This window comes from Pezoporus occidentalis, unplaced genomic scaffold, assembly GCF_034315485.1.
Source record: "Pezoporus occidentalis ecotype Australia unplaced genomic scaffold, CSIRO_AGI_Poc_V1 ctg13, whole genome shotgun sequence".
Classification (NCBI taxonomy): domain Eukaryota; kingdom Metazoa; phylum Chordata; class Aves; order Psittaciformes; family Psittacidae; genus Pezoporus; species Pezoporus occidentalis.
In genome coordinates, this window is record NW_026913103.1 from 9,707,314 (window position 1) to 9,779,402 (window position 72,089).

The 72,089-nt window shown below is 42.2% G+C and overlaps 2 protein-coding genes across 6 annotated transcripts in view; one reads left to right on the top strand and one right to left on the bottom strand.

Moving 5' to 3' along the window:
• The first annotated feature begins 25,591 nt into the window (after nt 1–25,591).
• SPACA1 (sperm acrosome associated 1) lies at nt 25,592–43,970 on the top strand. Of its 2 annotated transcripts, XM_062608364.1 has the most exons (7): nt 25,594–26,123; nt 29,684–29,740; nt 35,558–35,659; nt 36,038–36,144; nt 36,648–36,786; nt 43,265–43,406; nt 43,680–43,970. In XM_062608364.1, exons 1-7 carry the CDS (start codon nt 25,814–25,816, stop codon nt 43,768–43,770), a joined length of 948 nt encoding a protein of 315 aa, XP_062464348.1. In that variant the 5' UTR covers nt 25,594–25,813; the 3' UTR covers nt 43,771–43,970. The 2 variants fall into 2 exon arrangements, with proteins under 2 accessions (XP_062464350.1, XP_062464348.1); XM_062608366.1 differs by lacking the exon at nt 29,684–29,740 and having other exon boundaries at nt 25,592–26,123.
• A 23,609-nt stretch (nt 43,971–67,579) lies between these two features.
• Nucleotides 67,580–72,089, bottom strand: part of CNR1 (cannabinoid receptor 1) — an 18,481-nt gene continuing 13,971 nt past the window's right edge. For all 4 annotated transcript variants that reach the window (XM_062608370.1, XM_062608367.1, XM_062608369.1 and 1 more), the window contains one exon: nt 67,580–72,089. This exon is cut by the window's right edge and continues 1,007 nt beyond it. In XM_062608370.1, coding sequence (XP_062464354.1) covers nt 71,614–72,089 — 476 coding nt within the window. In that variant the 3' untranslated portion in view covers nt 67,580–71,613.

Consider the following 72,089-nt stretch of genomic DNA (forward strand, 5'->3'; position numbering starts at 1 on the left):
TAACTAAAAATGAGGTGTCACTGATGGAGGTTTCTCTGCCCAGAAAACAAGTCCAGAACCACAGTAAGTAGCACATTGCATCACCACAGCCCTGGGCATAAAAATCAACCCTCCCTCATACAGGTGGTGGTAGGGGGGAATCACAGAATCATCTCCAATGAAGAAGTCAACAGACTCACCCTGCCTCCACCACCTTGGTTGGAGTCCAGGATGCAGCAAGTCTAGAAGATGCCTCCTAACCCAGTGGGTCCAGAAACAGTCCCCAGCCTACCCAGTGCAGTCCCTTCTCTTTTCTCTCCCTGGCTTTCTCTCACCAACATTGGGAACAGCTTTACCCATCTTCTGCATGTCTTGGGAGGTAGGCAGGGGGGTGGGTTAGGTGCTCCTGCCCTAAATATGTCTTTCCTATGACAAATACACCAGGGTGTTACACCCTGAGGAATTAAAAATGACCAGCTGGCAAGGAATATAAAGCTAATAGCAGAAAAATTAATCAGGAACAACAGCCAGGGGATTCACTGCACAACTTAAAACCAGTAGGGTGTCCTGGTCACCGAGGCAAATCCTTTGCTATTGTAGGCACCATGTCCCATAATCATATTCACAAATGTATTCATGGCCTGCTTATACCCTTTTGTTCTTGTGCAAGTGCTGTCCTTCAGCATAACAGCTGTTTTCCTTCCCTGGTGTCTACCCCCAATATGTTTATAGGAAGCAATCAGACCCTTTGTTTTGCCAGCTTTAACAAGGCAAGCTCCTCCTCCTCCTCCTAAGTGAGGCTGCCTGCTCCCTGTAGCATGTCCCTGGTCTGTTCCAGCTGATTTTGTCTTTTATGGATGTGACATACCAGGATGGTGTGGACAGATAGAGGTCTTACTGGTGCCTTCTACACCAGAATGGATCTTTCCATTTTCTTGTGTGCAAAATACCTGGCCTCTGAATTGCTTTGACTGTTTTTTTTTTTTTTTTTTGCAATAGCACTAGCTGGTTACAATCATTGCTAAATCAGGTTTGACAGAAATCAGTTCATGCCATGCCGCCAGACACCTGCCATTGCAATCCCTGTCTAGGTCCTTCTAGAGGCTGTTTGTTTGAGCTACAGTGTTGCAAGGATGGGCATATACCCAAATTAAAAATGTTACCTTGTTTCTTTCTTCACCCTTAAGCAAATCCTAATTTAAAAATCCATTTGGGGTTCCAGTCTGGATTAGGATCCCATTTGCTGGTCTCAGTTGTTTCTGTCTAGTTGCAGTGACTATAATGCAGGATGTGCAGGAGCCTGCAGCCATCCTGGAAAGAGACATGGCAACTCCACAGTGGTGGGAATCCAGCAGGGATTTTCCAACTGGCATTGTTTTTTACTCTTATCACCTTAAACCAAAGTCATTCTTCATCCACGTCCTATTCTCACAGTCTTGCTAAGGTTCATGCGGCCCTGTTCCTCTGTCTGTCTCTGTGGAGAACTGCCTTTCCTGCGCAGGACAGCTGTATCCCATGTTTTCCTGCCTTGGCTGTGCAAACAGGGGAACCCCAGCAGCAGTTTCAGCTGGAAGCCTCCAGGCAGGGCTTCTGAGAAAATTGGTTTAACATGCCAGGATCTGAGACAGCCAAAGGGCCCTGAATAAATGAAGCTGAGGGAGGCTCATTCTCTACAGTCTCCATTGCTCCAAGACAGAGGTGCCAAACACCTGCCCTGTTGGATCAGTGCACCAGGACGGTTTATGTGCTTTTATAAATTGGCCTTATCTTCATCAAGGAAAAAGACTGTACTGTGTCAGCTGTGGCTGAGCCTACCAAGACAGTTTGTAGAATTAAAACAAGCCACTAGGACAAGATATAATTTTCTTCTTCCCCACTCTGTTAATTTTTTCATGTAAACAGGCATGAAAGCTACAGATTATCTTGGCTTCAGCAGTATTAGACACAGTGGCTGATGTAAGCAAACAACGCACCTTTCTCTCCCTTTCAAATCGTTTGCTTCTGTAGAATCTGAACTGCCATTAAAAAGAAAAAAGGAAAGAAAAAAAAAAAAGAAAAAAGAGCTTCCAGCCTTTTCGATTGCAAATTAACTCACAAATGTGAGCAAGGCGTAACTGATGCTGTGCAGGCTTCCTGCTGCTCTTGGCAGCCTGAAACAATGGCTCGGAGATGTGTGAAATCTGCTGCCCTTGTTAATGCACCAGCAGTGCTAATGTCAATACTCAGAGATAACCCCAAACCTGACAGCATCATAATTTCACATTATGGAGAGGGGTCTGAGTCTAAGAGGAACTGGAGGCCTATGGTGGAGTACTGTGGAGTACTCCCGGGGAAGAGAAGGCAAAGGGAAGAAAGACAGCAGGGGTGTCTGAGGGATCGGAATTGCCACTTCTTCTCTTGCCTGGTTCTCTTGGGGGCTGCCCATCTGGAGAGGCTTTCCTCTATGGTCATGCATAGTCACTGGGGAGACTTAGTGCTAATGATCAGTCACTAAGTAGTCGCCCTGTTACTCTGCCTGCTCCTGCTCCCCCATTCCTCTGACACCAGCAGGACATGGTTGCAACTCCAAGAGTAGGACAAAGATTGATATTTATGGAATACTCCTCAGACAAGGGTCCAAAGACTTTCTGAAATGCAGCTGGTTGCTTAGACTCAGGGTCTTCTCCATTCTTTGTAATCTAGGACCAATACACTGGGTATAGACTAAGAACTGGGCATAGTCAGAGTCCTTTTTAGAAACTCTGAGAGACAGAAAAAATACAGACAGAGTAGACAGGGAAACTCAGAGAAGGCTTCTACATTGCCATTTCTTTCATTTATTCATCTTTCACCTGTGGTAGGTAGCAAGGAAGGAGATGAAATGTGTGGGAAGATCTCACTGGTGACAGATGAAGTGTGTGTGGGAAATTCTTCCCTGTACCACATGCTGCCCCAAGAGAGGTACAAAGAAAGGAAATAAAAGGGGCAAGAGCACTTTGAAGAGTCTGTAAGAATTGGAAGAAAGTTGGAGAAAGGGATGTGATTACTGCTGTGTTTGGAAAAATTTTGTACTTGGACAATGGCAGGACGACTTCAACAGAGTGAGAGAAACCAGCAGAAAGGATAAGAGAGGGGCACAGATCAAGGTGAAAGTCTGGGTAATGCATTTTGTCAGAAGCATTTTGGATGGCAGGTAATATGGCAGAGGGGCTGGAGAATGGAAGAGATAGTGGTGTGTAGCCTGGGATAGCAAGTCTGAGATGCTATAGAGCCAGAGGTGGGTAGAGTTGTCTCTCAGCTGACTTTGGACAGGAAGATTCAAAATCTGACCGACTGCATAAATAAATATGGTGGATGTGTCCTAGGGGAGGAAAGAGTCAGATCTACCCACAGGGTAACAACTTGGTAGCAAATTAAATGGCTGGGAGACATTAACCAGGTTTAAAATAAATCATAGAATCATAGAATAGTTAGGGTTGGAAAGGACCTTAAGATCATCTAGTTCCAACCTCCCTGCCATAGGCAGGGACACCTCACACTAAACCATCTCACCCAAGGCTTCGTCCAACCTGGTCTTGAACACTGCCAGGGATGGAGCATTCACAACCTCCCTGGGCAACCCATTCCACTGCCTCACCACCCTAACAGGAAAGAATTTCCTTCTTATATCCAATCTAAACTTCCCCTGTTTAAGTTTTAACCCATTACCCCTTGTCCTATCACTACAGTCCCTAATGAAGAGTCCCTCCCCAGCATCCTTATAGGCCCCCTTCAGGTACTTGGAAGGCTGCTAGGAGGTCTCCACGCAGCCTTCTCTTCTCCAGCAGGCTGAACAGCCCCAACTTTCTCAGCCTGTCTTCGTACAGGAGGTGCTCCAGTCTCCTGATCATCCTCGTGGCCCTTCTCTGGACTTGTTCCAACAGTTCCATTTCCTTTTTATGTTGAGGACACCAGAACTGCACACAATACTCCAGGTGAGGTCTCACGAGAGCAGAGTAGAGGGGCAGGATCACCTCCTTCGACCTGCTGGTCACGCTCCTTTTGATGCAGCCCAGGATACGTTTGGTTTTCTGAGCTGCGAGCCGGCTCATGTTCATTTTCTCATCGACCAGTACCCTCAAGTCCTTCTCCGCAGGGCTGCTCTGAATCTTTTCGCTGCCCAACCTGTAGCTGTGCTTGGGATTGCTCCGACCCAGGTGTAGGACCTTGCACTTGTCATGGTTAAACTTCATGAGGTTGGCATCAGCCCACCTCACAACAGTGTCAAGGTCCCTCTGGATGGTATTCCTTCCCTCCAGTGTATTGACCGAACCACACAGCTTGGTGTCATCGGCAAACTAAATAATGTAAAGAGACTTCTGCAAATAAAAGTAACCTGGCACTTCTGCTCTCAGATGTAAGGATATATTTATGGTGATTACGGTGGATGAGCAGTGAATGTTCAGCTTTTATATTTTCTCTCCTGACGTTTATTCTGATTTGCAAATGATAGCCCAGCATTCTACTGATTACAGGATTATATGACTAACTTCCAGCAGAAAAAGAGAAATCTGTCTTTTTTTTTTCTGCTTGAGATGGAAGCAAAGTCATCAGAACCGAGGATCTGGCATCAGGGCTTTAGTTTATTTTCAGCTGAATACTGAGAATTCTGGGCAAACTCAGCACAGTCCATCACATTCAGATCTTTTCATGTTAGACATAGTAAGACTCACGGCACTAGCAGAATAGAGGAGAATGCTGAAATTATTAATGCCAGCAGCATTATGTAGTACTTGGTATGAACCTTCTGGGAATACTAGGAAACATTGCTGACAGGCAGTGCAGTTTTATTTATTTTTCACTACTCAATCTGTTTCCAAATTGCATGAATCCCACTTGCTAAGGCAGGATGATCTAGGGAGCGAGGGGGGAGGCATCTGTCTGCGTGCAGACATTCTGCGTAAGATGTGCCTCACTGTGATGTCCTGTGTGAGTCCTCATCCCAGGTGGGACTTGCATCTGCTGCTTCATTTGATCTGTCTGCATCCTGTCTCAGAAGGATATGCATCATTTGGAAATCCCCTAGAGATCCTGAGGACAGCTTTACCCCTGCCTCTGACCTTGCATGGCCATTACCCAGTCACCTAACTTTCCTTTTATTTTTCCATAAAATTACTCTTAATGACGTTTTGAGCAGCACAGCTGTGCTGTGGGGCTAAACTCCATGATATTGGGAATATAGGCTGTGATCATATGACAAACACAACTCCTGGGTGTGCCATGTGTCAGGGTACTGTGGTTAGGCTTGGACACAGGTCCACAGTGTTTGACTTTCAGCCAGAAAGTCCCTGCTCCTGGGTAACACATACAGTCCCAAGAGCACGGGGTAAAGGAACAAGGAACAAATGTGACTCCCTCCCCTTGTGGGAATGTAAGACAGGAGCTGGGGGGCAGAGCAGAAGGGGGAGCTGTCAGCCTTCCAGTCCGTCTGAGAAATCCGTGTGAATATTCAACTCCTTCATAAGCCCAGTGTGGTGATCAGGGTTTGTGCAGTTCCTGGAGAACGAAATGTTCCAGGTAAGTGCTATTATTAGGTGTCATGCAAGCAGAGGAGCAGAACAAGCAAGCAGTCAGCTTTGTAACCTGCAGACACTGTATTTGAAAAGCCAGGAAGGACAGAACTGAGAAGGACTGGGAAAAGAAGGTGCTTTTTCTGCAGACACACAAGCTGCCCTGACAAAGATGTGCATATGGACTGTGCAGAGACACAGGGTAACAGCAAAGGTTTGAGCTTCAGCTTAAGTGGTCTCATTTTTGGATTTGCACAGAGCAGCTTTGCAGAAAGAGAAATGCCTTGGGGCAGCAGAGCTGGCTCTTCTCCGTATGGGGAAAGAGTCACACCTATGAAATCAGAAAAGGTACAGTGAACAGGGGGTGCTTAGTCACTGTTTCTTGTAACACAGGGCTGGCATTTCCCCTGAAGCAAGCAGGCAATAGACCTAACACTCACACTCTGTGTGTTTTTTTTACTCAGCATATCACTAACTCACTGAATAATCTTTAATAGCCATCACATTTAACATGTGATGATCCAGGTACCATCTGCTGTGGAAACGGATGAAGCACAGCTTCCTGGAGCCTGGAAACCTTTGTCCACGGAACAAATCCTCTGTGTGTGCCCTGTTCTGTATTTGTAGCAGACCTTTGCAGGATGAACCCTGCCATTCACCCCAAGTTCATCAAAGTGAGAACAGGCAACGGATGGCGAGTGAGCAATTCAGCTGGACCTTTGGGGACTCCTGCTCCTGTGTGCTTCAAAGGGGTTCCTCTGATGTTTTACACTCACATCAGAGGTTGGCAGAGCTGGACTAACCCAGAGCCTGCTCCTCCCATGCTGCCCATCCATTCTCAGTCTGCATGTGTTACTGCTGAGAATATGGACTCCAGCAGGACAATTTAGGGTGAGACTGAGCAAAGTTACTTCCCTGTCTGGAAGAGAGCTTGGGAAAAATAAGATCAAATGAAAGTTCCGACATCCTCAGCCTAATGTCTGCTCTTCCCTGCAGCAGCAAGCTCAGTTCTAAGTTTGGTGCTGACTTTGGACTTAAGTTTGGTCTTGAGTGGTCCCTAGATATCCTCTAGACCCTCATCCTTGTCTCCTTTGCTGACTGGCTCAGCGTAAGCTGTGGATTAACCCAGAAACACATATGGCTCTGGAGGAGCACAGCCTGGCAGGTGTGCCGCCAATAGGGATAGACCAAAAGCATTTACAGAAATTAAAGAAATGATCCCCTGCCCCCAGTAAGCCTTACAGCTGCTGCTGCCTGCTCAGCTGCTGCCCAGACAGCAGGCAGCAATGCCTGTGGGAGATGGGGAGAGGGAGGAGAAGGTCTCCCTGTCGCTATGTCCAAGGATGGCTGGCATGGCCCATGTGAAAACAGGACAGAATTGCAAAGCTCCCTTGTGGCTTAGGAGCTTGCTTGCTGGCCTGAAAGCACTGCTGGCTGTCTGCCTAGTGTCAACGGCAAGGAACCTGGCCTTACCTCCTTCCCGGGCTCAGAGGTGTACCCCAAAGAGCTGCTGTAGGAGCACAGAACAAAGGAAAACAACATCTGTAACCCCAAAGTGCAGTGCCCCCTGGTTCCCAGGCTCAGGGATGTACACACAGAGAGCCAAACCAGAGTGCCTGCACCAGAGAGCAGAGATCCCCTATCTTCCTTCTCTCAAGAAGAGTCCCTGGAGACTAAGTCTAGTGGCAGAAAGCAATAATTGCTACCGCTTAATCAGGGCTGGTTTAGGATAAGTTCTGTTTAATGAGGATCCATATTACATGTAGCAGGTAATCAAAGAACACTTAAATAGGAAAAAGAGGTGTGAGATTCTGAACATGGCTTTTTGGAAGGACAGTGCAAAACAAAGACAAAGGCGTATATTTTGCTGAGTGTTTCCATCAGTACCTGGAAGGATGAAAATGAAATAAGTCCCTCCACAAACCCATGACACTGCACCCTCCCTGAGATGGAGATATCTGGATGTGTGTACACGTACGTACAAGTGTGCAGCCACATCAGAGTGCTACACCCGAGCTCTGCAGGAGACCTCACGCCTCACTTGGCACAGAGCAGTGAAAGGGAGCGCAGTGACCAGAAAAACCTGCAGCCCGCCATTTGCATACTCTAGGGATCACTGTGTGAATCAGAGAGGGATAAAATAACTGTGAATTGAGAGATTATCTCACTATACAGAACAAATGGAGGAAAAAAAGAGAAACCATTTCCACTTCCATTACCCTTAACATGCCATTCACTGTAGTGAATGTAGTGACTTCTTATGCCTCCCTGCCTTTTTTTTTTTTTGCATTTTCTCCTCAGTATAGGGTGTGCTAGTGGGCAAACAATGATCTAGCTTTGGGGGAGGAAGGCAAGCTGGCTTTGGGACAGGCCTCCAAGCCTTGTGTGTGCATCATGGCATCTCTGAAGAGAAGGTGCCCTTCCTTGCCAACACCAAGAGCGGTAGCTACTGACACAGGAAGAGAAAAACTTCAGGGAAGAAAGTGGCTTAAAGATGCATAAATGAAAAAGACACATTCAGACTTCAGTCACCCTTGAATCCCCCTCCTCCTCTCCTGGCACTGTCCTCTTGAACCTCCTGTATCTCTGGAGGCAGCATTTTAAAACCACAAAAATAGACATGTGGGAATGAGGAATGGCTTAAATAATTTCAATTCCTCTCAGCTCTCACTCCTCAGCAATCCCAGAGGCTTTCATCACCCAGCAGCAAATACCTCTGGAGGGCAGCTCATACCAGCTATCTTAAGCATTTGTGACTGAGGGAGGTGACCAAGATGACCAAGACCTCTGGAAATGACTGTTTCTCTCTTTCAATGCAATGAGTGAATGAGAATGACCAGTTTAGATTAGACATCCAGGGAAAGAGTCATCTTGCTGAACTTTAAAAGCCTGTATCATAATGATAACAGCCTGGACTCTCTTTGGAGTTGATGGAGAAAAAGCCACTCAGTTCTCCATGTGATTTGTTGGATCTCTTTTAGACACATTTTTTAGGATGAGATGTGCTTACGCATCACAAGTGCCTGTTTCTCTTCATTGCCTATAAAGGAGTCAGTATGACTAGCTCAGCTGTTGACGTGTGCACTGTAGGAATCTAAATTTGGGCAGATGAATCCCACTTCCAACTTTGAGAGTGCTGAAGTTAGGTAACATGAATTCTACTGTGGGCATATGCTAAATATTTGAATAGATGCTATTTTTTAATTCACCCTCTCCTTGCAAGACGACCCCATCAGTAGGGCTATCTGTGGGAAGAGGAAACTGTGTTGTGTCATTAAAACCAGAAGACATCCAAATTCTGTACTTTTTCCTGGCACAGATTACCATGTGAGCTACATCAGATTCCCTAATCCCTCTGCTTGTAATCTTTACCACTATTCGATTTTGAAATGTTAATTTACAGTTTAATTCCTGAACGTGCAGACAATACTTTTCAGCACTTCACTCTCTGTATTTTCCTCATAACACTTTTATGTGAACATATAATTTTGTGTCCAGATTCATTACATTTTGACTGGTTTGGCTTCCCCCCTCCTCTGGGAACTGCTATGCATTTCTTTCATAAATCTGAACTCTCAGTCCTGAAGAACAGCACTAATCTTTAATATAAGAGCAGCTAGTTGTGAGAAGAGTATTGCATATTTTCTCTCCCTTCTAATTTTCTTATTTTTCTTAAGTCTTCAGTTCTCTGCTGATGTGTAGGGCAGTATGTTCTGTTCCAAAAGAAGACTTGGGAACAAATGTCTGCCAGAAAAAAAAAAAAGCCTTTATAATCTAGTGCGCGTGTACCATTGTGCCACTGGGTAGTTTGACACCTATTTCTTCTTGGATCACATTTTCTTCTGGGAAAGATTCTGTCATTTTGGAGACTTGAGAGAGAGCCACGGAGGGCAACTATGGCTTTCCAAGATAAAAACACTCACTCGTTACCCCATATGACAAAGGTGTGATAAGGGATTTCTTGTTAGTGGTAAACATTGGTTAAAAAGATGAAAAGATGCTGTGTGGGGAGGCTTGTCACCATATTCAGATCATTTTGCCTAAGTCTTTAAATTTTAAATGGGGCAAACATCATTGGAATCATGAGCAGGATGCTCATCACCTCCAAACAAAGGAGCAGGGAAGCACTAATGGTTCCCCAAGGAGCTCATGACTCACAGAACAGCCTGAAGAGTGGCAGTGGCTGTTGCATGACCGCATGGAACAGGGAGGGAGAGCACTAGGGTGTCTTGCTGAGGTCATGGCTGAATGTCTGGAGAGCATCTGAAGAGCTCGCGGCAGCCTTTTAAATGAACAGGAGTATTTTTCTGAATAATGCACACGAAAGAGCCACAAACATGGAGAAAGTGTAGAACATGCACCCACAAAGACTAAATTTAAAAGATGTGCTTAGCAGGGAGCACATGCGTAGCATATGGATGCAGCTGACGGAAGAGCTGTTGGACTCCATTCAAGATACCACTCACATAGCAGATGAACCGTCATAAATTTAAGCTACACATGTCACATCCTTACTGCTAAGGTTCCCTTTAGTCATGTGTGAATGCAGCTTAGTTGTTGGATCCTGGCTCGCGAACTAACTTACTTAGTCGCTTTCTGAGCACAGAAACATCGTGGGCAGGACACATAACGTAGAGAGACCCTCAGCCGTTCATTACGTTTTGCAATTTATTAGTTCATGGGCTTTTTGCAGCCCCTACCTTGGCATTTGTTAGTCCCGGCACTCATTGCCTAATGGCTGTCTCATGCTGTCCTTCAGCTCTTCAGCTGCTGGCTGACTGACTGGCCAACTTCTTTAACATTTGCTTTGATACATTTTCTTGTTAAGCTCCTTGAGCTGATTAAAAGCCTTCCAAGATTATATCATTGCCAAGCCTTCTACACACATGCACACATGTGCAAAGAAAGACAATCATTCTGAAAAGGAAGACAATAATAAACTTAATCTGGATCTCTCCAATTAGGATGCTAATAGCTAAGTCTCTGTCCTCCAACCAATTTTCTGTATTACAGAGCATCCATGTCTCTGATGGATATATAAGAATGCCAGTTTATTATTCTTTGGCGATTACTCTCTACTATCAAAGTTTTTTTTAATCCAAAATACAATATACTGACAAACCTGGTAGAACAGGTAAACATTTATAGGACAAAAATCAGACCTTCTTCCACTTCCATGCATCACAAGAGCTGTAAAGAATTCCTCACAGCTGCTTACAAGGAATTAAAGTTTTAGATTTGCACTATCCTTTTAGAACCTCATTTTATAAGCAGCTGCTGACAGTCCATTAATTTGAATCCAAGATGCCCTCTGAGATATACTAAAGAAAGCTAAATATCTTTAGCTAGATAGTGCTGAAGAAAGCATTAGTTTCCATTCCAAAATGTGCTTTATCGCACATTCCTGCTGCCCCTTTTGCATATCTGTTTGACTCAAGGCTGTAGCAGCATGGTATTTAAGTGCCAATTACATTTTGGTAATCCTCACAAAATTTTAACAGGGAGATGAAGACCGAATGACCTCAAACCTTGTTAGGATAAGAAAAAAACCCCAGACTTGAACATTCACTAGAAGGATTTTTAGGGAAGCTTTGCATATTGCTTGGTAGTGAAGCTTTTTAACATTATGCCTAACACTCGGATTTTGTGGATGTACAAAACTGGAATTAAATTTTCTGGATTTTAGGGTTTCTTTTTCTCTAATGGGTCAAATGAAATTAAAATTCAATCACTTTTTTTTTTATTTTAATGTCAGGTTTAAGCAGAATACTGGTATTTGCCACTAATGAATCTATATTATGGTAGCAGCCGGTGATACCACGGTGTGATGGCAGTTTCTTTCAGGTTTGGGGCTCTATGGTAGAAACACAGATGCAGAGGCAGTCATACGATTTTGGGCTGTATGGTAGAAACACAGATGCAGAGGCATCTGTGACATGATTTAGAGGATAGCCTGCTGTTTGATGATGCTGTAGCAGGTGCATGATTTTGAGGTTTCTTTGGTGGCAGGTTTTGTTGCTGATAATACTGTTATTGATCTGTGGCAAAGAGGTAATGAAGAGAAATGGCATGAAGGACTTTTTACAGGGGAATGTAGTGACAAGACAAGGGGGAATGGCATAAAGCAACAGAGGTTTAGATCACTATGAGGGTGCTGAGGAGCTGGCACAGGTTGTCCAGAGGAAGCTGTGGCTGCCCCATCCCTGGCAGTGTTCAAGGCCAGGTTGGACGGGGCTTTGAGCAACATGGTCTAGTGGAAGGTGTCCCTGCCCATGGCAGGGGGGTTGGAACCAGACGTTCCTGCCCCTTCCAACCCAAACCATTCTATGATTTTATGATTCTGTGAATGTAAAAGTAAGCTGGAATAGAAAGCATAGGAAAGAAAAAGTATCACAGAGACAACTAAGAACAGCATTGTTTTGTTGAGGATTTTTTTAAGATACTATGAAAAGGTGACTATTAGTACCACTGTGAATTTCCCCCAAATCTAAAATGCATCATGGTAAGAAGATGCAACTTTTATATAGAAAGGTAGACTGATGGGCAGAATAGGCTGAAACCATTCGGCAGGAAATGGCATGGTCAGTATCATAATTTATTGATCTAAATAGAAGTGGTGAAACTAAGGAATGAAAGGATCTAAATGCAGAGGTGAGAAATGTTGACTAAACCATGGACTGCACTTGAAGAGCAATGGGTTGTGGCCAGAGATAAGTCTCAAAGATGACCTGAACAGTTAATATTTGAAATTAACTTCAGGGAGCTAAAATTGCTGAAATGAAAGGCAATGAGAAAGGAAGTCTTGAGGGCAAAAGAAATTGAGATTCTGGAAAAGTATTGTAAGGATGAAAAGGCCAAAATGTAGAGATGATGGAATTAGCAAAGAACTATGTCACAAACCTCTCAAAGTGAACAGAACATAAGAACAAAATGGCAGCAAAGTTTGAAAAGCAAGGGGGCAGAACATGTAGCAATATGCTGAGGCATTGTATTGGTCCACATAGCTATCAAAAAGATTGTTCTTGCATTATATATATATATAGAAACTCTGCTCCTAAATATCTTTTACTTTATTTTAAATTAAATTGACCATTGTGGGCCTATATAAGATTCATAATATTTCCATCTGTCTGGAACTTTAGACTTGCTAACCCCTAAAAAGAAGAAAACATCTTGTATTAAATTTTATAAGCAGCCAAAATGCTTTTCACTTTTTTCCTTGTAGTTTAAATTTAAATTTATGTTTCTAAATTTACATATTCAAAAACTTAATCTGAAACCTGTTTGGAATTTGGATGTCTCTTTTTATCACATTTTATTTAATGCAGTTACTTCTCAAATTGAGGCATCACCCCTGCAGCTAACTGGATGTCAAGGGACAGAAAAAAATAAATTACTTGAAAGAAAACTGAAGCCACATTTCTATTCTGCATTTGAGCTGCTGACATTTTCTAGATAATACCAAGAGATGTCAGAATACTGGCTGTTAAAGCAGTCTATGTTTGGAGCCTATTAAGTTGAATTCTGGGAGTGAAGGGAAATGTGAAGACTTCTAGAGGGACTGACATATACCATTACTTGCTCTATTTCAATTTCATAGGAAAAAGAAAGGAATTTTCTTCCTACTTTTTTTTTGCCCAAGAGTTCCTCTCAAATTATGGTAGGTTGCTGAGAGCCTGCAATTTAACTCTAATTTCTCTGTGTATTCTTAGGCTCTGCGATAGAGCTCCTGCCCTTCTGATGAGGAAGGGTTGAGAGTAACTCCCATCAGAGCTTCTTATTCTCTCATTACTGTTAGAGCCCACTGCTGACCTGTCTTCCTCTTTGGCACCAATAATTCTTCCTCTTTAATGATCCCACGCTACATTGCTCAAGGGATCTAGATTGCCTCTTCTTGTTGATAAACCTGTATCACACAGAACTTTGCCACACTTACACCAAGCTAAAGACATCTGGAAGGAGGAGGGGAGCTCGAAGTGTCTTGTTCAAGTTGCTTGTATGTAAAGCAACTAGAATGATCTTTGTCTTGCTTCCTAAGCACCTTCTTGTGTTCTCATGCAGTGATAAACTTTGGGATAAAATTGGTTTCTTGTCAGCTGAACTCTCCCTGGAGCACTTTGGCATGCACAGGCAATCTGGCAGGACATCCTTCCAGAGACCACATTCCCATCCCTCAGCCTCTTGCTCTAGCTCCTCTGTCCCATGCGCATAAAGAGATGTCTCAGCATAGACCTTCCCACATCCACTGCACAGGGCAATAAGCTTGAGACATGCTACGAAAAAGCATGAAGAAGTTAAGAGACCAAGAGCTATTGCTTCTAGAGCCAAGCTGCTTTTCTACAATGCTAGTACATCATGCTTTTCCACACTCACAACCTTGGAAAGGATGCATAGGGTTGGTTAGTGTGCATATGGTTGAGCAGGGTGCATATGGCTGGGTAGGGTGTACAGGGCTGGGCAGAGCTGAGTCTGGACTGACAGGCCCAGATGGACTGCTTCCAGACCTAGCTGGGATGTCTCTGCCAACCTGCTAATCTTCATCTTAGGTTAACAGACAGCTGCTAGCATTTAATCAAAGGCACCATTCATGTATACCCTCCATACCAATGAGTCTCTTGAACTGTGATGTGCTGGATAATGCAGGTCTATCAGTTGCTTCCTTCAGTTGCTCCAAGTGCCTTTTGTGTCTGCTGGTTTATAGATTATCCTAAATATTGTTTCTGACTTCAAAGATAAGTGGATGTGTTTAAAAGCATTTGAACATCCATCACATCTGAGCAAGAAATATTACAGAACAGCTTCTCCCCCTACATTGCAGTTGGCCAGAGGTTTTCTATTGAAACTCCTGCCTCAGCCTACACTACTCTTAATCATAGAATCATAGAATAGTTAGGGTTGGAAAGGACCCAATTTCCCTGCATCTGCCTGCACTCATGGCACAAGCCTTCTTCAAAAGTACTGCTGTTGCCTGCCTCAAAGGCAGTAAGGGTATGTGTCAGTCTGACTGGGGCTACTACAGGACCACATAGACTCCTTGCCAAGCTATTGGAAACTTAGAGGCAGCAATGTGAGCAAGTGTAACTGCATCAAGCCATGCACATCTTTTTCTGGAAGGCTGAACCCAAGCAGAAACAGCCCAAGAAGCTGAAATTCTTTGTATATGTCCATGTTACTACCATGCAAATCAATATGGAGCTAGTTTCACCCAATTTAGCTTTCCAGTGATGCTTTGCAGAAACTAATCCAACATTTCTTCAGTTTGGATCTTTATGACTTGTATGTTGTGAAGGGTACAAGTGGGTGGGAGCAGATAGCTGCTATCAGCACTTTACCTTAACTCAGCCCCTGGGAATATTCTAAATGGTGCATTCTAAATGATCCAAGCCTTACTGCAATACCTCTAGGACCCTAATTAGCTAGCCAATGTCAACTTCAAATGCAGTAAAACATGTGCTACTTCACAAGGAAAACACAAGAATGCTTTTCACCCTAAGCAGTAATGACTGCCTGTTCCCAAGAGCCAGTGATTATCAGCTTGTACTGGTGAGGTACTCAGGTTCATAACATACCTCATTCTCCTCTCAGACTGGAATCATACAGGAGATAGTCCACCAAACTCAATTCACCTAAGAGGTACAAATGTAATGCAAATGAAGAATGAAGCCCACACAATTTCAAGGTTTTAACTCTTCTCTTCGATGGTTTTAACTCTTCTCTTAGATGGAAAAGACTGACTTGAAAATATCAATAGATATTCCAGAGGAGATGAGAGAAAAACACGTAAATACCCCCAGTGCTGAAGGCCCTCCAGAAGGAAAAAGTACTGCTCAGAAAACTGAGATGATATTCCAAAGGCCAAAAGAATGAAATAAAACCATAGTTACCTTCATCCATGCATTCAGAGACATAACTGTTATTTTGCTCAGTTCATTCTTTCTTTTTATCAGATTAATAACTATATACACTAGGAAACATTACTATTTTGTATATATGGGAGCTGGTTTTATTTAGCATTTTGAAAATCCTCAAGCCTGCTGTTTATTTCGATTATTTATCACTTTGCTAAGAGAATGCAGGCACCCAGAGCTCAGAAAAAGATCAGAGAGTGCAGCTCTCCTCAAGGCTGTTTTTTCTCTTTAATCCTCAGGGACCTAATTGAATTTTTCTGTGTTTATTATTATTTTATAATTTCTTATCCACATTCTATTTAATTATTTTGATTTATAAATTATGCCATCATGCTATGGGAAACCGTCCTCTCTGAATCACTCTTTTTGTGTCTGTGACATCCGCGCAAACCTCACGGCTGTCTTCTGCGTTTCAGCCCTCAGTCCCAGACTACTTTAGGCCATTGCATTGTTTAATATTTTCCCCACTTGGCCAAGCAGCCTGAAACCAACTGCATATTATTCTGTTTGACATTAAGCCTCACATATTCTTTACAGTCTCCAAGTTCTCTGGGGCAATAGCTGTCTTTTTAAATTATGTATATAGTGAGGCCTGCATAACAGGGCCTCAAGCCTTGAGATGGTTCCCTCAGGCACTGCCACAACGTGCCACCACAATGCACCGTGTATTTCTAACAGCAGAGGAGGTGAACCGCCAGAAGTGTGGAATTCTCTGTCCCTCAGTAACTTTGCATCCCCGCTGGAACACACGCTACAACTAAACATAAGTTCAATGCAGGGGTAAGTGATGACATTTAAGGGCTCATGGAGGTCAAAAGAGATGATCCAGTGCTCCCTCCCAGCCTTCGATCCATGAATCTATGAATACCAATAACAGCAATTAAAAAGCAGCTCTGTGAAAAGGCCTCTACAATCAGTGCTGCAGGGACACTAAAAGAGTTTTGCTGGAAGACTTTTTCAGGAGTGAAGCCGTAGAGCAACTCTGCTTTCAACGAACAGGCACTATCTCAGGGGGAGAAAGCATCTGCCTGGGGCGGTGGAAAGAGAATAATGTCATCTTAACCTGGAATAATGTCATCTTAACTGAGCTGGAGGTACAGCACCTCTATTGCTGATTCCAGAGTAGTGCCACAAGTAAATGAATCAAATTCTTCACATGTAATTTTTCAGAGTGAGCAACCAGGAATGGTGAGCAGCATGGATGAATTTTGAGTCGCTCACTGATACTGGCTGCTGACTCTCGCTTAAAATTTCCACCAGTTTTGGAGCTGCTCATTTCTGCCAGCTCTGGGCTCACACTGCAACTGTAACCCAAAATAAACTGCAGCTAAAACAAAAGTAAAATCAGGACATTATTTGCAGGTGTGGTCCAGGCAAAACCAGGACTAGGAACCCCACACTGGACACCTATGCGAAGCTTGCTAAGCAAGGCAAGTGTAGGCGGTGTTCCTGACAGCAGGTCTTTGAGGCAGAGCTGAACCTCACCTTGTTTGAGCCCAGAAGGAGATTCCCTGTAGAGAAGAGGTGGGAGTCGGTACATGACTGTCTTAACTTTATGCCCTTGCTATACCTTCACAGACCACTGCCAAAAGACAGTAGATCTGCGTTTTTCAAACAGCCTACTTACTTAAGCAGCAGGCATCAGCAGTAATTGGCAATGAGAGCAACCTCATCCTCCCACCAAATCTCTTCCCAAACATGTATTGTTTTGCAAGCAGATAATATTTCTAGTTATGAAGCAACAAAGCAAATACAGTTCAGTGCTCTTTAAACATGAATGCACAGAGACCAATACACGAGCCTTGGAATTAAATTCTTTGAAAAAGCACTCCTTCAGATGCTTCCCAGTGATGGAGTACCTGTCAATGAGAAATCATGACTTTTCAGAAATTGCTTTATAATGCAAAAACACTGGAAATCATAGTTATGACTTTCTAACACAAATGGTGCTCAGGCTCTGCTTACGTCAAAGATGTAACAGGGAAAGCTAGAAATGCAGGACTGCTAGCTGGTGGGTTTTGGCTTTGACTCAGCTCCCAGAATGACCCAGAAACAATTCTTCTTCATTTACCATGTCTGCTTTATTTTGGTGCAGAATTATCACATGTTCTCTGGCATGATTTAATGAAAAATTGTTTGATCTATGCCTGCACAGTTCTGTGCACGATACCTTCCTGACTTCCTTCTGTCAGTGCTGGTTTTGCCATTGCTCTGAGAAGCAGATGAAAATGTAAGTCTGGGTAACCACATGCCGCCCTGGGCAACCATAAGCCCACAGGACTCTCATGATGCAAGTAAGTTCCACACATTTTGAAAGTGCTGTAAAGATTGAATTTTGCTGCAAAAGAGCAACAACAGAGCCAAGGGAGGGTCCTGGAGAGTCACGCTTTCTACCTCTGCTATGGCAGAGATGCCAGGGGAAGAAAGGGTGGTGCCAACAGTTGCAAGGAAGCCCTTAGGTCTTCAGTGCTGCCATCAAAAGCCATGACCCCATATGTCCTGATTCCTCCAGCAACAGCCACTAGGCTGGCTCTCCAGGACACTTACACTGACAAAGGCAGCTGCAGGAGCCTGAACTCACTCTGGTTTCACCAGCAGTTTGTTGCCATAGGCAACCGCCTATTTTGCCTATACCTAGAACTGGCCCTGAGCAATATACACAGCAGAATTGCTATGATGAGATTAGCACACTTTATTATACTATCCCTGCTCTTATCACCAGCCCCAGCTCTCACGAATTTAAGATAAGGAGATTTTCCTCATGATCTTGAACAGCATTTTAGACAGAACCAGTGAACACCACTGTATTCACATTTACATGGGAAAAATTAGGAAGTTGTTGCTGTTCTTGTTTTCAGGTCCTCTGAACTTTTCAAAGTTCCAGTTGTGATCTGGTTGCTTGTCAGTTATCTCAGCTTGAGTAGCTTGAGACTGTCCTCTCTGCACTAAGTTAATGTCAATATGGGAGCAAAGCATCAAAATCCTCTCAGTTGTGGCCCATAATCTTTTCCATTTGTTAAAAGTATCTTCCTCCTGATTCTTCTAAACCACACAGGAACAGCGGGTGTCTTAGGCCAGCTTTATCCTGCTCACCATTTCACTTTGGTAGCTGGGATAGAGAGCTACATCAGGTAAGAATACCTGTAACCTTATAGGAAGGTAAAACACCTCTAAAAAATGCTCTAAGTCTCACTGAAAGACAAAATCGGATATATTCTCTAGAGACCTAGGCTCACAACCAAATCACTTAACATGTTACAATCCATCAACTGAGCAGCAAAACTGCAGTCACAGCTGCACTGCACTACCCTACCCTGACTCAGGATCACCACAGGGAAATGGCATGGACTCTAAACTAGAAATGATGATCCTAAACCCTTTTCCATTTAGGTTCCTCACCCCTTATGAAAATACTTTGTTAAATCCTGGAAAATAACTCATTGAATGTAGCCCAGATTGTCAAAGAAACTGTTTTTAAAATCAGATTTGGGCATCTAATTCCTTCGAAAAGATTAGTTTTTAGATCCTTCAATATTTGCATATCTCTAAAAGTCTGAGCCTCAAATTGGGTTCTGCAGAAAGGTGTTTATGTAATGTGAAATCCTGTTGTATTACAATAATACAGGCCTAAGTTGGCCAGACAGTGACATTTTTAATAATAGAAAATCATCAAAATGTACAAAGCACAATGCAAATGCAGATGATTTTGTTACAGTAGGTTTGATAAAACAAAGCAGACAATCTAATTAACCAGTGATTAGATTAAGTAGAAGTCTCTGTACTGAGTGATGGATAATTAACTGGAATTGTATTTACTTATTTTTTATTGTACTGCAGAACAAGGCACATCTTTGCCTTTCTTTCCTTTCACTGCAGTCTCTTAATTAAACAACATTATTCTGAATGTTTTACATAGAATCCAGGCCTTTAAGTAAACACAGTAAGTTGGAAAAAGAAAGGCAGCCCTATACTGAGATTTAGTTGTCGATCAATACTGCTTGGATGAATCTCATTCAACATAACCGTTACAACCCTGGCTTTTCAGAGCTGTTTGGCATTTATAGCTCCAGCTGAGTGGCATGCGAGCTGCAGGTGCTCCGCCCTTTGGAGAGCCATGCCCTTATTGTTCAAACATAATTTATGCTTGAGAACAAACAAACATGTTCAAGACGACTCCTAATTTCTGCACCTGAGTCAATCAAGATTTATTTTCATCAAGGCAAATGCACATAAGGGAATGGTGCTCAGCTGAGCAACATCTAAGATATAGAAATGGATATCGTACCTTGAAATCCTTATCAGAAATGGTTGTGGTGACTTTTAAGTCTAGGCTATGCAAGAGACAGTCTTTTAAAATGATTTAATTCGCTCTTTTTAAGAACTATAATCTGGAAGATTGGTTTGGCTCCCCATCACAACTAGGAAAGTTCAGTACTACTGAAGAAGCCCTTTTAATAACACAGCTTGTCAAATATTAGATGTAATTTTAATTTTAAAATATTTTGTTAATTGTGTATTTGCCAGAGGCTCTGTGATATCCTATAAAAACTGTCAGAGCAGGCAATCACTAGGTTCACCATAAGCACAGGTTGCATATTCAGATATTTCTCTCTTCAGAATACGTAACAGTTAATTTGATGAAGTATTTGCTGGCAAAATTTCTCCCCTAGCTGTGGGACTACTATCTGTCTGTCTGTCTAGACACTCTTACTGCTCTCATTACCATGGTATCTCAGTGCATCCAGACCCATGGATATCTGAGGAGGAGTTAGTAAGCATTAGCTCTTGCTAGGTGTCTTCAGAGGATGTTACTGCCAAACTGCAGGGTACAGCAGATGAAACCAGCATGATTCCTGTATCTGATGAGATGCCTAATGAGGAAAGCTAGCAGGACAGTGTGGAAGCTCTGGCATCTACTTAGCTGTGCCTTGCAGTCTGCCTCTGGCCAGGTGGCAGGTCATTCGCATGTTGGCTTATCTGCAGGCATTTTTCTTACTTGTGTGCAGAGACAAGCAAAGCTAGAGTTACTGCAAGCTCTGTGCTAGAAAGTATGCCAAGGAACACCATGTGGAGGCGGGTGAATTCTGGATGAGAAAGTGGGTAAACAGAACGGCTGAAGTGCCAGGGGTAGCCTCGGGGGCATTCCCTTAGGGAACAAACAGCAACTGATCTGGAAAGTAAGGCCTCACTACAGCAATCAGCATCTTGAACTGATATAAGGTATAAGTTAGACTTTCAACAAAAAGACCTGGTTGACCAGGTGATGTGCACACCTGCTGTTGCTGTATTTTAGGCTACTTTTTTTGTGTGTGTGTGTGTCCTGAAATGCCAGCAAACGAATGTACCCGTTTACTCGTAAAACCTGGAATCTTTTATAACACAGACTTTATTTTCACCGGTGTTGAGTGCAAGCCAGAAACAGATAAAACTGCATCTTCTCAACACTGTTGGTGTTCAGGGCTTGAGTCTCGATCCCCATGACTTAATAAAGACAATTTCCATTGTCCTTCATGTCAGCAGGCTTTTAGCTAATTCAACTTGTATTCAGTCCCTATTTACATCTGAACAGCCACTCTCACCAGAAAGGGATGTAACAGTGGGAGCAAAATGTCACCTCTGGTTTGTGCTGTTTCAGCAGTGATTCTCTCAATTCTCAGTCTCTCTCCTCACACAGAGTTACTGTACCTTTAACCTTTCTCACTAAAGTCTGTTCAGAGTAACAGGAAAATGGACAGGACTATATCAGGAAGTCCAACAATATATCTGAGTTCTCTGATATTTCTGGCATAAAATGTTCAATGAGTATTGCTGTTGAAGAGGCTGGGTGTCAGGAAGGCATGTATAGCTCCTAAATAACATGGGCAAAATCCTATCATCACAGCATGCTGCTGAAAATGGACAGAAACCTCAGAATCTTAGCTGAATCTCCCTGTCTTTCTCTTCACAAGTCCACGAAGGCAAAGAATTAAATACAAGCTACAGGATTTGAGAGTGTTTTCCACTGTCCAGGAGCCTAGATTCATCCTGAGTCCATCTCATGACAAAACCCAAGCATGTATTTCTGCCTCCTTTCCTACTTCTTTCTCCTCGTCTTTCTTTCCGGAAGGCCAGATGCGTAGATGTAGGCAAGACAGCCTTGCTGCCAGCAGGAAGAGGGAATTGCAGAACATAAAGGAAAGTTCCTCCAGTTTTGGTGGAAGCAAGGAAGGGGAAGAATGAGTAGATATGAAATACCTACTTATCCTAGCATCTCCTAAGAAATGTCAGATAAGAGGAAGAAAAGATGAAGTAGTGCCCATTTTTTTTCTGCTCAGTGGTGATATATGCATGCAGACACCAGCCTAGGAATTGCAGAGGAACTCTAATGAATCTCTCCAAGTTGTGTCTATGGTGCTGATTATCACTGCTCCCACAGAAGCCACTTGTATTTCTGATTTGGAGATGTTTTCAGCAGTCAATGGAATATTAGCCGCTATTTAAAAAATGTACCATATAATTGCAGAAGACAACATGTTCCTGTTCCAATTAGAAGTGAATAACTAATACCTGAAGGAGCCTTCTGATGCGCCTGTAGGCAAGTACCAGTCTTTGTGGAATCTGTGCAGAGAAAAACGCGTAATAAACTTGTGAATAATAAGGTTTACATCTAAACTCCTGAAGTAAAAGAATCATTAGCCCATAGATAAGTCTAAGTAAAGTTTGAGATATTTTGCCTAAAAAGATGCAAATTATATTGCTAGCAATTCATGCTCTCCTTTATTGCTTGCATATCAATATGGCTAGCTGAAAATTTTCTGCTTCAGAAGAGTTTGTCCTCAGTTCTTCATGTTAAATTCACAAAAACATTTAGACATGGCAATGCCTCATCTTCAACTAAAGCCTGTCTTCATACATTAACCATGCTTGCAGCCCTTCTCCAGCACTGAGGTCAACTGTCATGAATGGATCATATTGACTCTTAAAACTCCTATACAGCAAGGCTGTTGCAAGCTGCTTTCTGGAAATGGGACTGTTCCCAGTAAACATCTAAATTAGCTCACTGCAAATCCTGAGATGTGCCCTAACTGTTACATTAGGTAGGGGAAATGTAGGGGACTCTACTCAACCCATACAGTCTTTTGACATGTGGAGAGCAGATGGGCAGATTCTTATGATCTACATGTTGAAGGTGGTTGCTGAAAGAGGCAGTGCAGTGACTAAATCCACACTTTTGTAGATTCAGCCCTTAACAATTTATGGAAAGCTTCCATTTCACTCCCACTTAGAATTAGTAGCATCTAATCATCTTGAACCTATGCTGTGACAATATGCCAGGTACCTACAGAGTGTTCATGAACCAGCAAATGGACTTTAAATCAACTCAGAAGTCTCACTGATTTGTAAATGGAACTACACCTGGACCCTCAATAAAAAAATGCAGACAGTCCACAGGTTCAGTTTGTTCCTGCATTTGGCAAGGTGTTGATAGGCCTACAAGGGAGAAGTTTTGGTTAAGCAAATGCAACTCTACTCTCTCGCCCATCAGAGGTCTGATTCTGACCTAAGATTTTTGCGCACCTTTTTATGTTGCTTTCTTCACATAATTGTACAGTCCTGAAAGATCTTTGAACTTATTTCTATGAAATAAGAAGGGAACAGAAATATATATGGGGTATGACTGCAGGCTTGCAAACAATACCTGAGAAACCCTCTGTTCTGCTATTGATCCAAACGAGTGCTGGAAACATTACTATGGCAACAATTCTTACCCAGTGGAAGAAGCATGCCATTATCTGTGCATAGGAACAAAACAGGAGGAGGCGTTTTTCAGAAGTGTTGCCCACCTCCCCTTGACCACTACAGATGTGCTGACCTTCTGGCATGAGCTCCTGCTGCTGGAGCTTTCAGCAAAATATGACTTAAAGAATTATTCATTGGCCCATGCACAGAGAAAAAGGAAATTCTATTGACTAACAGAGTCCTGTCACAGAAAACAGCACTTCATGGAACTCCTGTTTTCCAAGAATGTCAAACATCTTACCTTGTTAACAACCTGTGTTACTGGTGTGAACAAAGAGACAAGGCTGCTCTGGCTTACTCTGAGTGTCGTCTATGTCATTTGGCTGCACGCCACTTGAACCTTTCAGCAAGTACAGTTATTAACTAAGAAAACTACTGAGGATGAAATCTGTTGTTACTGAGAGTCAGTTCAGGCTAAAGTGCAAATCTGCTGGAAATGTGGTAACAGTGTTATGTGGCCTATTAATTAGCAACTGGACTAATAAAGTCAGCAAGAAACCATTTTGCATTATATGGCTAAATTGAAAGCAAGGTCCCATACAGCCTGAAGGCAGAATTGAGAGCTAATTGTATTCCAGGTGTTTGTTAACACTGAAGAAGCTCCTCCCAGCTGCATCTCTCATTCCCAGCTGCATCTCTCATCCCCAGCTTCACTTTTAAGGATACAATGACTCTTCCCACCATTCCTAACCCTGGGCAGGGGAGTGACACTGGCTCCAAGCTGAGGAAGACTGTTCTCCCTGTAAATGACTGAGGAAAACGACTGCGTGGGAGATGGTGCCAAGCAAGGAGAGAAAAGGAGCAGCCTGGAAGAGAGCTTCCAAATACACACTCCCACTGCAGAAACGCTTTATAGCTGTCCTGAGGCTGGGGAGAAGAACAAGCAGCTGCAAGCTTTTTCCAAGCTGTTTGTTTGCCAGTTTTCTCTCTGGGCAGCCTGTGGCACAGCCAGCTGTGAGAGCAACACAAGTAGGTGTAACAGTTCTGCCCACTTGCAAGCTCACTACTGTTCCACAGAGCCACTTAACAGCATGAGCCAAGTGGATATTGCCCATTGCCATTAGTATTGTTATCTCCTTTTTTTTTTTAATATAAAAACAGAAAGTAAGAAGGGTCGGAAAAAAATGAGAGAGATCCTGGGTAGAAGATAGACTGTAGAAAGAGAACAAGGCTAACGCCAGGCATGTGAAGTACAAGGAAGGAATGGGAAAGACATTGCTACTAACTAGTAATGTTGAGAAAATATACAAAATGCCATCCAGACATTTACTAGGTCCCAGCCTAAAAAGCAGAGTTCCTGCTTATTCTGTAGAAACAGTAAGGATTTATTTCCTCTAGTGATGTAGCCCTGCTGTTCCTGGAAATTATTAACCTTTCCTTCATAGTAACTGCATCCCATCACAAGCAGCCACAGAATATACGTCCATCTGTGTGTATATATAGGTGTATTTTACACATGCATATAGATAGATAGGAAAACATGTTGAAAATGCCTCAGTGAAGGAAAAACTAGAACGCACAGTTGGATGTAACGTATTTGTTCAATCTTCCTCCATTCCCTAGAGACATCCGGTTTTATTCAATATATATTTTTTCTTAGTTATAGATGACTTTGGGTCCTCAAGATGGGACCCAAAATGGGAGCTATTATTAAAGATATAATTATTGTTTTGACAGCATCATGAACTTTATCAAAGAGAGATGATGGTTCATTACCCATCAAATAGTACTTTAAATAGTACTTTCCCACTTCTCCAGCTTTCTCTGCCTTCAGCATCTGAGACCCTCGCAAGTATTTGATAAAAGTAATAATCTCTCTTTTAGCCTTTAGGGAAGTAGCTTGATCAGCTCCAGGAATTTTCTTCCTGTTGCACATGTGAGAGAAGGTGTCTGGGGAAGAAATTACTCTAGGAAAGGGTAAGTCAAATAGATAAGATAGGCAGGTAGTCTCAAAAGCAGGGAAAACTCTGTTCATTTTCAACTCCCATGAAAGCAAATTTCACAGAGCTCAGGTCCAGCTCTGCCCTCACAAAGCAATCCCCTGTTGGCTGTGCTTCTTTATTCTGGAGAAGTGCAACTGCTGATGGAAGTCACACTGACTGAGGAGAAAGTTCTCGCCCAGATAGCTTGGGACATCTGCAGACACCTTCTGACCATCAAAGCAAAGACGATGACGTGGATTCTCTGTAAAATGTGTGAGTATCACCTGCAAACACTGGTTTTGGGTAGTGGGGATGCTTATTGCAAACAGGCTCTTTTATTCTTAACCTGCTGGCCTGGCATCCCACTCACAACCAGAACCGCTGTCCAATGAACCCATCATACACGTGATTGGTAGTTTCCTGAATGTATGTGCATTTATTTGGCTTGCAGAGACCCCCTCTGCACAGGGCTTTGGCAAACTGGGGGTTGCAAGGTCCTGTGGAAAACCTAGGATAGTACTTTTAAGAAGGGGGAGCCACCTTTTTTGGACTTTGGAGAAGAACTAGATGCTTCAGTTGCAACCATAAACACTATTATTTAGCACTGTCTTTGAGAGGCAGTCTGATCCTTTGGGTACCTCAAAGTTTGCCATCCATTTTATTAGAAAGTCTTGCTGTCCCGCACGAGTGGCAGCAAATGAATGTCTGCAAAGTGCTCTCACTCCGCTTGCCAGCTTCCACCTACGACCTCGGGGCTCCCGGACCAGCCAGCCCAGGACGGGCACGGCAGCCCGGTGGCAGGCCCGGAGCTCGGCCCGCTGTGACGCGGCCGGGGCTGCCAGGCGGCGCGGCGGGCAGGGAGCGCGGCGGCATGGCGCTGCGGGCGGGCGGCGCGGCGGGGCTCCTGGCGTTGCTCGTGCTTCTGCTCCTGGCCTCGCTGGCGTCGGGCAGCGGGAACGGTACCAGCGCAAAGCCGACGGAGGCCCCGAGCGGGGACGCCAACTGGGGTGAGGCGGCCGCGGGCGCTGTGGGTGCCCTGGCGGGCCCAGGAACGACGCGGCCTCGATACCTCCGGTCCTGGCCGCGCTTTCCCGATAGGTGTCGGGACCCCATCTCCCGTCAGCCCGCCTGCCTCTAGGTCTTCTCCCGTAGATCTGGTGATTCCCACTCTCGCCGAGTGGAGTTTCCCCTTTCCCGCCCGGCTTCCCTCTCTGGAGGCAGTGGGTGCTGGCCGGGGTGCAGGGAGACCAGGTGTCATGTGGAAGAGCAGGTATTTGCGAGGCTGCCTGGAGTCGTGCTTACTGAGCAAGGCTGAATCACGGCCGTGATGTAATGCACTCTCCTCAGTGTCATCTGCAGGCAGTGGGAAGGTGTCGGAGTGTATTCAGTGCTTTATTAAGCCATGCAGCATCGCAGGGACCCTCTCAAAGCCGGGGAGACGGGGAAAGCTCCCGATCTGCTCGCAGCCAAAGTGTGGGCTACGGAGAGTTGGATACATGCAACCCCCTTTTGTGTGCTGTTGTCAAGCAGCGAACCAAACAGCTTCACAGCTGATGTGTTGTCAAGTGCAAAGCCATTTGCACATGGAAAGTTTCTGTCCTGGGAAAGCTGTGTCCCCTTAGCTGCCCCTTGCGGTGTCATGTAGGGGATGGAGCAGTGCTGCTCCTGCTCCCCAGTGCACTCTGACCTTCAGGATCCCTTAAATACTAAACCTGCACCACTTGTCAAGAATGAGATGCCCAATTTGGGCCTGAGTTCCCCGCGGGTTCACCGCCATCACTGAGTGCTCCCTGTTGACGCTTCTAGTAGAACTTGTCTGGGCTTTTTAAGTATTTATCAAAATATTCTGCATGTGAGCTATGATGTGGCTTGTAATTAAAATGGTGTATAATGGCAAAGATTTCTGTTCTACGTAGGCTTCCAAATGTAGAGAGGAATACAGGCTGCCTTTGCTGCACTGGTACTAATTGCAGCCCCCTGACAGGAATGTAAATGCAGTTCCTTAGCACATTCTTATCTCAGCATGTGTGGGATTTACATATATAACTCCTATTAATGTTAATGGAAGCTTAAATACATAATTCTTTTTACATAAGGCTGACATTGTATTTTTATCTGAACCTGATGCAACTGGAGCCAGCCATCTTATATAAGTAGAAAGACCTGTAGTTTCATACCAGAAGGTTTCTCAACATTTTGGTTCATTTGAAATGCATGGAGGAAATGCAAGTAAGGAAGAAATACAGAACTTTGTATTGTCGAGTTGGCATGGAAAGTTCATGTAGTTTTTATAGTGTTAAGTTAAGCAGGGGGTGATCGATGAATCTGATCTTGTTTCCCTTAAAGTTTCTTCTTGTTGCTTTGTTTAAAGTTAGTTTTAATTTCATTAAATCATAAGTCAGGACTGAGGATTCCTGATTAATGTGTTAATTTAGAACCAATCAGCTTTTAGTGTTTAGATGTGTTTAAAGGTTTATTTGGAGTAATACTACTCAGAAAATACACTATCTTTTTATTTAGAGCTGTAGTTGGTTCATCATTAGGAATCTCTGACAGAAAAGCCATGTTGTGCTTTGTGCTGCTGCTGAAGCCAGAAGCATCCTGACAGGGTATCATGGTTGATAATTTCACCTATAATTAGGAGAAGTTTGCTTTCACTGGTTAGCAAAGCCCCTCAACCTTCCATTAGTAACATCTGCAGTTCTGTGTCACTTCTTGTTTCTAAAGCTTTTTCTTCTTTCTTTTTTTTTTTTTTTTTTTTTTTAATTTATGTCTGGATGGGAAGTGGCAGCTTCTCCTTTCAGTTACGATGACACCCTGTGATGGCTACACTCAGCTTGTCATCTCAAAATTGCAGTAATACCTACTTTCAGGGTAGAGGTTTAGGCCTTCCTGTAAGCTGATATGAATTGTCAGGTGTCTACTGATTTGGGAATTTACATCACCCGAAGCTGTCCTAGCCATCCCTCCCATTAATTTGTGCACATTTAAGTTTTATTCTGTGCAGACAAGACTGTGAATGACTGACCCGTTAATTTAAAAGAAGCTAAAGAAAACATGACAGGATGTCCATGGTGGGGACCAGCCTCTAAAGAAGTCGGTGCTTGTTATGGCTCATTAGAGGCAGAGTTTGAGAATACACTAGCTGTTTTAAAGATTGTCTTTGTTTTCTTAGGATTTTAATCTTACCATTTTTTTTCCTTATGTTTTGGCTAAGGTTGGATTCCTTATCATTCAACTGGATAGTTACTGTTTAAAGATTGCTGTGCATATGCTAGAAGACTGTTCTGACGGGCACAGCTTATATGCTGAAGTAAATGTCAAAACCGTAGAGACAGTTAGAGATAATAGAAGAATGAGATTTTGATGGTTCATTTATAATGTTGGGAAAAAGAGTTCAGTATCGGTGTATCATTTTGGAGAATGCAGCATGCTGCTGTAGTGTAAATCCTTTGCAATAAAGGAATAAAGGTTTTATGTTTGTATATCACTGACTGCAAGAAAAATTAATCCATTTCTTTCAACCTGAGAAATTTAAAGTTTTGGATAGTGTGTGAAAAATGTTACTCAAGAGATTTAGTAGCAAGAAGTGATACATAAACTTGCATATAAACTTTCATTGCTGCACAGAAATAACATTTTGTAAACATAAATCTGGAACATAAAAAACTGAGAGACCGTGAAAGCAAACTTTACATTGGTAAGTACTTGTTATCAGGAAAAATTTATCTGAGTAGGCAGGATTGGCAGTGTAGACTCATAAAAACAGTCATAGTGACTTTGTATTTGGAAAAATTGAAAAGACCTCTTGCTTATTTAGTGGATAATTTCCAAAGGAGCTTCACTAAATTAGTTTCTCTATGGAACAGTTATTGTATCTCAGTATTCTTATAAACAAACATTCAACTTGTCTGCTATTAGGAATAAAACATATAATTCAGATTTGAATCCCAGATGGAGATGAGAACCTTTTGCTTTTGTACATTCTGTGAAACCCGTTCTGTAACCTCAAAGTACCATTAAAAATGGAAGGAACACAATCAGTGATTAAAACCCCAGTACTTCATTAAAATACTGTACCTGGTTGACTCATCTTGGTGCTGGCTGTCTAAACCTGACCTTGAAGTGTGATGGGGAGAAAATTATGTGGGAAGGCATACATTAGCCAGAAAGAACAAACAAGGAAATGAGTTAACTGAATATTGTTTAATGAAAATTTTACTTAACTCCTTTCAGGGAAGAACTATAATTTGCATAGAATCTAGACACTGCCCTTCCCAGAGCATTCAGTAGGCTAATTTAACATCATGGGCTGGTTTAGAAGAAAACTACACTTTCTAAAGAATTGTCTTAAGGTTTAAACATGAATGCTATTATTCACACTGGATTTTACGATTTTTCCCATAAAGGTCTTGTTTTTCTGGTCTAGTTAATGAAAGCAAAAATGTTGGCAGATTTGACATTTCAACTAAAAAGTAGTAAAGATATAAAGGAGCGAGGTTGCAGTTAGGTGGGTATTCCCACCCTGTCATTGTATTAAAGATATAACTTCAGACTTTGCGTTCAGGTCTGCATGACACCGAGTCCACGAAAATAGAATATGGAGAATGCACAGTTACGTGTGGTAAGTAGGAAAGCAGATGAATAAAACATATCGTCATTTTTTTTTTTGGGGGGGGAGGGGAAGTGATAACTGTAGCAATTTAGCAGTTGTAATTTGCTTGCCCTCATTCACCTCTCATTGATTTCAATTGCCAATAACTATAATTAACAAAAACAATCAGGCTGATTGTCATTAGGAGTTTAGGTCAGATCTGTTGTTTTATTAATTTCACAGCCTGCAAGCTCCTATTTTAAACCAGTTCTCAACGTTTATTGGCACATGAGCTGCCTTCCCCAAAGTAACAATTTTCGCTATTTGTGAACATCTGTGAGATGTTCAGAAGATGAAAGATCTTCTGATGCTTCTCACAGATGTCTTCCCACATACAATATTGCCAAAAAATTGCTTGCCTGCAGTAGCCTGTTCTGTATTCTGCATTTATACAATTTATAAATTGTGCAGTGGAGAGGAGAGGTGTCATTCTGGAGTAGGAAGGGAGAAAGGAAAAATGAGATGAGCCTTAAGAAGGCATCTCTCTGTTTGGGGCGATGATAGAAACTGCTGTGAGGTGGTAATTATATCACTTAGGAAGCAGTCTTGAATCAGAAATGCTATCATTATTTTTTTTTCATGAACAAATTCAGCTTCTCATAAGACCACAGAAAAAAGAAAGACGAGAGTAAAAACTTCTCCATCAATCTGATGTTTTCTAGACTATGCCTTTTTATTTTTTCAAGTCACTTTTTCATATTTCCAGTGATAGAACTTCCTTGATTCCCTCCTATTTTACATCTTAGGATGTTATGGGTTTATGAGATTTTTTTTTCTTCTTTGTGTTTTAATATTTCTCTTTCTTCAGTTCATAATTTCAAATCTGCTTGTATGTTCCATATACTGATGTTGTATATGTATACCAATACACTTAACCTCACTTGCTCTGATGCACACATTTTGGATACCAAGAAATTGTTCCTTATGGCCCATCCCTCTAGTAGATGTCTCAAATGTTGCGTATTTCCAGGGATTTTCACTAAATTTTGTCTCAGTTTTATCTTGAGTCCATCAGAATTAATATTGTGGTGGGTCAGCCTTGTCTGGATGCCACCAGCCATTTTATCAGTTCCCTCCTTAGTGGGACAGGGAAGATGAAAAAGCCATGTGTTGAGATAAAGGCAATTTAATAAAGAAAAGCAAAGGCTGTGCACAGAAGCAAAGGAAACAAAATTATTCTCTCTACTTTGCATCATTAGGTGATGTCCAGCCACTTTCTGGAAAGTGAAGTAGGGCCCCAGTATCTGTAACAGTTGCTTCAGAAGAAAAATGCCTTAACAAAAGCGCTCTCCCTCCCCGCCCCTCCCCCTCCCCCTCCCCCCCAACTCCCCAATAGGTTTGTTGCTGAGCAAGATGCAATATGGTACAAAATATCCCTTTGGTTAGTTTGGAGCAGCTGTCCCAGCTGTGTCTCCTTCCAGCCTCTAGCCCACTCACAGCCTACTGGTCTTTGGAGGGTGTGTATGAAGAAAGCTTTGATCCTTGATGCTGTGAGAGCACGGATTAGCAGTAGCCAAAACATCAGTGTGTTATCCACACTATTACAGATACAAATACAAAGCACAGTACTACGAGGGCTACAGGGAAAATTAGTTCTGTCCCAGCCAGACTCAACACAAAATGTTTAACTCCTATAGTCTTACTGAAGAATGAGAAAAGGGAGGCTTTAACAGAAAAGGCATCATCTCATATCTGGCATCATCTAGTATCTGAAGTTCAGATCACGTTTGTAGCATTCATTCCAGTCTGGGCTGTTCAATGCATGGCATGTTTACCCTGGAATTCAGGAAAACAGACTTTGTCCTTTTGAGGGATCTGCTGAGTAGAGTGCAATGGGATCAAGCTCTGGACAGAAGAGGGGTAAAAGAAAGCTGGTTAATATAATAAATATTACATTAAAAAAATAAAAATAAAAATGAAGGATTGCCTTCTCCAAGATCAGGAGTGATGCATCCTGACAAAGAGGACATCAGGCAAGGATGTCAGAAGGCCTGCATGGGTGAAAAAGGAACTGCTGGACAAACTTAGACACAAAAAGGAAGCCTATAGTCGGTGGAAGCAAGGACAGGTAGCCTGGGAGGAATACAGAGAAGTTGTCCGAGCATCTAGGGATAAGGTTAGGAAAACTAAAGCCCTGATATAATTAAATCTGGCCAGAGACATTGAAGGCAATGGGAAAAGCTTCTCTATGTACATCGATGATAAAAGGAAGACTAGGGAAAATGCGTGTCTTCTCTGGAAGGAAACAGGAGACCTCATTACCCAGGATATGGAGAACATTGAGATACGCAGTGACTTTTTTGCCTCATCTTCACCAATAGTTCCAGCCACACCACCCATGTCTCAGAAGGCAAAGGCAGGAACTGGAAGAAGAACTGCCCATTGTAGAAGATCAGGTTTGGGAACACCTAAGGAATATGAAGGTGCACAACTCCATGCGACCTGATGAGATGCATCTGTGGGTCCTGAGGAAACTGGCAGATGAAGTGGGCAAACCACTGTAAATAATATTTGAGAAGTCATGGCAGTCTTGGGAAATTCCTGCTGACTGGAAAAGGGGGAACATAATCCCCATGTTTAAAAAGGGAAAAAAGGAAGATAGGCCAGTCAGTATCACCTCTGTGATCAGCAAGATCGTGCATCAGATCCTTCTGGAAACTATGCCTGACAGATTTGATGGCCTTCTGAGATGGTGTTACAGTGCTGGTGGATAAGGGAAGAGTGACTAACATCATCTACCTGGACTTGTGCAAAGCATATGACACTGTCCCACACAGCATCCTTGTCTCTAAACTGGAGACACATGCATATGATGGAGGGAACACCCAGTAGATAAGGAATTGTCGGGATGGTCACACTCAGAGTTGTGTTCAACAACTTGGTGTCCAAGTGGATACCAGTGACAAGTGTCATTTCTCAGGGTTGGTATTGGTGCTGTTTAACATTGGCAATATGCATAGTGGGATTGAGTTCACCCCCTACAAGTTTGTTGATGACACTCAAGCTATGTGGTGCAGTTGACACACTGGAGGGAAGGGATGTCATCCAGAGGGATCTTTTCAGGCTTGAGAAGTGGGGCTTATGAGAACCTCACAAAGTTCAAAAAGGGCAAGTGCAAGGTGCAGCATATGGGTCAGGGCAGTTGCAAACAACAGTACAGGCTGGGTGGAAAATGGATTGAGAGCAGCCCTGAGGAGAAGGACTTGGGGGTGCTGGATGACAAGAAGCTCAACATGACCTGGCAATATGCACTTGCAGCCCAGAAACCAACCATACCCTGGCCTGCATCTAAAGGAACATGACCAGCAGGTCAAGGTAGGTAATCCTGCCCCTTTGCTCTCGTGAGACCCCACCTGGAGTAATGTGTTCAGCTCCCGGGCCCCCAACACAAGAGCGATGTGGATCTGCTTGAGTGTGTCTGGAAGAGGGACTTGAAGATGCTCAGAGGGCTGAAGCGCGTGTCCTATGAAGATGGGCTGAGAGAGTTGGGCTTCTTCAGCTTGGAGAAGATGCCAGTGAGGCCTTAGAGCAGCTTTCCAGTACCTAAAGGGGGCCTCCAAGAAATCGGGAGAGGGACTTTTTTACAAGGGCATATAGTGACAGGACAAGCAGCAGCGGCCCATGGCAAGGGAGTTGGACTAGTTGATCTTCCAACCCTAACCATTCTGTGATTCTGTGATTCTGTGTTTGTCTGGTGAAAGACTGAAAGGAAGCTTCTTGGTTCTTCCAGTAAAGCTATAAGCTTTTTGCCACCTTTGGTCCTTCTTATTCCTTAGATTCATCTATGTAGCCGTCTATATTTCTTGCTTTCTGAACTGACTCAATTTCATTAATTTTTTCCCAGTAATCCTGTGGCTCAGATCCATTGCTCCTCTAGTCATAGTCCAGGTTTATGGAGGCATTGAAACATCATTAAAGCATATGTTAATGATGTCTTGTCATACTTGCCTCAGTTTTGCCTTAGTCTCTGTAATCTAATTGTTTTGGCCACTCACCTCTTATTTTCCCTCATAACTGGTATTTTTGTATTGCTAAGTATTCAGTGCTTTGTGGGTCATCCCTCTTTGCCACCTCTTCCCCAGTCTATTAATTTAAATTTAGGTAATTTATTTAGCTGCATTGTGGCCAGTTTCCTGTTAGGTTAACTTGTATGACTTGTTGAAGTTAAGACTTCATTTGTTAGAGCATCTCAGTAGACTAATTTCATCAGTATTGGCAGCTACTAAAAAAGAGGTAGGGAAAGGAAACATGTGAATGAAAGAAAAAGCTGTACAAAAGGAAGAGGCAGAGGGGTACCGAGTGAACTTGCAGATCTAATTAAAAGCTTTTTTCATCAACCCTTTGAGTATAACTTATTTCCCACATTATAATGTTCTCATAGATAAAGCATGCTGAGATTTTTCCTGATGAATGATGTTAGCCCAGCAGCCAGATTTTATCAAGCCAGCCTTTTGGCTTTTCATAGGTTTCCTGTCTTTTTTGTTAGCTAAAAAAACTACATGGCACTGAAGAAAGAGGAATGCCTTTAATAAAAGTGTCAGTTCACTGCTATTTACACCTTCTGTCTCTGCATCCACGAGATGAGACATTCTCTGGAGAGGAGAACGATTCTGTGTCATGTTCAGTAAGTGGTGGTGTCTCCCTCTGTCACTTCACGTTCTCTTTCACGAATTACATGACATCTCTGAAACATTCTGAAATCCATTGGTTTATATTATACACATTTAAGGAAGGCAGAGGCATCAGAAATGCAATGTTCTAACCAATTTCCTATTTATTTTTCCACTGCGAAGAGTTTAACTCTCCTTTTTCCATGCCTATTAGTAAACAAATTGGTTCTGGAAAAATGGCAAAACCTTCAGTGTTTACTGGGCCTAAACATATTATTCCTGCCTCCTCCACAAGCTATGTCATTCCAATGAACTGTGTACACACTGTTTGGCAAAAACAATTATAGCACTTGTTTTGAATTTGTTGTAATTGTCAAAATGGGGATGTTCCCATTGAAATCCTGATAGGGATAATGAACATTTTTTTTTGCTTCCTTGAACATTGTGTAGGAATTCCCTTAACTTTACACGTTTGTGACAGGTTGCCTCCTGTTCTTTGTCTTCACTAGGACTCCCCACATTGCAGGTGGAGTCCTGGTGGTCAACACTTGATTTCAACCATTTCTCATGAGAAGCCCTATGTTACTGACCACCAGCTTCCCTGGGAGGCTTACTTTTGGAGGCTGTTGGTTGTATGTTCCTGTGTCACTCACTGGTGGTCACTGTTAGGTAACTTTCCCCAGTCTCACTGCCAGGAGGTTTTTTGTACCTTCAGTTTCTGTTGACCCTGATGGGAGCTGAAGATGTTCAGACAGTCACAAGACTGGAGACTGAGTTGGCAGTCTGTACAGTATTCTCTGTGCTATCTGATTTGAGCATTTAAAGGCCAGGGGCCTGAATGATATTTAAAGTGAATTAACTGTTTTGCAGAACATATATCAGTTTCTTTTCAAACTCCTTTCGTGTAGAAAAAAGTTCAGTTCTTGCTCTGACACATGATGATTCTAAGAATCTGTCTCAGCTCCCTAGGGTGCAGAGCCTGACAGAAGTAGATGTTGTCTTGAAATCTTAGATACCAATACAGGATAGCTTTAGCAGGCACTCTGAGATCTGTTTTGCCTGGTATCTGGTAGATACATCATATTACCATCCAGGATAAAGAAAGAGAAAGCAAAAACAGAGTATGAAGGAAATAAAGAAATGAGGGTGAAAGATTATTTTTTTTTTTCCCTCAAAGGAATTGGCATTCGAGAAGTTCTGTTAACCAGCGGATGCCCTGCAGCTGAAACAAAATGTATTATCGGTGTGGAGGAATGTGAGGGGCCAGTAGACTGTGGATGTAAGTGCAACGCTGTGATACAGTAATCTAGAGCAAATAAGTTGATTCAAAGGAAACATCCTTATTCTCTGTTAGTGCAGTGGAAGTGGAATGAAGTGATTGCATTCCACTCTCCAATTACCCTGTTAAGCAATCCACTAACATTTCAGATCTTGTTTCCATACTGATGTGCGCTTGATTTCAAGTCCCTTTAAAATACTGTTTGTCTGCTGTGATTTGTTCCAGACATTAGAAAAAGTAAAAAGTATTTTCAGTAATTTTAAGGGAAGGGATAATTTCCAAGTAATATTTTTTGGTTTGAAGAGTTACAGATTTTATGATCTATACTGAAGTGTTTTATAGAGTTGATGACATACCTATTAAAAATTCCTCCAACAGGGGGAATCCCAATTTCTAAGGACCCTGAATGCGTGAAGATGCCTTGTATTTATATACCTCCTGAAAATCGATTTAAATACATTTGGAAGAAGTTAATTCAAAACCAGGTGAGTAATTGAACCCTACTTTGTGCAGAAAAAATGCATACCACACGTACATACTACATGGTCCTTTTGAATTCTACAGACTTCTAGGCAGATTATTTCTTTCGCTGTCATAATGCAAAATAGCCCTGATTTCTCACTAGTGGGTTTGTAATACAAGGACTTGCATGGTTTTGCTCCTTTATGCAGCTTCAGTTTCCTGTTTATGTGAGGGAAACAATAATTTTAGAGAGTAATATTTACTGTTATTTCAGAAAGACGAGGCATAGTGGCTGGTGACTGCATACATGTCATCAAGTCACAACCATGTTACCCTTCCCAGTTGTTCAAGTAGGAGATGCTGCAGAAATGGCAGAAATTTTCCTACAGCCAAGAGGTCCTTACAGGTTGAAAGCCATTGGAGTAGAAGATGCACTTTTCTGTGCAATTCATCTTTGCAGATCTATATGAAAAAATACATACTTTTTTTTAATTTGTTTGTTTGTTTTTCTTTTATATATTGCCAGACAGCACACACTCTTCCCAATGATAGATCTACTATGGAAGTCTGCAGAGGTAACCAGTCGGTTACTTACCAATGTGAAACTCGAAGAAAAAAAGGAAGTGCCATTGCTTCTGTAAAATACACAGTCCACGCAAAAACTGGTAAGCTCATAGAGATGCTTACTGCCTTCTAGTGAGATGGCCTTGTGTTTTTCATGTAGTGCTCAATCTTTGTAAGGTTCCATGTCACCAGTAGTATATGGGCAGGAGCCTGTGTGCTGTGGTAATGACTGTCATGAAATGCAGGCCAATAAAAGGGACATATAAAAGGAAATGACAGAATGGTAATGAAGAGGTTCCTTGTGGTAAGACTATTTCCTTCATCCTTTCTAAAAATTCATGCTAAAATAAGGAGGGTTTCCTATTACCTGTTTATTTTTTACTGCACCCAGGTTGGTCAAGGTAGACTCGTTTTTTGCATCACTAAGCCACATAGCACCATCAGCACAGGTTCTGCAGTTAAGTCTCCTTTCCACTTCAATACTGAAGCAGGAAAACAACCTTTTGGGTTCATCTTTTAGTGACTGTCTGGATTTTGCTTATACACAATGGATTCAGCAAAGTTTAACATTAAAAAGAACACATCATAAGACAGTTCGCCAGTACTATCTTTCTCACGTCCTCTGCTAATGGTATTTTTGCTGACTTCATCAGGAAAGGTATCAGTGTGCTGATTTTCTCAAGTCATGAGAATAGTCACATGGAAACTCCATCTTACCTAATCAGAGAAAATGTGAAAGTGCTCTGCTCATCAAAAGTGCTGTTGGTTTGGTATTTTTTCCTGAAATAATGTAAATTCAGGTCTTATGCAAAATTATGGCAGACTAGCAAGAAAAAAATCCTTGGGGATACCCCTCCCTGTGTTTCTCCCCTTCATGTTGTTTATGAAGGTAAAACTGTCTGGCTGGGAATCCTGCTTTTTTTTTTTCCTCTCTCTTTAGTAAGATAAGCTAGTTCCTGTATCTCTGTTGAAGTAATTTCTGCCATTGTACAGTAATTGGAATTTGTTCATTCATTTTCCAAATCCATCTGCCAGTCACAAAACACCCAAGCTTTTTTTTTCTTTTTCCTTCTCCCACTAATCAGTCTGTACATTCCTTTTTTGCACAGAGAAAACTTCCTTTTTGAGACCTGAATTAGCAGAGCATATAGTCTGTTTTAGGTTTAAGCATGCAAATGGTCCCATTGATTTGAGCCCAGTGAGTCATCAATGGGAGGGCTCACACACTTGTGTTTAAGTTGTGACTGCATGGTCTTGGTGAAAAGTGGTCAGATGAAACCCGCCCAACAGACATAACCACTGAGAACTTCTTACAAGGGTTGAGATTTGTTGATTCAAAAAACATTTACAACTATACAGAAATCTGAGGAAAACAAGCTTTAAGGTTTTTTGAGTATGAAAGGAACCGTTCCTGCTGCTTTCTGCTAGATCAGTGTCCTATGGCTTTGTACAGAGGTGTCTGTAAATGCCCAAATGAGTTTCTGGGCTTTTCTTCCCCAGGTGTGACATTCTTTGGACTTCAGAAATTATTATCTCTTAATTAGGTACATAGAAGAGGTTATCAGTTGAAATTTTGGTTGAAAATGTGCGAGGACTTTCATCATACAGATCGAGTTTTGCTCGCTGTGGATGGTCAGAGCCTAGCCAGATCAGAAGACTTCATTTACTTTTCCATCAGGATCAGAAAGAAATAAGAAAGAACATTCTAACAGCTTGTGTTTGGGTGTGGACTTTCTTAGCTGGTGCCTGGTATTTTGCAGAGTTGCTCTGTTCTCTGCAAGCATGGCATGCTGTATTGTTCAGACCCTGAAAAGGGGTAATGTTTCTGCCCATGGTACAATGCTGCCTTTTCTAGTTCCTCATTAAAAGACTTTTTGAAATAGGGGTTGGGAAATTTGAGACAAGTTTATAAACCCTGTCAAGAAAAATGTTTTTTCGACCTACTCCAGAAAATCTAAGAATTTTTGTTGAGTGAACAACATCTGCCATCTATCTATCTGGTCTCCAAGCTGAAAGGTAAACAAGAGCAGAATCACAAAATCAGTATCAGACATAGGACTAAAATCTCCTTTTTTGGGTAATCTGCAAGACTGAACTGGGTTTTTTCCAACATCCAAAGCCAGGGATAGATTTCTAGTCAGCGCAGATAGGATGGGTGTGTGGTGGGCTCACCGATGGCTGGGTTGGAGCCAGCTGGAACCGTACATGTCTGGCACAGGGCAACCCAGCTGCTTTTCACAGTGGGCACTGGCACTTGGTACAACAGGTATAGGTTTTGGGAGGTGTATCTGAATCAGCTGAACGGACAAATCAGTTTTAGTCAGGAAAGAGCAAGTCCTCTCTGTTACCTCCTAAATTATTTTTTTGTTTGTTTGTTTTTAATACAGCTGAAGTGATTCTGTTCATCTCTTTGTCTCACTCAAGCTGATAAACTTAAGTTTGTATATTTTGTCTTTCTTACCATCTAAATCACTCCTTTCACTACTCCACAGTGATACATTTCTTCATGCCAGAGCTACAGGATGGGCCAGGGAAAGTGGACATGTTTGCTCTGTGGCTGGCCTTTTTTTCTTTGCACTTTCCTAGCAAGGAATCTTTGAAGTTGCCAGCAAAGCTAAAAATTATCAGTGCAGCTGATAAGGGGCAAATGGCATTTGCTTTTGTCTCATCCCTCCTCCTCTTTCCAGTGCTCTGATGTTTTGCCGGCGTGAACAGCAGTGGTCAGATTCAGCAGCAATATCTGCAAGCTGCAAAACCACCACTTGAAAATACATAGCATGACACTTTCCACTTCAGATTTTGAGGCGTGTGAGGTGGGAGGAAGGGAATGAATGTTGCAAAAGGGCAGCTAAAACCTCACAGGAATTTGTGTGTATTTGCCATGTGGCAAAATTTTGCATGAGTTAATTTTAAATTATGCATGGAGAACTTCATGCCTCCTTTACCGAGTGATAACTATGCTTCTTGGTGACCTTCTTGTAAACAGTCATAAATGACCTTTTGTGTAAGTGGTCTTTAGCAATTTGGGTCTTCCTTTTGTTTCAGAACTGTTCAGGCTTATGGGTTCTCTTTGTCTTTTATAGCAAGAGAAACATTGCAGGGGGGAAAAAAAGTATTTTATTTCCATCAAAAATTATTGGGATCCCTGCAAGGAAAATCCCAGCTTTTAATAACTGACATGTCTGTATGTCCTTCTTACTACCATGAAACACGGAGGGGTGTCGTTTCACACTCATGCCTGTTGTGGTTTTCAGTGTTTTGTGAAGACTCTGGAGCTGGAAGGCCATTTATTCATATTTACTAATAATAGTCCTGTGAGGAGGGAGGGCTCTGCAAGGGAGGAATGCAAGAGCAGAGAAGGATCCTCATTAAGATGCTATGTGAAGGGTGTGAACCTGTTGAGATCCCAGCTGTGCTCCAAGCTCCACACTTCTCATGAGTGAGACAGTTGGGGGTGTGTACTAGTGACGCTTCTGTGGAGAAGATGGAGGCAATAGCATTTCTGTGTCTCAGAGGCCGTTCTAGCCCCCATCTTTCTTCATTTCCTGCTGATGACTTCAGAACCAGATCTTCCTTTTGACAGAAAAGTCACATTTCTGTAACTGGTTACTGTACCAGCAGTACAGTAATCAGCATGGCCAGGTTGTCTGTGCATTTGCACAGAAATGAAATGGGGACTCCCAGTACTCAAGATAAAAAGCCTAGATTTCCTCTGTATGTATGCAGTTCTGCTCTCACATTAGCATATATCCATCCATTTTTATTACATAGAAAAAGTCTCATAGATAACCTAGAAGGAAACCAAAAAAGCTACTCATCACCATTATATTAAGAAAAAAAAAAACAAAAAAACAACAACAACCCAAAAACTAGAGTCTGCAGAGGCAAAATCTTACTCCTTTCTGCCAAACTGATACATACTTTCTGGATCTGAAAATGGGTGGAAAGAACTCCTGTTGGCTGCTGAGCTGTATAAAAAATTAGTTGAGAGTCTGCTTGTAGATGGACAGTCAAATGATATAGGAGGAAATCCAGCTCCATGAAAAACCCAGGGGAAGAGGAGGATGAAGAGGAACAGTGCTTCTGGCAGAAGTAGTGGGTTTCCCTTGGACAGAAATGGTGCTGAAAAAGTAGGTATTCCAGTTCTCTTGATGTACATAGACTCACAGAATCATAGAATGGTTTGTGTTGGAAGGGACCTGAAAATCATCTAGTTCCACCCCCCCTGCCATGGGCAGGGACACCTCCCCCTAGTTGCTCAAAGCCCCATCCAACCTGGCCTTGAACACTGCCAGGGAGTGCACACGTACTAGGGATTTTTTTACAATGTAATCATGGAATATATATATGATGGTGCTTTTTTTTCATCATTCTTTATAGTGAAGTAGTCCACAGACCCACAGTGGGCTGTAGGCTTCAAGCTGAAAGTCATTGAACTAAGCTTCCCATCTTTCAAAGAAGAATTGTTCTTCCTAATTTCATTAAGCTAAGTAGATTTTCAAGAAAAAAAAAAAAGTGGTGTAAAACATCTTTGTAACCTTAGCTGGAAGCTGAACATGTTTTTAAGGCACATTCTGGCTGTGGCAAAAGCCTCGCTGACTAATTGGAGCATTGCCTGGATTTTAGGAGTGCAGTTGGGGGCTTAAAAGCGCACCTGATGTGAATCAGCCTTTGCTCATTGTGAACCAGCGTATTGGGAAGCTGCTTGCATTTTAAACACATGTGTTTACTTGGAAGGCATCCCCTCTGTATTAGCAGGTTGTCTCTTAGGCAGCTTTGGTTCTTGCTATTGGAAGAATGACTAAAAAGAGAATTTGAGTAGATTAGCCGTGGATAACATAAAACTTGATTTTCTCTTCAGCAGGCTTCTGCTGCAGCCTGTGAACAGAGGTATTCTTAGAGTTCCAAATTCACATCTTGCCAAGGGGAAAATATATTACATTAATGAAATTGCAAAATCAAAGATAATTTGCATTAACCTTCATCCCTTGCAACTGCATGTAATTCTAAAAAGACACAGTCCAGTCAGTGAAGTGAGTTAGTCTGAAAGCAGGTATTTCTACACTATATGAAAACCCCTGTATTCAGACCTGCTATCTATGACATTCTCAGCCAGTTGACCATTCTTATCTCTCCTGTATCTTGCAAAAGATCAGCAGAATCCTGTAGATGAGCTGTGGATTAAGAATATCAGAATGAAAATTCAGTGATGCGGGAGAATGAAACTCAAATGATGCAATGGGAGAGTTGCTTAGATACTACAGTGATGACAGTGGCACAGGACTTTATATAGAAGTAGAAATGAAACAGAAATAGAAATGGTTTTCCTGCAGTCATTCTGCTACACAGAATTCCTACCAGTGTGAACATGAATTTTGCATACCAGTCAGCAATTAGATAGCACCTTATAGTTGTAGACGTTATATGAGGGAAAATGAAAGAAAAATTAATGTTGGCTTGTGTAAAATTGTCAAAGCTGGAGGGATCTGGGTAGGTGTCTGATTGTTCATTGATTTGATTGAATATGGCTGAACAAATAAGGTCAATTAAATTTCAGCACAAGGTGGTTGCACTTGATTTCCAGGTGTTTTTTACCCAGTTTAAAACAACAAACGAAGGAAGTTTGGTTGACCATCTTCATCAGTTTCCACTCTTGTTAGGTTGTTTAGAGTCGTCTCCTAAGTGGTATGTCTGGTCTTAGAGAAACTGCCTGAGTATTTTCAGGGCCCTCAGTTTCCTTAGGTACATGGTTGAACAGGCTGCAGTATTACAACATGCATTTTTACTAGATACCCTTGCTACATTTTTCTCAGCTTCATGCAGCTGCTCCTCACTGTGTGTTTCTGGGCCATGCAGAAAAGCCCTTTCCGTACTCAGTGGTTATTTGCTTTAAATAAAGGCTTTGCAGACCCAAGCAGGGACAGGGAAATGAAAAGCAGCACTTAAGTCCTTGAATCTGGTCTTTTGTTAGCATAGTCTCTTTTGGTTTCATTATTATCATTATTATTGCAGCAATTGCTATTGTCAGAATTCTTCTGTAGCACAGTGCTACCTTGGTGCCTGAGCCCTGCGTGGCCGAGCACCTGGTACCAGGCACAGAACAAAGAAGTCACCCTGCCTCGAATGGCAGACAGCTTGTGGTAATTCTTCTGTCTTTATCATTCAAGCATCTTTCGTGGGCATGTCTTGAAAGATTTAAAGTATTTCTCAAAGCAAAAATATTGTTATATTGTCATTTGTAACATGTACCAAATAAACACTTTTCCCACCATTTTTTACTTGTCTTTAGGTATTGCAGTTCTTTGTGTTTCACAGCTGTTAAGTGACAGGTATCACGCTCCACATGCCTTGATCTCCATTTCTTTGCATCTTTGTTGTTTAGATATGCCTTTACAAAGAAGGTATAAAATCTTACTCTTTCAAATTTTGCTGATACAGTAAAGGCACAAAGGTCATGAAAGATGTCAGTAAATAGTCAAGCCTCAAGACCTGCTGTTTTTCAGTCCCGTCCATCAGATAAAATGCCTGATTCATTTGAAAATTTGAACATAATAATGACCAGGTATTTTTCTTCTTCAGAAATACAAGCAGAAGAACCAAAGAGAATACAAACAGGGTACTCAAGGAAAAAGACAGATGCCATTCTGATCTTTTGCCTTGTAATTGGAATCATTGTGGCTGTTGGTGTCTTCTCTGCCATGATGCTTATGATTCTTCACTGGTAGGTGGACAGCATACAATGTGATTTATGCTTTATTTGGTCAAAATATGGTATTACTGCTGACAAGCATGACCTGGATGAACTGTTTTAAGTTTCTCGGTAGTTTAATATTTGTGTTGCCAGTAGAGAAAACAGGAGCAAGCTTCTGGAGACTAGAAAAAAGTACTTTGCAAAGCAGTTACAGCGACTGTGGTTGGGAAGGGAATGATTCAGAGCAATTTATGTAAGCCTGCTTAAAGGTATGGTTTTGTTTAATTCTTTTTTCCACTTCAGGGGTGTTGTAAAATCTCTTTGGAAATCAAAATCTGGGCAAAGCAACCAAGAGAAGCTGACCAACAAAAGATCACTGCATAACCTGGAATAAATATCCCCCTCCCTCAAGGTCCAGAGTTGCCTTTCAAGGAATCAGAGTCTCTGCAGCTACAGTGTTCTTACCATCTGCAAAAGCCGTAAGACAAAAAGTGGCAGAGCCACTTGCATAATGAACATTAGGAAAAAAAGTATTGATTACGTAGAAATATGATATAAAGATTAAAATATGTTTGAAATACTGGTTTTAAGAAATACCTTTTACAGTTCATTCACTGTCTTGAATTATTGGTCCATAAGTGGAATGGGTAAAAATATTTGTATTTTAAGGTGGATGACATTACCCAGGTAGTGTAATGGTACGAGCACTTCTGAACTAGAGAAACAAGGCCAGATTTTTGTGAAGATGTTGAAAATTATATATTTAACACGTCTTAATTTTGTGAAGATGTTAACCTAGACTAGGTGAAACTAGGCAGAGACCAGTTTTTGTAAAGTGCTCTTCAATGATCTTCAAGCACAGCACAGTGATCACTGTAATCCAGTTTCTTCTTGACATATGGAAGGATGTGTAATGGTAAGAAAGGTCATTGGAGGGGAAGATAATTGCTTCACGATTTTCATTAAAGTTTTACCTGCATATTTGCACACATAACATTTCTGCCATTAAGGGGACCAAAAAATGTGAACAGAAGAGTAGCCCAATAAGGTCAAACCAAGGATTCATCTACCTCTGTACCCAAAACAGGGTAAAAAAAAGTATGGGCAAAAAAAGGATGTCTAGGGCAGATAACAAAACCAAGAGAAGTCTTTAGGATGTTTTCCACACCTATTCCTAAAGATTCCAGACATTTTCAGGTTTTCTAAACCAGGTGCAGTTTCTAAGCAGTTAGCAATCTTGAATAGATTTCTTTCCCATGGCATTGTTCAGCATCCCCTTTTATCTGTGTAAGCTTTTGTCACATAAAACATCCTATAGCAGATCCACAGCGCAACCCCATCTTTTGTCCACCTTGAAGCCACTTCCTGCTAGCTTCATTTGTCACCTTACTTCTGGAAAAGGCAGTGAGCTGTCAATCCACACTGACCTCTACCTGAAAAGCATTGTCTTTTTAGACCTCTAACATATTCCCTGGTTATTTTCTTTCTGGACTGAAAAGGGCAAGATTACTTAGTTATTCTTCATCCTGATACTGTACAATATCTCTGACCATCCTTGCTGACCTTCTCTAACACTCCTCCGTTACGTGACTATCTTGTTTATAAAGGTGGTTTCTCTTTGTATAAGTAAACATTGTTTGATGCAAATAAAAAACGTAAGCTGATGACATATTGAAAAATGGACTGTGGACTGATTAAGATGTTTAATAGATTTTATTATCAAGATTTTCTCCTGAGTGTAGTAGAAGCTCTGAAAAGAGGCCAAATATTGAGCTCTTCAGAGTAGAGAATGATTCTCGGTGAAGAACATTGTAAAAGAATATAAAAAAAATAAAATAGGTTGGAGGTAGTAACTCATCCTTTCAAAGAGCTCTTCAGATCCCCCGTTCTGCAGATGTTCTAACTGCACCATCTGCACACCCTTAAAAAAGCATTATCATATTTTTCAGAGATAACATCATTTTGTTTGCTGTTTAGTGAAAAGATCATTTACGTTTTTGTAAATAAACCATCGTATTCAAAAATGACATGCACTTAATTCTATAAAAATATCTGTTTTAAAAAAGGATATTATATTTTTGGGAACAGTATCATTAGCTGTGTCATTTTATATCATTAGGTGGACAAACTTAAAAGTTTTGCAACATTGAGAAGAAAATGTATGGAGAAGGAAAAATCAGACAGTAAAAATTCTGCAGTTTGGAAAACCATCTTACGTGTTCAAGGGAAGTGTTTTACCCCATGCAATCGAAGACAGCGTATTGTGGCGAGTCTGGGATTAGACCTGGAATGCTGGTCTTAAAAACAGGCCAAATCCAGCTGTTATTATTCAGGAAAATGTTTCCACTAAAAATATGGTAAATATGAAGCCCTGCCATCAGCTCTGCAATTGAATTCTGAACTCTTGCTTTTGTGTTGTAATTAATGTGAAACATAACTGAAGGAGAGAAAGAGGAAACTAGAATATTCTTTTCCATAATGATGCAAAGATGTACTATTATGCAACCAGTTTGTATGTTAATAACATTTGCAAAGAGCATCTAGTCTTAACTTGGGTTGATATTTTGAGGGGTTTAAATTTCCCTAGGCTGCTGGCAACTCCAGAGAAAAGTAATAGATATATAAGCAGAGTGGTTCAGAAAATGAAATTCAGAAACAGCTGAACTAGTCCATAGTGGTGAGTGGAGGGGGGGTTTAGGGTAGATCAAGGAGGCTTTGTTCTTTATTCACTTGTATTTTGTAGAATAGGATTATCTTCTGTTTTTTTGTTTGGTTTTTGTTTTCTTGTAACCTCTTAAAGCTACCTACAAAATAGGAAAAACATTCACTAGAAAATTTTATGCAAAAACTGTAGCATAAAATACAGAAGAGTGCCTTGCTGCTCAACAGATATGATAAACAAGCTGTTCTGTTGTTGAAGTCTCAAGCAGAAACTCCAAGAAGTGAGGAAATTCCTGAAGTTAAGATTACTCTGTCCAAGCAGCCATCACACAACCACTCTATTATCACTCTCTCACCCTAAATATAAGCTTGAATGAATTGCTTTTTGTAGTAGATACAGTATAAACCACATAGGAATAGCAAAATTATTATCTTAGTACAACCCATGGCAACCTTGCCTGACTTTTGATCCCATAATCTGAATATACTTATTAGCTTGGTAACGGTGTGGACAGCCATGACAGACAAAGGACATCAAGAAGTAAATTTTTAACTAAGTATTTTTAAAGAGAGAAAGACCATACTATAAGCTGCTTGAACACTCCTGGCAAGAAGTATTCATCATCTAGGATATATAACTTTACTTGATGTAATTCCTTTTATCTGCAGTGCCTGAGAAATGTGAAGAGTGCTTTCATTGTTACTTTGTGGTAGTGAGTTAATGAAGAAACCCATCAAGATTTTCTCCTTTTTGACAGTTTTAAGTCTATATTTACTATTTCCTTCTGCTTGCTGACTGCAGTGAAAACATTATCTTTACTGATCACCCCAAGGTACAGAAGTATCCTTATTCGCAGACCTTAGGCATGTGCCCACCTCCTATTTAAGCCAGTGGTATTTAAGTGAGAATCTGATGCATTTCTGAGGGGAGAATCACAGAAGAACTAGAAGAAGGGACATAAAGATCACATTAAAATATCTTCTGATTTCAGGAGCCTGCAAGAGCTTTTGGCCAATGCAGATTAGGCAACCTTCCTAGTCTTCTTTATAAAGTGGGATCCATACAGAAATCCCAGTGACCTGAGAGCTCGTAGATTTACCCTCATTCAGATGACCTACACCACACCTTGGAGGGCCACCAAGCTTGATTCATCTGGCAGGAGACCTCTTCACCTGCCCTTGCTGTACAGAGGACTTTTAGTATCACCTCCCACAACTCCAGCTTCTGATTCCAGAATGCAGGGTCCAGAGTAAAGGTGAAAATCTCATCATGCTTAAATTTAAGCCTGTACTTAACATTCTTTCCTGAACTAACATGTGTTTAAGCAATTTCCTGAATCAAGCCCAAAATGACTGTGTCATCCCTTGCTTTCATTTGCTTTGCATTGTCTAATAATGCAGCATAATCTTGTGAGGTTTATTTTAGTTTAATAGTATATTAAACATTTCCTCACTATTCTTTCATTTTCCCTTTCTTATTCTTCTTAAAAGAAAAATCTTTTTGGAATGCATGTCTTGTCTATATATGATCCACCATCTGTCTCAGGAAATTTAGGATGCATTTATATAGTTATTTAAGTCTTGATGTATGCGCAGTTTCGTTTATGTATGGTCTAATAGTATGTACCATAGGAATGATTTTTTTTTGCTTTGACATCTTTACTAACTCTTTCTGGAAATGAAATTTTTATGGTGAGTTGCAGAGATTTTCATTATTTTTTTATAACTTCATTTAGTCAAACACTTAACAAATAATAAGTACTCATGGTTTTTATTTCTTTGCTGCTATGTATACAGGAGAGAGATTGCCATAGAAATGTGGGTCATTTTTTAACCTGAAGCTCTATGAAATAAAATAAAGAAATGCTAGTTGAAAAGCTATTCAGTGCTCCATGATTGGTGGCAAAATTTCACCATTGTGGAGCTATTAGAGGGAGAAAAAAAGCAAATAATTTGATTTATGGTTTTATGAATCAGAAAGCCATAGCTAAATGTTAAGTCAAATGTACAGCATTTTGTATGGGTTTAGGAAATAGAGCTCTGTGGTTTTCAGTTGTTTATCTATAAACTGTAGAGATTGATTTTTCAGGAGCTGAGCATTCAGCTTCTACTTCATTGTGAAATCTCATTATATTAGGCCAATATTGCTCACTTCTGATTTACTAATTTTTTTACTCAGCTGTGAGGAAAAACTTTTGACTTAGAACTGGGTCAGAGTGCTCTGGCTGGAAAATCCATTATGGTGAGTTTTCAGGATAATGCTACTTTAACAGGAAATTGTGTTTGTGGGCTGTGAAAAGATAACTGGAGAAAAAGCTTGCATGTCTGAAGCAATTAAACACCAAATCCAACATAGCTGCATATGGATAATTGGTTATTTAAAACCACTTAACCTGCATGTCTCTTGCACTCTATCCTCATGCTCCTATAATCAGAAAGTTACTGGGCAAAATGGGAAGACCTGAGCCAGTTATATCTTCATTTTGAACTGTTAAGCGCATTCCCAAAGAGATGGTTTTGTAGTGTATGTGCCTACAAAGTCTTATAACACTGTGTCCTGATCCTTACTGAGATATCACGTTATCACAACATAAGAATTAAATAATAGTATGAAGTTGTCATGCAGATGAAGCAGTTACTATTTCAGGATAACAAGATGTTGTATAACACCTAGAATAATGGCAAATTGTTGAGTTCCCTTGATATTTGCAATGATTCAATTTTCTGCCACTTATAACTGCCAAATTTTAGTCTTTAAGGCAGAAATTTTCCATGATGAATATGTGATCCTCAGGCTACGATCTTTCCAGATATGCAAAGTGCAGTCAGACGTTTCATTTTTTTCTGGGGACCCACTCAGTGGAAAAATAGGCTGCTAATCCCATCTGGACTGTTTCTCTTGCATTCCTAGTTTCTGCCACATCCCAGTTTTCCCATTCCCAGCCTACTTTCCCATCAGCACCTCTTCCTTAGTTTGGTAAGACTAAGACTGGACAGGAAAGAAATGACACTGTGACTTGGAGATGATGGAGGAGAAGTAGGAAAGAACAAGAAGATTAAGACAGGCTGGTTGAGTATTTTGAGAGGGGCTGATGAGAGCAGCCTGGGTGGAGGGAAAATAGGAAGGGAGCAAAGACTGGGAGTGCTAGAGAAGTGGTCATGGAAGGAAGGCTAAGAAGAAAAAAGAAACCAAGCAGTAGTCTGAGTAGAACAAAGAGGCAGTGCTTAGAAACCAGATGGGAGTGGGGAAAAGGAGCAGATACTGTGAAAAGAGAGATGCCTGTGAGCAGGATCTTCATTGAGGGGAAGAATGGGCTGGATAGGAAGCCAAAAAAGAATTGTCAGGGACATGGGGAAGGAGACTGGTATTGTGACACCATGAGATGCAAGAGAGGGAGAGATCAAGCAGGGAGCCAAGCATGCTGAACATAGAATCCTAGAATAGTTAGGGTCAGAAAGGACCTTAAGATCATCTAGTTCCAACCCCCCTACCATGGGCAGGGACACCTCACACTAAACCATCTCACCCAAGGCCTCATCTAACCTGGTCTTGAACACTGCCAGACATGGAGCATTCACAACCTCCCTGGGCAACCCATTCCAGTGCCTCACCACCCTAACAGGAAAGAATTTCCTCCTTATATCCAATCTAAACTTCCCCTGTTTAAGTTTTAACCCATTACCCCTTGTCCTGTCACTACAGTCTCTAATGAAGAGTCCCTCCCCAGCATCCTTATAGGCCCCCTTCAGATACGGGAAGGCTGCTATGAGGTCTCCACGCAGCCTTCTCTTCTCCAGGCTGAACAGCCCCAACTTTCTCAGCCTGTCTTCGTACGGGAGGTGCTCCAGTCCCCTGATCATCCTTGTGGCCCTTCTCTGGACTTGTTCCAACAGTTCCATGTTCTTTTTATGTTGAGGACACCAGAACTGCACACAGTACTCCAGGTGAGGTCTCACAAGAGCAGAGTAGAGGGGCAGGATCACCTCCTCGACCTGCTGGTCACGCTCCTTTTGATGCAGCCCAGGATACAGTTGGCTTTCTGGGCTGCAAGCGCACGCTGCCGGTCCATGTTCATTTTCTCATCAACCAACACCCCCAAGTCCTTCTCCGCAGGGCTGCTCTGAATCTTTTCGCTGCCCAACCTGTAGCTGTGCCTGGGATTGCTCCGACCCAGGTGTAGGACCTTGCCCTTGGCATTGTTAAACCTCATGAGGTTGGCATCAGCCCACCTCACAAGCGTGTCAAGGTCCCTCTGGATGGCATTCCTTCCTGCCAGTGTATCAACCGAACCACACAGCTTGGTGTCATTGGCAAACTTGCTGAGGGTGCACTCAATACCACTGTCCATGTCAGTGACGAAGATGTTAAACAAGACCGGTCCCAACACTGATCCCTGAGGGACGCCACTCGTTACTGGTCCCCAGCCGGACATCGAGCCATTTACCACAACTCTTTGTGTGCAGCCATCCAGCCAGTTCTTTATCCACCGAGTGGTCCATCCATCAAATTGATGTCTCTCCAATTTAGAGACAAGGATGTCGTGTGGGACAGTGTCGAGCGCTTTACACAAGTCCAGGTAGATGACATCAACTGCTCTACCCCTGTCCATCAGTTCTGTAGCCCCATCATAGAAGGCCACCAAGTTGGTCAGGCAGGATTTGGTGAATATGGAGAGAGGAAAGGCAGGATGAAGACACTGAAGCTGGAATCAACCTGGGTCTGAATGCCAGGATAGGAGGGCTAGGGGACTGGAGTGATGAATAACAAAGCTGCAGGGAAAGAGTAGGGCTGGATGGATAAGAAAGCAGAAACTGGACTGAGAAACCATAAGAGTGGAGACTGGAAGTCACTGCCAAGAAGAGACCGGAAGAAGATACTTTCCTGGGAGACATAGGTCTGCCTTTCTTTTCACTAAAGAAATGGATCTAGAATGGGGTCTTTAGTCACTGAAAAATTGAGCACAACAGGAGCTTAGTTTATAAAGAGGACAGTCCATTAAATTACACATTAAGTGCTTTTGGGTGCTTAGTCATTGCTTCTGTCTTTGCTGGAGACCTCTCTTACTCCTTTGCCTCCTGACTTATACAAAATCATACGATGTATGCATCTGGGGAAGCTCTCCTCTGCCTGGGGCTAGTGCTGGTCCAGACTGGGTAGATTCTTCATATTATATTCAATTCTAAAGAGTGTGAAACTTATGCTTCATCATTTTAATAATGAAAAATCCAACTCTACAAAGTTGGAACTCTGTTGCTTTATCTTTCTCCCTTCAGGACAAATAAAATGAATAATGGTCCATTACTGTGGTCCCTCCAGTCTTTCTTTGTTTTTCCTTCTCTTTCTGTTCAGACATTTTTAAGTGGAGAGTGTACAGAGTGGCAAAAGAAAGCCCAGAGACCTCAAAAAATTTCAAAAGTTAAAATGTAAAAAGAGAAAATTTAGTCTCATTTTCATAGTTTTCTTGCACATGGTTTTCATAAAGCATATCATAGCAGGGCTGTATTCAGGCATCACTTACTGCAGCTCCAGGCCACCAGCTTTGGTGGGCTTTATTCGTAACTTTTAACCCTCATGATAAAACTTCCTTGAAAATCCTGGAAAGGACTTACATAATCCTTCAGTTATGTCTTAAAGCTTCAACATGTGTTTGGTAAGATCGGTTCATCAGGAAGTGGCACATCAGACCTTAGCTGAGAAATAACTATCTATCTGTCTCTGGCAGACTGATTCACAGTGTTGTTTGAGATGTGAACAGTATTGCTAGACTTTTCCAGTGTGAATGAAAACACATTAAATAGGAAGAAAATGGAATGATCAGAGCATAGTGTAAAATTCCTTTCTTCTCTCCTTTCCTCCTTCCATCTTGTTCTTTTTTCCCTTCCTTTTATGTCTCCCTCCCTCCCTCCCTTCCCCCCCCTTCCCTTTTCCCATCCTCCTTCCTTTTACTTTCTTTCCCCCTTCCTCCTTTCCTCCCTTCCTGCACTTCTCTGTCACTCCCTCCCTCCCTTGTTCCTTTCAAAAAGCATTGACTCTGGGTAAAAGGAGGCAGCTTTTAAAATCAAAATTGGCATAAGGAAAAGTACAATATCCTGCCACCTCTCAGCCTCAGTTCTGAGGATACTAGGATTGTCAATGGATATTTTTGAAAGCACCAAGTTAGCTCAGAAGTTTGGGTCAGCTCTCATAGGTATCAGTGAAAAGTCAGGTCATGATGACTAAAACTGCTCTGTGACAATAACCTCAAAGTAATAATCAAAGTGTGCCTCTTTGCTTTGAAAACTGTGGCTGAGCTCCTGGGCTCAGGTCCCCTCTTTTGGGACCTGTGTGCTGCTGGATGCTGGCAGAGCACAGATGTTGGTGGAAGGCACAGGGCACAGCTAGTGGGAGACAGGCAGCATCTGCTACTCTGTGGGGTCTGCAACACTTCCTGGCTGCTGTTTGTTCTTGGGCCAGTGATGGACCTTGCTGGAAAACCAAAAGAAAGGGCTTGTATCTGAGTCAGCATTAATACAGGTGGAAGCACTTGCAGCCACTGAGCTCCCAGAGTTCATTGGGGCACAACCTTGCTATTAATAAGGTTTGAGTCCAAACTATTTCCTGATAATAAGGAAGCTACTGGAAGGCTGTGCTGAGCCTCGGTAGCTGGGAGGACCCCAGCTGCAGAGGGAGGAGTGTGGTAAGACTGGCACCAGCCTGCAGCTGGACACTGGTGCCTGTGCCAAGCCCATGCAACTAGGACCTGGCCATCCAGGGGGGCTGTAATCCATGCAGGTGGCTTTTAAATCTCCTTTGTCTGGGGAATAAGCTTCATTGCCACTAACTTACACCCTGTTGTCCCACACGTGCTGCTCTTAGGGCTGAGATTTATAGGCCACAGCTGCAGACCAGGCATCCTCCCTCCCTGGGCACTTTACCCCAAGCTGATGATGACCCTGGGGAAGGAATGGGTTTCCTTGTACCACTTTTTGGAGTTACGAGTGTTACCTCCTCACCCCAGGAGTTCCTGCTGCAGTCCAGGAACATCACTGGCAGCATCTATGCTAATGAAACAGCACCTTTCTTGGGATTGAAGTGAGATACCATATGTGCACACCTTGCTAGTAAGGGCTCAGGACAGCTATCACCTATGTGTGATGAGCGCAGTTTTCAGTGCTTGTGCTAGGTATGCCTTCTGCTTTGGCTTTCTATTTCTGATAGGTAGGTGTGCTCCTAGGGCTTTGGACATGGGCAACCACAGGGGACTAATGCCTAAGTCCCTTGGCTGGAGGGAGCTGGCCAGGCCTCATTTCACCACCCCACTGCCTCAGTGGGAGTGCTTCCCTAGATGAACACTCTGCACAGGAACTGCCCACAGGGCTAGAAACATCCTATTGCCCAAATCATCACCTTGTCCCTCAGATGCCATGTAGCAGGGCATGCCAAGAGCTTCAGGTAGCCAGCAGTCCTGGTGACCTGATGGGTGCAGAGGACTGCAGGGTGCATTCATGAAGTTTTCCTCCTGCCTGTCAGCTCACAGGAATTAACGCACTCTAGAAGATGGCAGCTGTGTCAGAGCAGCACCAAAGAGCTACATGATTTAAATTCTGGTAGGATAAACACTTGTCAGATAGCTCACACTAATCAATACGTGTCATCTAATAATGACAGAACCTGCCATGAGACATGAACTCCAATCCGTGAGACATTCACCTTGGATTTACAAAAAACCCCATGGCACCAGCAGTTGGGCTTGTTGCATTTCTTGTGAACTACAGCTCTGATATTCTTTGCTTACCTCTCTCTGCATGTCAAGGCAGTTAATGTATTTCTTTTTAATTTCAGAGTGGATCAGTTCACTTATACATAGCAACAAAAACGATGCCAACAGAGTCACATGGCAGGAAATAGAATGTTAAATTGATCCTGGCTGTGCTTTTTATGCTTAACAAGAGAAAATCAGGAAATATGGAGAGTGTTGGATTAAATTTGGAATTTCCTGCCCCCTTACTGTTTGTTGTCTTGAAGATAACACCATCTAAACATACAGGGTCTTAAAAATTTAATTTCCTTTTTCTATTTCCTAGCTCCTATTGCTCAGGCTTCCAGGCTTCTATTGTGACTCCTCTTGAAGTGGAGAACTCTTACAATTCTGAGTGTGCTGCATTTAGATTCCTCTTGTTCAATTCCACTTTTCTCCTGAGCAAAAGCTCTCTGTTCCTGCACATGGAGTCATCCTGTGATGCTAGAGGGAAGGCACAGAGGGGAGAATTTGTTGATACTGCCAAACCTTTTGTATTCTACTTTTCATTCTTCTTCCTGTGCCCCAACAAGGCATGTCAGTAAACCTTACATAAGGCATGTTTGATCTTTATGTCAGATATGCTCTGCAAGAGCAAGAAATCCTCTTTCTAGAGGCCAGAAATAAACCCCATCTTGTCATTGCACTGTGAGACCAATAGGCACAAGTACATACGCTTTCCTGTGACATGACTGAGCAAACTGGTGTCATTTTCAGATGCTGACAACTCGGCAGAGGAAGGATCTTTGTCTGTCAGGATTTCGGCCATGGTTGTGTCCTTGCTGCCCTTGCTGTCTGGGGGCTGGCAGTTGCCCACAGGCCAGGGAGTACACTTTTCCATCTCACAGTGGATTCTTCACAAAGAAAGACCAGCAAATTCAGAGGGATTCTGGCAGGGGACCTGCTTACTCCATCCAGGCCTCTATGGAAGGTCAGCATTTACCTCTGTTTGGTTAAAATACGATATCCGCAGACAGAAAAGTGTCCACTGTCCTTGCGCATTTGTCTTACAGTCTGTGCCTTTTTTTGTGCTGGCTCCTTCAGTGATTCAAACCTGCACTATGTTTCCAATCATTAGATTTTTTTATATGAGCCATTGTTTTTCTCAATGCTAAAAGGGCATCACCTACTCTTTCAGTGTGGCCTGGCACACTACTTGCCACTTAAAATCTAAAACAAATTAAAGTGAACAGCTTGGTACATGTGGAAATTATTTCCTTATAATAATGGGCATGTATTCTTGTTTATTATTTATGTGCATATAATTCCAGTAGAAATTAACATCTTAATGAAACCTTTATATAGAATATTTTTTTTAATGAAATCACAATTGTGAATATGATTTGCTGCTCCTAGCAAACCAAGCATAATTAGATCCAGTTTAATAATGTGCAAAATTATTAACATATGAAGAATGTCCTCTGAAAACATTCTTGTGATGACACAAGATCATCAGAAGAAGCTGAACTTACTTTTCCCAAGGTCCTGCAATACAGATCAGGCTGAGATGCTGTTGCAGTTACATCATGCTGATCCTATCGGTGAGATACTCAGGCATTTATTTGCAGAAAGCCTGTGCACTGTGAACCTTTATTTGCCTTTTCTTGCCAGAGGATTTTACCCCTTGAGCAAGGGATGAAACCTCTTTCAAGCTTAGATTTCAGGAAACTCAAAACTCAATGATAAATTAAGGTCTTGTTTGGTTTGGGGATTTTGCCATATTATATCCATTATGTCCAGCGGTGACAGCTGCTGATGGGGCTTTGTCATTCTTGTCCCCAAGTGCATACAGGCAGAGGTGCTATTTACACTGGTGGAGATTAGCCAGCCCCCAGACAGGAGTAAATTGCACAAATGCAAATCACAGCTTGCTGTGACTTGCTGACTTATGTCCTCGCCCATGGCAGGGGGGTTGGACTAGAGGATCTTCAAGGTCCTTTCCAATCCAAACCATTCTGTGAATTGCAGAAGAAGGTTTCACCAATGTCAGTATGATGGCTCTGCAAGTGGAGCATTTCTCCAGGACAGCTAAAGGCTACTGGCTAGCAGATATTTGGTTGCAACATACTACACCTAAAGCAGAGCTGTGGAGAGGGCAGGAAAGCCATGGAAAGTGCTTTGGAGTGGCTTGATGCCCAGGTGACTCACAGCCCACTACCTTGCCTCCTGGAGTACACAGAAGCCCGTGCAAAACTTCTGATAAGCCCATGCCCAAGATCTGAGCTTATAGCAAAGCTTTCATGACTTCTGCACAGGTTTTTGTTTAATTCTTTTTAAAATGAAATAATCATCCAGTTCTGCTCAAATTCACACCAGACAGACCAGAAAAGAATTGAAGTGGGAATCCTCTCTGGATGCCTTAAGAGCTTAGGGGCCATTAGAGGCACTTTAGCAGGCTTTGGCCAAGGTTAAATCCAGATGGCCTTTCTCTTGCTGAGATCCATTTTGCCATGGCTTCGCAACTATTTATACATCAGGACTCACATTTTCCAGTGTGGCTGTGTACAGCCTTTTCTACACACCTAATTAAGCCCAGAAACTCATGTTTAGTGTTCTAGCAATGACAGAGCCACCCCATAATCTTTAGCGTTTGTGTATACAGGAAATGGTGCATACAACATGAAAGCTGTGTACACACATTAAATAATTCATCCTTATGATAACTGCCGGAGGGAGAGAGGCATTAGGTAGGAAGCTCAGCCCCATTCTTGAAGCAAGTCACTGGCAGATCCAGGGCTAAGCAATGTGAGGTTTCAGTGCCAAGCTTTGTGCTTCATCTATAGCTAATTTCTCTATGGTGGATGCATGTAGCAGCTCATATGTTATTTGGAACATTTCCTACTCCAAGACATTCTTCTGTGGGAAGCAGCTCCGAGTCCACACGAACAAAATACTCAGTAAAAATAAACTAGTGTTCCCCATGTTGGTGTGGCTGGTGCTCTGGAGGAAAGCAACACGACACAGATCAGTGTTGCTGCTGGAGTTGCTCGTGACACTAACAACACCCACAGATGTGTTGTGACACAAGGAGTCCATGCATCCACATGTCCCAGCAGTGAGAAGGGGGCACATGAGTGCAGGAGCACTGGGGAGCATGGCAGCTGTGTCAGTGGCTTTCTGCTCTGCTGTGCTCACGACCAAAGAGTACTGCCCTGCCTTGGTCACCATCCCACGTGCTGTCGTGATCAAATTCAATCATCTTTCACCAAAAATAACATAAAAAGTGACCCCCGAATCCCTCTCAAAGCATGAGGGGTCTGAGATTAGTGGGGAGTCCCTTCCTCCTCTTTCAGCCTTCAGCCAAAGTGAGCAAACTGGAAAACTGAATTTCTCTGCAGACATCCTGTAGCTTTGTGACGAGTATGCATCCTCTTGCGTGATATTATTTGCACGGTTCAGTTCTGTGTCACATGCGTTGGCTTTTGTTTGTCTCTTCCCCTGAGCAGTGAGGTGTACGACACCTCTGAAAAAGCCCATCTGCAGAAGGCAGCTTTCCGAGGCTGGTAGAGACGGTATCCAATGCTCTGGGAAAGAGCCAGCTCAGATGTAATAATAATTCAATATTTCACTGGCTGAGGATGGTAACTCTTGCTGTTCTGCTGGCAATTTGCAGGGATATGGTTCTCCACATCGTGCGTTTCTGACAGACGCGGCTATTTTTCCAAGAAGCCTTTGGGCTTCAGACATCATAAATGTGTTGCTGGTTTATTTTAATCTAGGTTGCCATTTGGTGTAGTTATCTTTCTGCTCAATACAAGTTTACTTGTGAAGTTTATATTGCCCCTTTGGGATGTTAGCACTGAGTCCATATATTCTTTAAAAAAACACTTTATCATCAAAGAAAATACCCTAAAATTCCTGTACGTATTCCAGAGCTACACACAACGCATGAGAGGCTCTGGAGAGACCTAGATAACAGGACCATTTTCTATCTAGATATGTTTGGACACTCCTGTACAGAGCATGTGGAAATATATTCCATTTTCAAATAGATACACCCTCCTCCTGTAACATGAGTCAAGAGGAGAAAGCCCACACAATTGTTTTGGTTACTTAGGAACTTCCATGCCTGATTAATCAGTTTCTCTCCTCTGCTTTGAGGAACCTAATTGAACTTGTCATTTTATTCCTCTGAAATGTAATCACAGTTTAAAAAATTTCTGGCATTTCTGATATTTATTTTCCATACTGCAGTTGCCAAACATACCTCCCTTGGGGATAATATAGATCAGCTTCCATATTAGCTAAAATAATCCCATGTGTTTTCTGGTCCTTGCTATGAGGAATGGAGCATCTTCTGCTCTTTTGGTGCAGTTTGGCAGGAATTGAGCCCATTTCTCTACCATAGGGTCTTCTGCACCAGCAATGCACCTCCTTCTCTTGCTCCCACCATATCTTTTCCCTGCAGCATCTTCCAATTACAGTATTCCTTCCATTACCGTTAAATTTAATATAATCCATCAAGTAGTCCCAGAGGGGATATCTTTCACTTTGGATTTATCTGCTAATAGACACATGGTAGCAGATGATCTCTCTCTCCCTCTTTTCTTGGAGATTATTAATTACTAACGCAATTTTATCGCAGAAAACTGACAGTGTCCAAACATAGTCTTGTATCTTCCCATTTCATTGAATTTCTCCAGTGTAAATTACTGCTTCACAGTCCTGCTTTCTATAGGTGCTCATTGCATTCCAGCATAATTCATAATTCAATATAAAAAAAGAAGAAATAAATTATCATATGGGTGTGTTTCTTTGTCCTTAGCTCCCCATTCATCATTTGATTCTATTCTCTTTGTTGCATTCATACATTCATTTTTCACACGCTTTATAAATGTTGCAGTGGGGGCCCTGGATCAAATTCTCAGCTATAGGTGCAGGGCTCCCATCTAGATGAATAGCTTCTTAGGTTTAAGGCCAGAAAGAAACATTAGATCATCTGTTCTTCCTGTATATCACAGGCCATTACATTTCACACAATTATCCATGTATTGAACCTAATAGGTTCTTTGGCTAAAGTACATCTTCTAGAAAGGCATCCAGCCATGATTTGAAATTCTCCAGAGATAAGAATCCACAGCTTCCCTTGAGGATTTGTTCCAGTGGTTAATTACCCCCACTCTTAAAAATATATGCCTTATTTCCCATTTTAATTTGTCTGGCTTTAGCTTCCAGCCACTGGCTCTTGTTATGCATTTTTCTGCTGGTTAAAGAGGCTTTTAGTAGCTGGTATTTCCTCCCATGGAAATAGTTCACATGCTACAAGAGAGTCATCTTTCAGCCTTCTCTGATAAAAACTCAAATGTTACGAGCTAGGGCTCTTGCAGAAAAATAGATTTTCAAGCCATTAAATCATTTCTATGGCTTTTTTGGCACCTTTTCTAATTTTCCCTTACAAGAAATGACATTCATGTGTCTGGTTATGGTCTGCAGGAGGAAGCCCTGGGCAGATCCATTTAGTATATAGTCCAGGTGCCATGGAGACATAGTCATACATAAACACAATGCTTAGGTGCAGTCCTGGAAGGTGATAAGGTCTCTCAATCTGTTCAGCACAGCTTGAAAACTAAGTCTTGTCCTTCCCAGGACAGGGAGCCTCAGGTTTAAGACAGTCTTTATCCGGATGTGTATCCTGCTACCTGTCCTTCCAGTTCATCATGAGATTGGCAAGAAGGGCAATGCTGCATTGTGCTCCCTTGGGCAAACTGGCTGAAAACCTGTTGTACACTGCAGTGTGTATCTCCAGGAGCCAGGTACTCATTAGGGCACTCTCCTGGCTTCTGCTGCTTCTGAAATAAACCTACAGTAATGGGGTACAAACTGTGGGGTGGTGGATGAACAACCGCACTGTGATGTGGTATATGGAGTTTCTGGGCATGGTTCACCAAGGATCCACCATGGAGAACCTAATTTTGATGTTTCTGTGTTGTTTTGCACCCCCAAGAACTGGCAACTTCTGTGCAAATAGTGGTACTTCCAGAGAGGAGGCTTTTGAGTGGTCATTCCTGGGTGCTACTAGGGGCAAGGAAGAAGCTGCTATTGAACAAGTGCACTGGTGTATCTAGTTTGTCCAGGCCTAATGTTTGTTTTTATTAGCGATAAGTAGCTGTGATGTCTCTGAATGTCTCTTCTAGATAATGAAAGCTTCACTTCAAAAAACAAACAGCAAATAGCATTAAGGAAGTTTTATGACCAAACTGGGAAGCACTGTTGTTTTTTGCGGCTTGTGGACCCCAAGGAGAAGCAAAGACTGGAAGCACTTTGCATCAGTCTCAGGCTGCCTGTTCCATCTGTGTTCAATTAAATCCTGGCCAGCTAGCAATACCCATCATTGTGCCTGCTGCCTAATTCAGTGCTGCTGCTGCAAGAGATTAGACGTTGCTGGAGTCTAAGGTGGAGGGTAGATGAATGAGGCAGCCATCCCTTGCCCATCTCTTCAGATCAGGGCAAGGGTGCAGCCCCAGAGCTCCTATTTAGGTGTGTATATACCTTTATGCTCCAGAATCGAGGTGCTAATGGTGGTTGCTAAAGATTTTAAGTACCTTTAGATATTAGATGCTGCCAATCTAATGAATTAATAAGGTTTTGTTTGCCTAAAGTTGGCATATAGTGTGGTTTATATCTGCTTATGGCTTGTGGCAGTACAGGACAGGGAAGGCATCAGGTGGAATTACCTGTGCAGGGATGCACAGCCCCAGCCCTGTGCCTGTGCTTGCTGTGCAGTGTTTCATGCCATTGTCTTCTAGCATGCATGCAAGGATGGTGACTGGTGCCAGGCAGTTTCCTTCCACCTGTGCCAGCCAGCATGGAGAAAGTGCTTCAATTCTGTTCTTCAAGCTTCATTAGCAGGCTCCAAGCATGCCTTCACAGCCAGGAAATCAAAGGCAGTAAATACATTCCGAGTTTCAAAGCAAAGTTAGATGCTGTGAGGAGCACTGGCAAAGATTGTGTTTGCAGGCTGCTGAAGGCAGCAGGGAAGGAAGAGAACATGCTGAGTGCTCTGTAAGACCTGCCCCTGGCTGACAAGCCATCAGCCTCAGGGTCTGGTTTTTATCTTGGAGTCCCACCAGAGGGGTTGAGATCTGGTTTGCTGTGTCACTCCCAAGTCTCCCCTGAATCCCTGAGTTCACAGATGGATTAGAGAGAAAATACTTGTGCTAATAGATAGTCCTTAGATCTTGGTCTTCTTGTGGTCATGCTGTAAGGGCTTACCTTTAGACATGTGAAGAGGGAAAGATGAGGCAGGGAAGAAGCCTTCTTTGATGGTGAAACATTTTATTTTTTGAAGGGGGGGGGGATAGCTATTTATTTACTTTTGATGGAGCCAGGGCAAACCATTTGTTTGATGGATTAGGCCGTTAGTTTTAATTTGTCAGGTTGCCTAGGGTACAGGACAGGCAGGTTAGCTGGAGCAATTGTCTCTATACAAATGGAAAGAAAAATGCCTTGGAAAGACAGCATTAAGGAGACTGCACTCTCCTCTGCAGACTGTTCCACAATACTTACCCTTTAAATCCCAGTCAAGTCCCTTGAGGAGACCTGAGTTAGCAGTTAGAAGCAAAGGCTTGCGTGGCTTTTTAGCTGCAGACTAAATACTGCTCTAATAATGCAGCCTTTGACATATGCAGTGCTGGGTTGTATTTTTTTCTCTCATAGGAATGGTTTGATAAAAGATGTTTATGTTTTATGTGCTGCTGCTAATACCTCAAGCCTCTATTATCATGAGTTGCCAGGTGTGACAGCAGTATATGTAAAACCAGGCTACTAATTCAGCACTTGCAAAGGAGAAAATTCAGTCTACTGCTCTTTGGCCAGAGACCTTACACATTGTTGGTTACGTCTGGCTAGTCTGGCCCCTAGTTTAGGTTAGGATGGCTTAAGGGTACACAAGGTATACACATATGTTAGTGTGAGCAGAGGTACAGTGTGGACTGACAGGGACGGTGGTGGCTACCAGCTTTCCATGGGCATCTTTGCACCCCAGGGAAAATGTGGGGTACTTTGTTCTCCTGTGAATGGGTACAGTTGCCATTACTTTTGTGGATTACAAACATCTACAGCTTAGCAGTGTGCCTGACTGATGCATGACTGGCTCTTATCCCTCTGCTTGTGAAAGTGGTGGAACTTTTCTAATTCACAGCAGCTTCTCCTCCTGATTTATTTACCAACCCAGCCTCTACAGAAGATTGATTTTTTTTTCTTTATAAGGAACCAGACAGTTTCTTTTTTTAACAACACAGGCCTATAAAATCAAAGTTTGGCCTGTTTTTTTCTGTGAGTGAACATTTCCCAAGTGCTCGTGTTGTCATTGGTAGGGATTTGAATGAAATTTGAGCAGCAAAAAAGCACCAAGTGCTCATGCTGCTAAAGAGATTGTTGTGGTTTTCCTGCCTGAACACTGCACATGCACCTGAGATGTTTGTTTCCACAACTGCCCACCAAGTGGTCAGCAGCTCCTTCTTCAAAGCATCTCTGTGTCTCTGCAGTGACAAGAAACTAATTGCTTCAATTCCTACTAATTTACTACTTTGATTCCCAGTAGTAACAGTACAGAAACAGACACAGCAGTACAGAGAAGGACAACGCTAGGCAGGCAGTGAGAGAAGTTTGCCCCAGAGGAGATGAGCATCTGTGCTAAGGGGTGTTCACATGCGTTACAAGGGCCGCTGCAGCACCAAGCCCGCCCTGTCTGTGCTGGGACTTTGTGTATCTGTGTGGAGAGGGGCTCACCATGGCAGAGACATTCACCATAGCATGCCCAGAGCAAGGTGCTCCCCTGGCAAGTTGTCCATGTGGCTAGTAGCAGGAGGAATGACTTGCATTCTGCCCACCGACCTACGGCTTTTCTAAAGACTCAATAGGGGAATTTCCGAAGACTCAACAAGAGCACAGGTATCTTCCAAGAGAAGGAAAAGACAAATGAAATTTTCAATCCCAGTGTTTACTTTTGTTAAAAAAAAGAAATAAATCTTATTCATGACAGCAAAGTCATTGGCACTAAGAATGGGGAGAGGTTTCTTAGTTCTAGTGAGAGTTTTCTTAGCTCTTAGTCCTCTAGTGAGGACTTTGCCTTTGAAGAACACAGATGCATCCCTTCAGTTCTGGTGCTTCAGTGGGCTCTGAAACTTAGGTTTCCCTCACTGCTCCTGTTTGGAAGTGCAGAACACTTTTAGACTGTTCTGATAACAAACAAGAAGACCCTGAAGTCCCGTTAAATGCTTGGCACAGCAGGAACCTGCTTTGATGTAGCTGTTAAGATGCTCATGAGACAAATTCTGTGCCAGTTCCAAGCTCCGAAACTCAGGTCGTGGGGCTTGGAAGTGATCTGTCAGGTGTAACATCAAAAAAAAGAAAAATAAGTTATTTTTTACCTGGATCGGTTCAGCTGGATCTGTCTCACCAGCAAGCACTTGTGTTGGCGCTCTGGAGGAGGCAGCACAGAGAGGAGAAGGAACAAGCTGCCGGAGGGCAAGGGACCAAAGAAAACATACATCAGCCTATGTTCTCATGCTTTGCCATGCTCAGTTTCCTCAAGAAACACCTTCCTATTCATTCCCACCTCCACACTGCTCTCTAGAAGGCAAGCACCCTGTTCCTTTTTGAGACTTCTGTTGACACTTTCATAGATAGCAGAAGGATTTAAGTCTCAGCAGGGGCCAGCTGACACAGCACCTAAAATTAGATCCCAAACAGCTATTGAAAAACCTCGCGTAATCAGCAAAGGGCAATGAGCAAAAGTGTAAGAAAAGAGCGGCACTGAGTTTGAAGGCCCCCTCTGTCCTTTCTTATGGTAGCCAGTAGCTTCATCATGCCCGCAGTAATAAAATAAAGCACCTGCAGCATACAGGGCCCAGTGGTATTTTGAATTGGATTAAAAAGAAATGAAATGAAATAATGGACACTCTCACCTCAAATCAGAGCTGAATGTCTTGAATGAGAGAACCCAAAAGGTTTCAGCTTGGACATCTGTTTAGGAGGTCAGCTTTGGGTCACTATAGCAGTGGTCCTTTCCAGCACCAGATGCAAGCACTGCCTGCACTGCTGTTGAGTGAAGTAACTCAGTCTTTTAACTAAGCTAAACTAGACCCTCAGCTTTCATAGGGGAAAATGAGGTTAAATGGTTTATGTGCATGTATCCCTTGCATAGAAAACTATTTGGGCTAAATGCCCAATTTGTAGGCAGATAATATGGTCCTTTTTTGAGTCTTTTATGACATTCCACTGTTAAGCAACACTTCCTGTAATCTATCCTTAAGGACTGTAGATGTGTGTGGGTTTTTATCAAGTGCACATAGCCACATTTTGATCAGCTCCTTCATCCCGAGTCAGGAACACCAAAGCTCAAAGTGGAAGGTTTTCTTAAAGAGCTATTTGAGGTAAAAAAGCAGATGTTCAAACTATGCACAGTTCACGCTTATGGATGATGAAGCACAGGCAGGAAAAAGTCAGCTCCCTTTGCAAGTGTCTCGCATGGGCTCTAAGGCTTGGGTGCAAACAATTTTGGCCATCTCCCTGCCAAGGAGCCCGTATCAGCTACCAAGGTGGGAGTGGGGGTGTGAACCTGAAGCTTTCCTTCCCCTGCAGTAGTGTCCACCCAGCACCTGCTAAGCTGTAAGGGGATATAGGATGTGATTCAGTAGGGAGCTGTGCCCCGGAAGACTTTGCTCTTTTCTCATTCTTACTAGGCTTGCTGTGAACTGGCTAATCCTCTTTCTTTGCCTTCTTGTCCAGATCAGTGTTCTGCAGTGCCTGGGTGCCCTGACCCTGCTGCTGCAGGCAGCTTTGCAGCACCACTGACCGCATGCAGAGAGAATATCCCTCCCTCTGCCAGAGCTGTCAGACCTTGCTAGTGCTACAAGAAGAATAAATAAAACCCCTCAAATAAATAGGAAAAGATAAGGAGGCAGATAACTGTAATTCTCATGACTGATAGTATTACTCAATTTAGACATTAACATTCTAGCTAAAGCTTTAAACCTTGGATTTACTGAGCATGCCTGTTATTAATTTTGCCTACTCAGACTGCATTGGTAGCAGGTAGGTGTATAATTTAAAAATGACTTTGAATTAGGTTGCAAGTTAAGCACTGCAGAGACAATAATTATATTTTTTTTCCCCAGGCTGCTGCTGAAAGGCCTTACAGCATTTATTATTACCCTTGTGAAGGTTTGGGAGGAGTATTTACTGGATGGATCCATAGCCTGCAGAGTTCCCCACGTTCCTCTATTAAAATGATACCCCTAATTCTTGTTGCGTAACTAAGAAATGACACATAGCAGGTCCCCACCTCAGCATCATTACCCTGCTATGTCTTAAATCCTTTTTTTTCAGAGTTTCAACCAGAGAGGATTAGTCTTCATTCCTCTTGGTGAGGTTTCTCCTCTTGGCCAGCTTACAGCAACTACCAAGCCCTGCCTTAAAGGACAGGGACACTCTGGGGGAGTCCTCACAACGTTACACAGTGGCTCCAGGGGCAGCCTGCAACAAACAAGAACCAGGGAGTTTCCAGCTCACTTCCCTTGTCCCTCTTTTCAGCTCAGCAGAATGTGGGATATCCCTGTTGTGTGGAGCCCTGGAGGGATGTTCAGTGAGATCCACTGGGAAAAAGAAGAAATCGTTCAGATAGCAATGGTAGGGCTTGATCCATCCAGGTATGGCTACAAATGGTAGAAGAGGTTTCCCCTTCATGAAATTAGTGGCTGTGAGGTTGTTTCACATTATTATTACTAGCATTACTATTATTACTATTACCATTATTACTATTATCACATGTAGAGATTTTTTTTTTATTTTGGGGAAAGATTTTTATATATGTGTGTTGTCCATTTTCACCATGCACACACATATGTGCATGTATACCAAGAGAAGAAGCAAAACAGTGTCAAAACAGCATCAGTGCAAGTGGCCAGGAAATGACTCTGTCAGCATTACTGAGAGCAGTTTTGTTCATGATGTTCTCTACCCCATCTGCACACATATGGATAAATAAATTGCTTCACTCCCATGACAAGTCCATTGAACTCCTGCCAGACTTTATGATTCTGCATTGACCCATGAGAACTCAAAATAGATTATTTTGCAGGCAAAAAAACCAAACCCAAACCAATGAATAGAGAGGCTGTTATTTATTCTGTCTCATCTTTGTTTTAATGTCAGTAAAAATGCAAATATAATGGAACATAAAATTGCACTTTCCAAATGCAGACTGATAGTTTGAAAATCTGGGGCAAGGTATTATTTCTTCTGAAGTCAATAAAAACTTCTTAGGGACTTTACTGACACAGGATTCCATACCTTAATATGCTCTAACATTAAACTAAGTGCTGCTCTGAATACCAAAGATGATTTATTGGAAAGCAATAGAAGTGTATGCATATGCCATACCTAGTCATTAAGATTACCTTAGGTTTATGATCCGTTTCCCTCCTAACTGAATTTTACAGATTAGCATTAGATGACTGTTCATATTACGGAGCCCTGTTAATGGCAGTCATGGACTTCATGTGTTATGCTGCTGTTTAAAGAAAACTCTATATCCATTACCTACAAACACCAATGGAGAAAGGCAGAATAGAGGAAGACGTATTCTAAACTGTCAGATAAAAACCCCTACCCTGTGCTTTCTTAAACACAGGCAAATTGACTTTTTCCCTTCTTTCATTACCTGTTCCCAAATATTATGATTTAACTTTTAAATCAAGCCAAAGCTGGACGTTCACTGAAGACAGATGTTTTATGATGTGTGTGCATGATGATATTGTGACTGTCAGAAGAGCAGAAATACTGGATGCTAATGTAAAAGGTTGAAACGATGACTGTACATTTGCCCGCATGCTGCCTGAACTGCTATAGTGTGGGAAAGCAGTTACTTGGAAAGTTTGGAAAGTTGTTATTATTTCCTCTTGTGTTGTTTCAAATAGATGTACAAAGGCAGTCAGGTGTTAGTGTCAAGAGGAAGTGTCTGTTTGTGGCAGTATAGCTGTTATTTTCTAGTGAGCATGCAAATACAGTGGGAATTGTCTCCTGGCTGCTTTGGGAATGACACCTTTCAGCAGAAATATTCAGACTTCTTCTTTTAAATGTAATAGGCAGTTAAAGATTAAAAGCTAATTTTTCATTTCTAGTTGCTTTTGTTTTGCCAAGACTTCTCAGTTCATCAGTGACCTAATTTTTAATAATGCAAATATTGTGGCACTACCATGGTCCGAGGCCCCAGGACATGCTCAGTATATCCTCTAAGGACCTCCACTGTTCTCAAATCACAAATGGGGAGAAGGAAAATTGCCCAAGAAACATGAATCTGAGATTAAGTCATACAGAAAACCAAGCCTTTCAAATGAGCAGGGACCTTTCTACAGCATTTAATGGGTTTTGGATTGGTCGTGTGAGACCCCAGAGAGACTCTTAAGTCTGTTTTCAACCCTTCCTTTCAGTTGTGAATGAGCAGTGGTGGGAGCACTCTAGTGTGCCCTGTAGGCAGTGGCATGGCTGAGCTTGCTCTCCCTGCACAGCTTGTTTGCATGTCTGTTGGACCACTCCATCATTCCCCTCACCCACCCGTAACTCTGCCGCATTGCCACTGGCCAAAACTAGACTAACTCTAAGTCTTTGATTATATTTACAACCACCAAGAACTAATTTAGGTCATTGTTGCTGTTGGCAGCACTCTTTTAGTTTGTATTCCTTTCTCCTGCTCTTTTGTGTTTTGTTTTTCTGAAGTATATGGGTTTGTCTTAATGTGACATCTCTGTGCAAACATATGCATCTGAGGAAGGCAAAAGAGATTTATTGCATTTTGGCTAATACAGAGGAAAGGGGAAATTGCCTACATAATGAAACAGGAGATTCGGTTTTAACTATGTAATTTCTCTCTTGTCTCCATAGTACTGAATACACAAATATAAAATATATAATCTACCTCCTCCTTCAAGCATATCAACGTACAATTAAAACCCACAAAGCTTGACAACCTGTTGTCAAGTTGTTTAAGCAGTTGTTTCAGAATCTGACAGACAAACTTATAAACAAAACGTAGAGCACCAGATTGTGGGATGAAGCAGCAGCATCACGTGGCTTCCTCAGTTATCTCAAAATTTGGAAAACAAAAAAAGTAGAGGAATACTTTTTCTCCTTGAATAAATAGCAGTTTAATTACATTCTAGAAATAAAATATGATATGGTAGGAATACAGTGGAAATCTTACAGAAATACTATTCTGCTACTGGTAGGTAAATGGTCAAAGCTACTTTTCATGACAATCTGAACAGTACTTGTGTACAAACTATTATACAGGTTGCTAATGAAAAATATTGCAGCAGTCGCAAGGATGTTACCAGCTCAAACAAACATCTAATGATACAATATTCTTCTAAGAGGAAGTAATAATGTTAGATTTACAGACAATAAAGAGTTATGTTCTCCACTTTGAAACACTGGAAATAAAAAGCTCAGGTAATCCAATTTCTTTACTTTATATTATCACAAGGAAAAAGTTTCCTTTCACTATGAACAGCATCCTAAGAAACCCTGTAAACAGTTTATCCAAAGGTAGTATTTGAGATGTCACAGCAACTTCAACAACCGTCCTAGTCTACCATTACAGACTTTTTAGGCCACTGCTTGTACAGATGACTTTTTTTATTTTTTGCTTATTTACATACATTCAGCCCAATAACAGCAGGTAAAATGTGCTGTCTATCTCACAATAGACACACTAACATTTTCATCGGAAGGCCAGTGCAAGAAGATGTGGATAGTGATTGCACAGCATCGAGGAGATAATATTATACAAATATACAATTACACTGTTAAGAATCTAACTCTGCACACATGTGACATAGATGGTCTTCTCAGTACATATGCAACACTTGGGGATGGTACAGATAGGTAACTGCAACTATTGCTGGTTGATTGATGATGACGGTGTGGGTGGTTGCGGAACACAGAATCATTTGGCTGCGCTATCACTAAGTGAAGGTAGGCAACTGCAAATTAGGAATACCTAAAGCTGAAGTTCAAGTACAGCTTATCTTGGAATGGCAGCAAATATTTCTAATTTAAGAGTTGTTCTACTTAGTATGCAACATGTAGGGAAATTGTTGCCACCTCTTTAATAAATGGTTTCAAGTGAACCGATGCAGTTCCAGAGCTTTAAAAAAACTCATTATGCAAACGAAGATACTGATGATAGATGGTAACATTTCACAAGATGCTATTTCTTATTATATCAGTAAGCACCAAGTTAAGTGCCAAGACAGCCCCATTGTCCCATGATTGATCATGTAAAATTTAGAACTTGAATGCACAACGAAAATCCACTAAGTTTGCATTTAATTCACGAGAAGACAGTTTCAAAAATGGCTCTTAAAATACCTTTACATTTCAAATAGGCTCCCCCCACCCTCCTCCAAGAGGACTGCATTAGGATGGACTAGGCCTAGATATAAGAAAGATCTTTCAGGAGGAGGACTTGCACATCCTCTAGGAATCCTTTGCAATCTGCCAGTTTTGGCTGACTGCCATGGCCTGCCAAGAGCACGGTGCCTTGTCCTACCACCGGGGTAAGCTGCAGGGGAGGTGGGTAGAGAAGGAAAGTACCTCTGTGTCTTCCACCTTGCCTGATGAGATCTTTGAAGTGTGCCAGCCTTCACTAAGCCTGAACTTGGAGGCACTTTAACATCTCCACAGAGGCACTGGCTGACATTAGCTGGGCTGCCCGTGCTACCTGCTGCTCTGCTCTGAAGTATCAGAAATGCCGTGGGGACACCACTGAGGCCAGAGACCCAGGGGTGCCATCCCCCTCTCTCTCCCTATGTAACCCTGAGGACAGATGGCATGGCAGCATGGATTTGGCTCTTCTTACCCGGTGCCATAGTGGGAGCCACCCTCTTGCAGCAAGCAACAGGCAGCCAACAGGCTAAGCCTCCTTTGCAGCTATTTTGCAGAAATCAGCCAGAAGAAGGGCAAGGAAATGGCCAAAAAAAGGCAGCAGAGAGGAGGACCCCAGGCCTTCTGATTCATGACAGAACCACAGAATATTCATGCCTCAAAGGCTATTCGGAGACTATCCGGTAACGTGCTCTTCATGAAAGTCCCAGGCTGCAGAAAACAATCATGCTACTTAAGAGTCATCATTTTCCTTCAATAACTTCTTCCTCAAAGCTATAGTGTCAAACCTTGTCATCTGTATCCTAGTTTCACAGTGAGACTCACCTCATTTTGAGCAATCTGATAGCCTTAAAAAAGATTAATATTTATTTCTGGCTTTTTCAGTTTTCAGAAACACCATCTACAGCCACTGCAGTTGCTAGTGCGGGCTCATGCCATGCTCTGCCTCTTGTTTCCCCTTATTCCCAAATACAACTGAAAGACTGCTTCCTCTAGCACATGGATACAACTCTCAGAGTGGATCAGGATGTTCTTAATATGGTACTTTCACCAGTAATCAGTTGGAAGAACTCAATTTTAGAAACAGAATTCATGTGCAAAGCGTGCAACAAGAAATACAGTTTACATTTGGTCAGTGTCCTATCTTAGTTGTGCTACCATGACTTACACTGATTAGTGTACTTACACACACACGCACACACACACACGAACACACACAGATATTTATTTATATACACGCTCACACAATAAGAAAATGTCTGACAGTATTTCCTCCTCTTTTAGTGAAGATGGGAGTTTGGCATCTCAGGCTCTGCATCTGCTTAAACCTGGGATACAGGAATGCGACACAATTCAAGTATACAACGACTGCACAGTGATAACATCACACACTGAGTCTGACACATGCTGTCTTCAGTGGTCCAGCACCAGCACGTGGCTAAAAACCAGTTGCATGTTAAGGGAGCCAATATCCAGGACCTCCACCTCTCAGTGTTCATATTCATGCAATGCCCAAGAGCAGGGCACTAGTCTGTACAACCATAAACGTCCTTCTGTATAAATGCAGTGGTATTTAAAAGTCTGAACCAGTGCATTCCTTTCTTACATTCCTCCTCTATTCCTTTGTTGCTGTTACTCTCATATGCGTGTGAAAGTAAAAGGTAGTGGGGAAACGATTTAGTAGAAGAACACAAACCCTCTCCTCTAAGTCCACAGAAGACCACTAAAGTGTAAAATTTCCAAAATAGCTCATAGGAATTCTTCAAATACAGTAAGTGTTTTCAATGGGGTTTACATATCACGTTTCACATTATTTCCACGGAAGTCTACCTTATCACTTTGTTTATCAGACAAATATCAATAACACAGAATAAAACAGCACACAATTCACAGGACACAACACGTTTTACAAAACCTCTAAAACTCAACACTGCCGCTTTTGGAAAAAATCAAAACCTCCTATTACTTATAGACATGAAATACACTTCACATTGAAATGAACAGCATGATTACACAGCTTTTTCTCTTACTTGATGGCATTGGTTTAGGACGCATTAGTTTTCAATTAGGCTTCACCATTTTATTTCACACCCCCAAAGGAACCTGGTATTTTGTCTAACCTGGTATTTTGTCTGTGTTCTTTCAGGAAACATCCTATCATTCAGTAAACACTTTCTGAGAAAAACACTTTTGAAAATCTAGCTTGAATCCCTAATTGCAAAACCTGAAGAACTGGCTGATGGTAATGTTCTTAACACAATCATCGCTCAGCTTACAATGACGAACCAAAGAAATACTACAGGAGGGTACAAACACTTTAAGCCACAGGTTTGGTTTTCTCTGTTGTTGATTTTTTAAATCTTTATTTTTTAAACTAACTCCTTTTCTCACAAGGCTGAGAAGTCTCTGACTTACAATGCTTCAGCAGTCGTGTCTGTGGAGACAGACATGGTAACTTTGGCAATCTTAACTGTGCTCTTAATGCAGCTCTCGGCAGCCCTATGCACGTTCCCTGCGTTGTTGGCGTGTTTGTGCTGGCAGTCAGACTCCATGCTGTTGTCGAGGGGCTGCGCGGTTCCTTCGCAGGTGGGGAACATGCTGCGGAAGGCGTGTCGCAAGTCCTTGCTCCTCAGAGCGTAGATGATGGGATTCACTGTGGAATTCAGCAAACAGAGCATGCTACAGAAGGCAAAGACAGTTTTGATGAGCTTGTTCATTTTGCCAAAGACATCGTACACCATGATGGCGAGCAGAGGGCCCCAGCATATGATTAAAACGACTAGGATAAGGACCAAGGTTTTGGCTAACCTGATGTCCATACGAGTTTGATCAGGCCTAGTGATCTGTACCTTACCATCCTCCGTAGACTGGATGATGATGCTTTTCT

Excerpts from the sequence above, each read along its gene's own strand:
- SPACA1 (XM_062608364.1), top strand. The coding sequence starts at position 25,814 with ATGAATGTCTGCAAAGTGCTCTCACTCCGCTTGCCAGCTTCCACCTAC. Across the intron at positions 35,660-36,037 it reads GGGGCCAGTAGACTGTGGAT|GGGGAATCCCAATTTCTAAG; the intron begins GTAAGTGCAACG and ends TTCCTCCAACAG. Across the intron at positions 43,407-43,679 it reads ATGCTTATGATTCTTCACTG|GGGTGTTGTAAAATCTCTTT; the intron begins GTAGGTGGACAG and ends TTTCCACTTCAG.